The 72,089-nt window shown below is 31.4% G+C and overlaps 4 protein-coding genes across 5 annotated transcripts; all 4 read left to right on the top strand.

Annotated features, from left to right (window-relative positions):
- Positions 1-7,440: 7,440 nt before the first annotated feature.
- On the top strand, positions 7,441-8,417 carry LOC126714084 (15.7 kDa heat shock protein, peroxisomal). The gene is made up of 2 exons (XM_050414081.1): positions 7,441-7,726; positions 7,986-8,417. The coding sequence occupies exons 1-2, from the start codon at positions 7,588-7,590 to the stop codon at positions 8,273-8,275; spliced, it is 429 nt and encodes a 142-aa protein (XP_050270038.1). The 5' UTR covers positions 7,441-7,587; the 3' UTR covers positions 8,276-8,417.
- Positions 8,418-23,197: 14,780 nt separating this feature from the next.
- Positions 23,198-27,003, top strand: LOC126714083 (probable inactive receptor kinase At5g16590). The gene is made up of 2 exons (XM_050414080.1): positions 23,198-24,656; positions 25,885-27,003. The coding sequence occupies exons 1-2, from the start codon at positions 23,426-23,428 to the stop codon at positions 26,553-26,555; spliced, it is 1,902 nt and encodes a 633-aa protein (XP_050270037.1). The 5' UTR covers positions 23,198-23,425; the 3' UTR covers positions 26,556-27,003.
- Positions 27,004-33,017: 6,014 nt separating this feature from the next.
- Positions 33,018-42,501, top strand: LOC126714081 (ADP-ribosylation factor-like protein 8c). 2 transcript variants are annotated; one of them, XM_050414079.1, is made up of 6 exons: positions 33,018-33,351; positions 36,421-36,502; positions 36,635-36,667; positions 36,767-36,888; positions 38,002-38,163; positions 41,997-42,501. In XM_050414079.1, exons 1-6 carry the CDS (start codon positions 33,314-33,316, stop codon positions 42,112-42,114), a joined length of 555 nt encoding a protein of 184 aa, XP_050270036.1. In that variant the 5' UTR covers positions 33,018-33,313; the 3' UTR covers positions 42,115-42,501. The 2 variants fall into 2 exon arrangements, with proteins under 2 accessions (XP_050270036.1, XP_050270035.1); XM_050414078.1 differs by lacking the exon at positions 41,997-42,501 and adding an exon at positions 38,290-38,798 and having other exon boundaries at positions 33,022-33,351.
- Positions 42,502-47,754: 5,253 nt separating this feature from the next.
- Positions 47,755-50,541, top strand: LOC126714080 (transcription factor MYB20-like). Its single transcript, XM_050414077.1, has 3 exons — positions 47,755-48,049; positions 48,808-48,937; positions 49,643-50,541. Exons 1-3 carry the CDS (start codon positions 47,917-47,919, stop codon positions 50,316-50,318), a joined length of 939 nt encoding a protein of 312 aa, XP_050270034.1. The 5' UTR covers positions 47,755-47,916; the 3' UTR covers positions 50,319-50,541.
- Positions 50,542-72,089: the final 21,548 nt, after the last annotated feature.

The raw sequence follows: 72,089 nt of genomic DNA, 5'->3' as shown, positions 1-72,089 counted from the left end.
TTGATTTTTGTGATTATGTGAAAAGGACTTTGGGTGTTCTAATTTCTAAATAAGTTTGAAATTTTTTATATTTTGTTTGTTTTGCTTCTATTTCGTAAACACTGCTTGCCAAAATCTGTTTTGTATTTTTCAATGACTTCTTTGGATTGCCTTTTCAATGGTTCTATTGAGTGGACTCATAATCTCAATGATTTTCTATAGATTATGCTATTTTACCATGTTTTATTTTCTTTTGTAGCATGCAGCTTATCCAAATTTGGATAGTTCCACCTTTCCTTGGTGTCTATGATGGTCATGGAGGTTAGCATATGACTTTTATTTATTTTTCCATATTTTCCTCCCATGTCATTACAAATTTCTTCCAATTAAAATTTGTTTTTGAATTGAAATTTTTGTCCTTTTTTTGCTGGTGTTGGCATCCTTTTCAGAATTAATACATTCTTTTGAGCGATATTTAGATTTGCTTATGAATCTTAATTCATTTACTTAGGAATCTAGATTCATGAGGTCTTGGTTGGCTATGTTGAAACACTAAAATTGTTTGGATTCAATAATATAGTTAGGAAAAATTGAGAAAATAAATTCATAAAGTGCTGAATTGTAGGAAGAGTAGTAGCATTCACAAAAGGAACTTGACACTTCAAAAAAAAAAAAAAAAAATTTGTGGGAACACCACCAATTAATTTAATTCACAAATTTCACTCTTTCGACCTTATTCTTATTTTTTTTAGAATAACCTTATACTTATTGAAAGCTAATGTAATATATGATATTTTAAATAATTGTTACATATCAAATATACGCATATTCTTACTAAAATATATGTATAAGCTAATTCTATTAATTAAGATTTCTTATTCATATATAAACTAATACTATAATGCGTATGATACATATAAATACAATTGTTACAATATAGGGCTTGAGGAAGAGAATTAGACATATTGTTCAAGGTTTCCCAACTTTAATTCCAACAATTAGGCATGACTTTCCAATAGGTATATATATTCTCCTTGCAAAAATTTTATTACATATTCTCAAGTTTGGTGGAAACTAGAAAATATGCATATGTAGATGTGGCTCATGTATTTTTTTAATTTCGAAAATATGTCATGTCTTTCCTTATATTGTGAATGTAATTTTTGCAAAGCTATAAGGACTATTCTTTTGAAGGTAACCCATCTTTCTCTTATACTTATCAATTGTGTGTGTGTATATATATTATTATTCTTTTTGGTTTCAATAATTTCTAAGCTTAAAATCTTCTGAATCTTTAAATTTTTTGGCCTTTCAAAAGTTTAAACTTTTAAATTTTTGGATTATTTTTTGCAATGTCTAAAACTATTTGGCAGATTTCAACAACTATAGAGTATAGCCATGTAATTTTTTTTTAGGGTAGCCCATCTTTCTTTTATATATTTCTATTGTATGATTTTATATATATTTGTTTTGTTTCATTAATTTCTAACTCTAGATCCTCTGATTTTTTTTTTTTTTAAACTCATTGTAACATTGAATAAAGTGAAAATATTTAACATTTGTTAACTATACGGTGCATCGCATGACTTCGGTTTTATATACATACATATATATATATATATATATATATATATATATATATATATATATAGAGAGAGATTACAAATCCATATAAAATACTTTTGCCGACTTAAGCAATCCAAGTCCTAATTGGATGCTTATAAAAAAGTCCTGCTTGGATTCCATAATTATGCTCCATGGATATATATATATATACACACACATGTTTTGTGCCTCAACATTGGTTTTGTAATGTAATAGAGTTCATGTTGAGACAATTTACTTCAGGAAAATTAAGGCTTCTCCTTGTGGTGAGAGAGCTCTTTAGAGTTTGGGTTTTATGAGAATATTTTGATACTTTCTTTGTAATCAACATCTTTTCCTTGAATCATACAAATTTGTGTATTCTTTTATACACAAATACATAAGAGAGAGAGTCAAACTTAAATTCAAACTCAGAAGTTGATCATTTATCTCCAAATTTGCAAGGTTAATCATGAACACTATAAAAGTAGTGCAAACCCCAATATTTTTTTTTTAAGCTGAGTATAGATATGAGCTCTTCTTCTGTTATTTTCTTCTCCTCTACTTTGTCTAAAAATTTAAAAAAAAAAATTTATTTTATGGTTTTACATGTAATTTAAAAAAAATTATTTTATGGTTTTTCATCGTTTAAAGTTTAGACCCATTAAAATTTAAAACTTATTGTTTTATGGGTTTGTGTATTTTTTCTTTTTCTTATATTTCTCTTTTGAATTGTTTCAATAACTTATTCTTTAATTATATATCTTTTTGGCATTTTGGAAGTTTTAACATCTGAATTTGTGTTAGTTTTTGCAATATTTGAACATGTTTAACAGATTTCAATGACTATACCATGCATTATTCTTTTGAATGTAATCACTTTTTCTTTTATATTTCTCTATTGTGTAATCATATACATTTTTTTTTTCAAAAATTTATAGGAAGTAAATCTTATGATTCTTTAATATTTTTTAGTCTTTTAAATGTTTTAATATCTGAACTATTCTTTCGATGGTAACACGTCTTTCTTTTATATTTCTTTGTTTTGTGTGTGTGTGTGTGTGTATATATATATAGGTTCTGAATCTTTTGATTCCTTTCAACAGTTATAGTCATGGATTATTCTTTTGAATGTAATCCATCTTTCTCTTATATTTCTCCATTATTTAGTCATACATATTTTGTTTTGTTTCAATAATTTCTAAGTAGTGAATCATCTAATTTTTTTTTTAATTTTTTGGTCTTTCAAAAGTTTAATATCTGAATTTTTGAGTTTTTTTTTTTTTTTGCAGTATCTGAAACGATCTGACAAACAAATTTTTGGTAAGCCATTGCATGTTCAAGTAATGGTTTTTTCATCAAATTGTAACACAAATTGAAATCATACAAAAACAAATCATGCAATGGTGTAGTTTCTTAATCAATTTAAGAATTTATAAAATTATTTTAGTTTACCTCACAAATAGGTAGGTTCCCGTGCATAGCACGAGTTAGCGACTAGTCTATATATATATATATATATATAATTGAAACCTTTGCTGGCACCACAATTTTCCACGTCAGCACAATATTTAAAAAATAAAAAATAAAAATAAAAACATTATAACTACAATATTTAAAAAATAAAAAATAAAAATAAAAACATTTTAACTCCTCAAAACCCTAGAAACCTTACCCCTCTCTCAAGTTAAGAAATATAAAGCCACAGTTTCTGCAAACTGTCTCTCTCTCCAAACGTAAATATCAAATTCAACCCCTTTAATTTCTCTTTATATTTTTGAGGCTTCTATAGAGTTATAGTGAGTTATGTTGATTTTGTTTTGTGTGTGAGTGTGTGTGTGTGTATAGATGGTCATAATGCTCCAATATTCCAAGAGAAGTTTGTGTTTTCATTAATTGAAGGCCTTAGAGAGATAAGTGTTGCAATTTGGAACAACAATACATAATATGATTTCATTGGTAGCAGAAAGTAATTACTTTGTCTCATATTTTTGTTTTTTGAATTGATTTTGTGTGCTTTTTAGACCCTTTTGGATCAATTTTGTTAATTGGGTGTTTTTTTTTTTTTCACAAGGTCCAATTGGGGAAGGTTCTTTCAAAGGGTTACGACGACCGCACTTGGTGTCTGTATACTAATAGTGGGGGGTAAGTGCTACAAATTACTAATAGTTTGCTCAAATTAACAGAATCTTCACATGTTCTTTAAGTGGAAAGGCTTTGATAGTTTTATTGAGTTAATTCAAAGTCCTGATATATTAATAAGTTTGGATTATATAGTAACACAATCAAATTAAATTTGTTGCTACCCGTAGAATACTGTGTGAAGAAGTTGTTACAATGCTCAAATTTCAACTTAATTTTTGTTCACCATTGAATACTCATATAATCAATTTCCAATTTAGTGTTCAAGAATTAAACCAAAATTCTAACTGCGCTATCATAAAATATTATTATTAGTATGAATTTTATGGAGTTGCAGTGTTCAGGAATTAAACCAAAATTCTTTTAAATTATCTATAATATTTTGTCCTCCTAAAATTTTCTCTCTTTAATTTTAGTATATTGTGTTTCTTAAACTATAGAGAGATTTTCTTTGATTTTTGCAAACTCTCTCTCTCCAAATGTAAGAAGCCCTAAACGCACGGTATAGCATTCAAGATCTGCCAAAATTCTTTTAAATTATCTATAATATTTTGTCCTCTGAAAATTTTCTCTCTTTAATTTTAGTATATTGTGTTTCTTAAGCTATAGAGAGATTTTCTTTGGTTTCTGCAAACTCTCTCTCTCTAGATGTAGAAAACCCTAAACGCACGGTATAGCATTCAAGATCTACAATGCATGGTATAGATTTTAGATTATAAAGTTCAGCTTTTGTAAGGTTAGTTTGTTTGTATATTTTGATAGAGAAACATGTTCAATGTGGTACGGCTTAATAATCGCATTAATAGCCAATAGTTAATACCATTTGCAAATTCAATTCATGGAGTTGCAATTTTCATTAAATCGTTCTATGGCTTGAAGCACTTGCATTTTAACAAATTGGACATGTCTTTAAAGTCCTTTTATTTCTTTGGGGGGGGGGGGGGGGGGGTGGGGGGGAAGGAGAGGATATGTTCTTAGATGGTAGGAATAAGACAAAATGGTTACACGTTTGTTATGCCTGACTGTCAAAAATTTCTCATAAAGATGTATGCACCATGATCTACTTCCCTTTGCTTTTAGTGAAAGATTAAATGCACGCCAATGTTGAGATCAAACACTCTAAAAAAATAGTCTGTGCAATAATAAAATATTATTATTAGTATGAATTTTATGGAGTTGCGGAGTTCAGGAATTAAACCAAAATTCTTTTAAATTATCTATAATATTTTGTCCTCCTTAAATTTTCTCTCTTTAATTTTATTATGTTGTGTTTCTTAAGCTATAGAGAGATTTTCTTCTTTATTTTAAATTTTATGGGATGTAAAGAGATCTTTGATTTCGTGAAATAATTTATACTCTCTCCTTCTTTGATTTGATTTACTTACTATCTTTAGCACTTGCCATCAGCAATTACTCAGGGCCACTCTTATGGACTAAATCAACTTAGTCTCCAGTCACCATCATTGATAAATGAGAAATCAAATTAAGGTTATAGTTTTTCTATTTGGTTGCTAGGGTTTTTGTTCATGAAATCGCTATTTTCTATTTAAAAATTGCACCTGTAGATCAATATTTATATTTCTTAACTTGGCATTTTGCACCTATAGCTAAAATTTGTGTGGATCTTTGGAAGTTCAAAAATCGTTTCTCCATTCACCATGGTTTTTCATTGAGTAATTTCTTTCTCTTACTCCTCTTGACGAGTTTTATTTTTACTAGAAGAAAGCTTTTTTGCTTTGAAGGTCATGCAGCACCTGTCTCATTTTATTTGTCCTCACCACAAGGAAACATCTAGGTAAGGCAAATAATCTATTTTAAAGTTTGAATGGAAATTACCAAGTACAAGAGGTAAATCTTTAAGGGATGAGCTTAATTGTTTCTTATTTTCAATAATAAATCATTTTATTGCAATACCGGTAATTGTTTGAGAAATCCAATATGTTCATATCTCTATAGAATAGAGAATAGTAGAAGCCAATTTTATTACAACTACTTAAATTAAGTTCACTTAATTCGGTACAATTACAAAGTTTAGCATGAAAGATAATGGAATTAATTGTTATAATTTTTATTTTCTTTCCATGTTTTGAATTTCCTCTATATTATTATTACAACTGAGCAAAGATTGAGAAAGTAACATTACTACTCTAATTTGAAGTTTAATGCATCCTTCTCAAGTCAGGGTCTTTATTTATATATTTGCAGTTTATATTTCTAACCGTTGATAAGAAATTAAGGCTCAGTTGCACAATATGTGTAAATTCTTCAGGAAGCTACTTTAAATAGTAAGTCAATGTGTCTCTTACATTTGGGTATTAGTTAAAATTGTTTTCAAATGATTGTACCAATAAAAGTGAATGTGTATAAATTTTGTTTAACTATCTCGTGCATCGCACGGGTTAGCGACTAGTTTATAATAAAGTTTGTAACTCCAACATTTTTCTACTACTTTAAAGGTCTAAAAAAATTATAAGTCCAAAATCTAAAACAAAATATACAAGCCAAAAAAAAAAATCCTAACCAACAAATTTTACCAAAAAAAACCCAGTTTTTTAAAAAATTTTAAACAAAATAAATTTATCCTTACCGAGCAGTAGACACACATAAAATAAAATAAAAAATAAAATAAAAATAAAGAAAAAGCCTTTAGGGCACTGTTGTTCTAACTTCTAAAGTTTCACGTGAGAAGTTGTCCAGGTTAAAAAACAAGAGTTCAGTAAAAAAATAAGAAATTAAAAAACAAGAGATAAATTGACACCAAGATAGATTCGGACTGTTCGTTTCTTTCTTTCACTAGTCTGAGCTGACGCAAATTATTATTGAACGAGGCCCAGTTCAAATTTAATGGACCAAAACATCTTCAAAGCCCAAGCCTAGAATTTCTCGCTAGGTCAGACAGGTGATAACATGGAAAATGTAAATAACAAATCTATTGATACAAATTTTTCATAATTGTTTGAAGTATTTTCTGCGACGATTTTTTGCTTATTAAGAGTGATGTTATTTGTGAGTTTATATGAAAATGATAATTATTTTAATCACAACTTTTCACTTTAACCAATTGTGAGGAAAATAATGATTCTTTTTTTTCTTAATTTCTAAATGTGAAAATATTTTTATTTCTAGCATTACACAAATATAATATCATTTTTTATAATTCAATAATTATAACAATAGCAAGGAAGGTTATGAATCATAATTCTCTTTATAAAAGAAAATAAACAATATCATTAAATTATAATGCTCTTCAAATATAAATAATTTTTTTTAAGAGAGTTTCAACCTAATTATAACTTTTTATCATCAGATTAAAATATCAATCAGTTTTTTGTGTAAGCGAGAATTGTAACATAGATCTCTTATTCAACCATCAGAAACTTTAACAGTTAAGTTAACTAGAACTCGCCTAATATAAATAATGTTGATTGTGTATAAATGACAGATATACAATTTTCTATTAAAAAAACCTTTAAATACAAAAAAATTAATAAATTTATTTATTACATTATTACTTACATTTACTACTATAAAAAATAGCTTAAATAGTAAAATTTATAATTATTTTAATATTTTTCTGATACCCACGTAATCCACATGTACATAAAGTAATTAAAAATGATTTTTTTTAAAGATTTTTTTTTTTTTTTGAAGTAATTCAAAATGATTTTTATATAATTTTTTTTTTTTTTGAAATAACACAAGTTGGATCATCATTTTCTCCAAAGTTCTAGACAAAGCTAGAGGCTAAAACAAATTGCTTCTTAGACCCACGGAACCTTCTGGATTCTCTCCGTCACACCTAGAAGCTAAAACAAATTGCTTCTTTTATATCCAATTTCAGACATATCTAAGCCAAAGCTAAACTCTTAAGAAAATAACACCATGGCTGATGCGTTTTTTGGGTACCCCTTCAGGCGCTTCTTCTTGAGCCCTACGATCTTCCGTGAATGGTCTGGATCGACGGTCCTCATGGACTGGCTCGAATCCCCTAATGCCCACATCTACAAGATCAACGTTCCAGGTAAAACCACCGGACTCTCTCATTTCATTTGGGTACTAAGCATAATTGAATCATTGTTATTCATATATTCTCCCAATCTTTTAATTCTCTTTGCTTTTTAATTTTTCAATTTCAATTTTCAACTGGGTTTTTCTTATTTTGCAATTGTCTCACCTTTTTGAGAGGAAAATTTTTGTGAGTTTGTAAGAGTTGTCAATTTTTTTCAAATGGGTTTTGCTCAAATTATGGATTTGGACTAAGCGAATTTGTGTGTGAATAGGTTACAGCAAAGATAACATAAAGGTGCAAATAGAGGATGGTAACGTTTTGCACATAAAAGGAGAAGGTGGGAAAGAGGAGCAGCACAATGCAAAAGACACTGTTTGGCTTGTAGCTGAGAGAGGGACAGGAAAGGAAGAGTTTTCTAGGGAAATTGAATTGCCGGAGAATGTGAAGGTGGATCAGATTAAGGCCCAAGTAGAGAATGGTGTTCTCACTATTACTGTCCCAAAAGATACTACCCAAAAGTCATCCAAAGTTAGAAACATCAACATTACTAGCAAGCTTTGAGTTTTAAGGCTTGAGCTAGAAGCCCAGAATGATGATTTGAGAATAATAGTGGATGGTCTCTAAAGTGTAATGTATAATGTATGGGATATTATGTGTAATAAAATCGACTCCAATAATACCAATGACGTCTTTTCTGGGTTCAGATTGCCTTTCTTCATAAACACTTCTATCTTTCATAATCCATGCATATTTATCAAATGGTAGAGTACTTTTATACATGAGTCTGATCCTACTTGGTATAACAAGGATGCCGTTTCAGAGGATACCCTATATGATAAATACTACTGTATACACAAAAAATTTGACACCCTTGTATGATTAAGGGCCGGTTAATATACGTCCTAAGGGCACATATTAGTAAAATAGGACACACATTAGTAAAATCTTATAATTAATATCACTGAATACACAAAAAATTTGACATTCTTTTTAACATCGGCTGTGTTGGTATGCATTTACTAGTTTTTTATTTTGACCCATCAATGATATTACTTTTTTATTTATTGCTATCCATTTGCCACCCATTAGCGGTATCAAAATTATATTGTTTCTCTGGACTTTCTCTACCCTTATATACCCTTTTATATGATATTGAATCAGAGAGCAATGTTCTTAAGCCTGAGGTGCTTTTTGCTTCTTTGTAATTAACTCAAATAATTTGCAATATATTTCTCTGTTATATGGGGTACCCTTAGTCTTCTCTAGAATCAAACACGAAAAGATGAAATCTTTATTGCTTCCATTTAGTTACAAGTAAGACTTCTGAACTAATATCCCATTACAAAACTTCCAACATGCCCCCATACAACATGAAAAGAATCTACCAAGTCACTTAATGTAATTAGGAAGTTAGTTTGTGATGGCATGTCATTCAATTTATAATCCCTTGTCATTCTTGACCAACCATGGTTTTTACTTATTGACTTATACGGGTGACTTGATATGACTATTACAAGAGATAATTTCAACATCAGCTCCTCCATTTGTGGTCCACTCTGATCATTCAGGTTGACAACATCTTCTCTTGTCATTCATGTATGATCATGATTTACAGGACAAAAAGGATCCAGTTCGTCAGTCACTTTGCTTCGCACGGTTCATATATTTGTCTTCTTCTTTTTTTGGTGTAAATATATTTGTCTTCTTCATCCTCTACTTATCTTGCAAAAGGTACCCAATCCATTATATAATTTTAGATTGGGCCTTATCAAATCCTGGTAAAAATTTTGGGCAGTAATAGCTAAGTTGGGTTTGAATATATGGCATGGGCCTCGCTATTTTAATTCATTTACATAAGAAGATGTCATCATTTCATTTGATAATGAGTTGGATAGATTTCTGCAAAACATGGAAGTAAAACGTACTATTACTGCACAATTTTTATTTATTTATAAGGATACTAGTACTACAATTGATTAGGCAGCTGGTTAATTTAATGCTTGTTGTTCTAAGAAATATATCATGGCATCTCTTATACGCACTATCTCTCTCATATTGTATGAACCTACATAATTAGGATTCGTGCACACACACACACACACATATATATATATATATATATTAAAAACCAAAACTCAAAGAAAATTAAACTAGACTCTAAATCGAATTTCAATTGGAGTTCAATTGTGTGTTATGTGTCCCATTTAATTTTTGTATCAAGTAAATTATTGAGTGAAAAATCAAAAATTTCAAATCCAATTAGATTTTAAATTGGATTTCAATTGAAATTCAATTTTGTGCCACATGTCTATCTAAATTTTAAATTTTTGTAACAAGTGAATTATTGGTTGCAAAAACCGAAGAGTCTAAATCCGATTAAATTCTAAATCATATATATATAATGAGAAACCATTACATATTTTAAAAATCAATAGTTTGAAAAATGTGTAAAATAATACCATGCATAATTTCAACATCTTCTAAAAAAAAATTATAATTTGAACTGTATAATTGTGATTTTTTTTAATTAATTATACTTGTGCATATGCATGGAGTTACACTCTAGTATTATAAACGAAATAATATGGTTCACTAATTTCTTAACTTCTCATTAGATCCCACGTCATTATTGCTCGCTCACTTTGAGCACCTTGATTATCTGTCATCATTCCTTAAGATATGTAATTCAAGTTCAGCTATAATTACTACAATTTATGACATAAATCTTGCAAAATTATATGTCAAAATTTAACCTAAAAAAATTCAAATTAAATTTTTTGTTTATTATCCTATACTTCAAAAGGACTAGTCAAACTACAATTAAGGTTTCTCTTAACCACTTAACCACTTAATAGTAAAATCATTTGTCTGACTTTTATGTTTCACTTCATATTCCATCAATCATTACTTGTCATATATTCATTAGATTTTCCTTATAAAATAACCAAAATTTAAATTGGGAAAAAAAAAAATCAAACACATGACACACCATAATTGGTAGAGTATAAAATAAAACAAAAAGCATAAGACAAAATATTTGTATTCATATTCAGATTAATCTAGTACACATTTGATGTATGACTGAATGCATGCGGCATGCTCATAACACACATTTATATTGATCAAATCCAAATCAATACAATTGTAGTGGGCCTTTTTTGTGGTTAAAGTGGGTTAGGCTGCCTCCTGTGTTGTTAGGCCCGAGTGTTCTAAGTAAGGGAGTTGAGACCGATCCAACTGCAATTCAACTTAGTCTGGCTTATGCACAAACTATGCCTCGTCTACCAAGAGCACACTTACGGCGGGCAGAACTGTTTCAAATGGATTGCGGCAAACAGATATGATAATAATAATAAAATCAAAAACTTTAAGATCTTTATTAACGTGAATAGATAAACCTTACTTAAAGAAAAAGATAATCACATTTTTAACAACAATTATTTTATAAGAAAAGTAAAGGGGAACAAATGGGTAGTATGTGAGTTGATTGAGAGTGTAAATAAATTAGATCAGGTCTGATCCACAGAACCAAAACCAGAGAGGGAAGAATACATCTTCTCAAAGTGAATAATCTCTCAAGGAGATCCTGCCACGGAAATTAATCATTTTGAGAGAAGTGGACCTGAATGGTTGGCACACAAGAACACCTTTCATTTCCGGCAGAGAGCAAGATTTTGAGAGGGAGAGAGGGAATCAACCTATTGGTGCATGCCTGCCGTTCTCATTCTCTATCTTTTTTTTTTCTCTCCTTTTCTAATATTCCCCTTTTTCTTATCTTTTTTCTTTTCTTAATCCTCGTTTCTATTTCCTGGTTTTCAAGTCTTCAACACCGCAATGCTTACTGTTGTTGTTGTGTTTTTTCCTGTACATGGCAAGAGCCTCTTTATAGTGCCTGCCGTAACCGGATTTTACTATTCTAGCCCCTAACCACCTTTATCTGGTTTGGGCGTACTTGCCGACTACCACTGATCTGACTGTATGCCACTCCCCATCGCCAGACAAAAGAAAGCTATTTTGTCTGTTTGTCTGTCGTGGCACCCTTTCCTGCTACGATATGGGTGTCTTCTCTCTCCCTATCCCTCATGGCATGCACCTAGTGGTTCCAGCTCAACTATGCCCGTTTAGGTGGTATGTCATCCCAACAGGACACTTCCCCCAAAAGAGCCCTAGTAGGAACCTCAAAATAGGTTTTCCCCTCTCCCCACCACCAAACCATGCGCTCTTACTTCTGACACATGACCTCACCATGTCCTGTATTGGATAGGTACAGGCTGGTGAGGTCTGGGCCTTGCGCATGCCTCTCTTCCATGTGTGTCCAAAATTTGCCTGCTGCTCATGCGCCTACCGTGATTAGTCTGCACAGTCTACCGTCCATTCTTGACCATTTTCTGGTTCCCTTTCCTATATGGCTTGCCCTAGTCGGGGCTAGGCCTTACTTGATGGTGGGCTTTGCTTTTTCCTCAGCCCACCATTCTTCCTGTTACTATCTCCTGTCATACCACTCTATCATTCCTGCTGCGAAGTTGTTTTGTTTCAATCTGGCTGGGTCCATTTGGGCTTGCCATTTATTCTTCTCTTAATGGCTCAGCAAGACCATTGGATCTTGTGTTACATTACTAGTAGGCTCCTGTGTCCCGTTTGTTTTCCCTTGGGCATCCCGAGCCCGTTTGCTTCCCTTTGGGCCTATCGTTTATTCTTCCTCTAATGGCCAAGCAAGACCATTGGTTCTTGTGTTACATTACTAGCGAACTCCTGTGTCCCATTTGTTTTCCCTTAGGCATCCCGGACCCGTTTGCTTTCCTTGGGTTTTCTTGGCCCTTTTCCTAACTTCACATTACCATGGGCTTTTACTGAATTCTTTGGGCTTCCTCGGCTCAATTACGTTATTTCTCATCCTTGGGGTTCATGGGCTTGCCATCAACCCCTTACTTTCTTTACTTTCATTACTTTGGGCCTGCTGGAACCCATTCTCACTTATTCACATCATATACTGTCCATGGTTTGCTTTTTCTCTCTTCCCGGGCTCTTTTAAGCCCATTTATCTCTTCAAAACCCATTTGTTTATCTCATGGGCTTGTGATCCATTATTCCTACCGCTTGGGCTTAATGGGTTTTCTATCCGTTTGCCAACTCCTTTCTGTCTGTGTTGCTGGGCTTCTCCCTTCCACTTAGGCTTCCGAAATGGCCATCAACAACAATATACACACCATAACTTAGAGATACATCACAACTTTCATTTGATTAATTTCTCTTTGGATTATTTATTTTATTGGATAGTATATATTATTTTAATAAGTTCTACAGTAAAATAGAAACTGGGATGATATTATTTGCAATTCCAAATGCTAATAGTCTTACTAAGCTTACTTGCAACAACATAATCCTTGTTCACGCTATAATTACTTTTGGGTTATGTTAACGGGTACCGTAACAACACAATTATTGGTAGTTTTTCAACTTTTTAAACAATTTTTGACAATTTTTTTTATTTCTTTTAATAATTTTTTTGACAACCTTTTTTTTTTTAAGTGAGACACAAGAAAAAAAAAAATGTTAACCTGCACCGCACGGTGCTGGCTAACATTTCCCATTACTTTTATCAAAGACTTTAAGAAGGGATGAAACAATTGTTAGGTTACCCAACAAATAGAAAGCGCCGTAACTTGACATAAGGCCAACTATTTATATGTCACTTCGTCATCTCCCTGTTGGGAAACAAATAAGAGGACCCCACTGTCTTTTCCTTTTGCATCGTATGGGTACGATATCCAACAATGTTAGTTGGGTGTCTTTATTTCAATTAATTTTATCATTAGATTGTACTTTTTTTGTTATTATGAGTTAGGTATATAGATTGATAAATTGTTAGGTTAGTTTTTTTTGAAAGAATCTTATCTGATTGTAGTAGATACATATTAGATTTCTTTGAATTTTTTTCTTCTTTTAGGAACTAATTTCTTTAAATTTAGATATTACATTGGACCAAGTTTAGTTAAAAAATTGATTATAGTCTTAAACTATAATTTTATTTAAAATCATTTTATTGGATTTGAATTTTGAAAAATACACTATTGGATTACATTTTCTTCTTATATTTACAAAATTTCTAGAAAATTAAAAATCAATAGTTATGTCATCAATAAATTCTTTAAACTGCTAGTTTTTGTAGTTTAAAATTATGCAAAAAATATAAGCTTATACTCCATCGATCATATAGTAAATAACATTTTATTGACACAAAAGTTGACATGTGTATTAAGAGTGTAAAAAACATGCAATTCAACGATTAGATTTTCAAAATATGTAGTAATGCTTATTTTATTGAGTAAGATTTTAATTTTATGCTACAACTAATTTTATAACTAAACTTTATCCTATTAAATTTATCTTTTAAAGTCATCTATTTATTTGATGTTGAATAATAAAAAAGGCTAAAAAATATTATTATTGAATGAATTTTTATTTTGGTGGTCTACACTATAGAACAGTTCATATTTATCAAGTGTAGCAACCAGCATAAAAATAAAAAGTAATTTACCAAAAGAAAAAAAAAAATTAAGATTACAAAATTTTTCACAACTTTTTGCCACAGTCATAACTTGGTGAATGTGATTAGTGAAAAAAAAATTTGAGTTCATGTGTGTAAATAATGGTTTCACAATTTGCCAAATCAAATTTGTGATAAAAAAGTTGTGAAATAATTTGAGATCCTAAAACTCTTCACATACAAATTTGGTAACCATCGCAATAAAAACGGACAAGACTTAGGTACAGTACTTAGATGTTGTTCCTTACGTTCTCCTCTTAAAATTCAGTCATGTGGATTTTTCTTTATAGAATAGAAGTGTATTTTTTTAGTTAAGTAGCCACATAGCTCAATCTTAAATGAAGAACCTAAAAAACAGCACCTACCATGTTTTGTCCAATTAAAACATAAATAATTTGGTCCTCACAATGAGCTGCTTTTCTGTGCTGCAAATTCATTGCACATGACCCACGAGCAGAAAGTATGGATATAAAACCGACCAAATCGAAAGTTGACTCTTGTAATGGAGATTAGAGAACGACGGCTTTATATGTTTTCCTAGCTTGTCATTAAGGTTGTCAGACTATCCCAACACTTATTTATGATTTATATTTAAAATTTGGGACAAGTTTTTCAAGAAAACAGTTTGGGAGAAACTGTTTTCATCTTTAACCAAAAAAAAAAAAAAATCAATACAAAACAAAAACAAAAAAATCTGTTTTCATCTCTCTTCTGCATTTTACTTCTTTCCGTCGGCGCTAAAAAAGATTGTAAAACTAGTATAATCACATACTTTGACATAAATTACAAGTGCATTCTTTTCTTTTCTTAAGATTATAAAGATAGAAAAAATGTATCGATCAAAATAAAATATATGATACACTTCTGTTACTTCATCTAGCCTGAATGATATTCAAATAACATTTATCCGTTGAAAAGAGTTATAGAAGTTTTCTTGGGAGAGGCAAAACTTTTCCTTGCCTAGAGCTTTTTCAGCAACATTAATTTTACTAATATTTTTACTATGTTAGTTCCCTTATATTCTAAACAACTTCATCCAAAAACTTTTAAAATGATTACAAATTTATAATTAAACTAACACATACCTAAGTAGTAACTATATATAAATGTTAACATATTAAGAAGAAATAAGAGGGGGAAAAATCACTAGAGACGACTAACCTGGTTTAATTTTAAACACCTAAATTCACATCACAAAGCCTTGAACCACGATATATTCACTCGTCAAATTTGAATGTTAAAATATACATAGTGAATGTAATACAAATATGAAAGTTTTAAAAACTATTGTGGTTCATGGTATTACTTAACCATAATAACCCATAATATTGAAGAAAATCAAAATCATAGTCTAAAGTGTTTATGGTTGTCGACCGAGATCTGTCATTCCACTTGGAAACTAATTGGTAATAAGGAAGACACACTTAAATTTTTTATGGCATTCGACATCACACCACGCACACCTATTTTTAAAGTGGTTGTAAAGAGTTAAATTATGATCTATACTTATTAGTTGCGTGAGGCAGTGAGCTGCACGAGGGCCCAAGTTGTTTTGGCACGAGTCTCCCAATATATATAGTGTAAATCTTTTACTTGACAAGTGAAAGTGTGAAACCCCACCCCATGTGATTCATAACGTAAGAGTGGGGGCAGATTTAAAGAATGCAATGTTGCACGGCAGTGAGTGAACTCGGCAGTGAGGATGAGCCTAATGTTTGCACATATATCTTGAAAGGATTATGACTTAATTTCTTTGTGTATTATCTATAAAATATGCTTACACTAACCAGAATTTACAGTGAATTGGGATCACACGTGACCTTATCTGACTTCTCATTTCGCCTTTTAAGAAGAGCCTCTAAGATTGGATTTCTCATTAATGAGCTGATAACTATGAGTAAGCTGAGATCAGTCACCCGTTATCGATAGATCAATTTCATGATTTATAATAATCATTTATTTTTCTTTCTTTTTAAAGACCTGTATAGGTTTTTTTTTTTTTTCATCTATAAATGCCTAAATGAGGTGCTTCAAAAATCTTTTTCTTTCTTTTTAGAAAAAATAAAAATAAAAAAAATAATAATCACACGATCAATCATAAAAGAACAACATCATATTAATTATTAATGCCTGAAATGATTTGAAGAATGGATGACAAATACAAGGCTGAAATGTACTAGTGGGTGCTAACACTGCTAGCTATAAGGATCAGATCAGATGGCTCAAAGACATGCAATAAAGGTGGTAGTTCACTCCTCATTATTATTTTCAGTTGTATTTTGAGCCTAACTCTGATATGAACAGACAAATTCATGAAAGAAAATTATAACATATTACTCTCAAGTTATTGCGAGTACTGAGTAGATTATTGTCCCAATGATTGTAAGTTAGCTTCTAAGATTTACAAAATTACAAAATGGAAATGCTTGGGCTTTTCTCTTTTAGGCATTTAATTTTAGGACAAAGTTTAACTATAAAATTGGTTGTAGGCTAAGGTCGTTACTCAATATTATTAACATTACTACATATTTTGAAAATCTAATCGTTAGATTCCATTTTTTATGTTCTTAATACATATATCAAATTTTGTGACAATCGGATATTATTTGCTATATAATCTATAAGATTATATTTTATATATAATTTTAAATCGGTCAGGCATAGGCGTAGGTCTAGTGTCTAGTAGTACTGGATCCATTGAGATGATGACATGTGTCCACTTTTGGACACATGTCACAATCTGACCAGGTCTAGTGCACTAGATGCACTGGACCTAAGCTAAGTTCATTTTAAACTACAAAAACTTTCAATTTAAATAATTTATTAATGACATAATTATTGATCTTTAATTTTTTTTAAATTTTGCAAGTATGGAAAATATAATCTAACAACAAATTTGTCAGAATTTACCTCTAATAAAAAAATATTGAGTAAAATTATAGGTTTAGGTTACAACATTTTTCTTGTTAAGTTTTGTTCTTCTTCTTCTAATTATTATTATTATTATAGCTGGGGGAGTATTAAATGGGAAGAGAGGGCTGTTTTGAGGACTGTACTCTAGAATGACGATACGGATAAAATAAGAAATAATATGCTCAGTCTAGTCAATGACAACTGAGTGTTAATTATAACAAAACAATATTTTTATTTTTATTATTTGTTTTTACTTATTTTTTAATGACAGGCTGTTTATAGAACCAATGTCAAATGGAGAGGGAAAGCCCTATTTTAACGGATAGTCAGGAGAAATTCATGGATACAATAAAGTATCACAATATTTTTTTTTAAATACTTTTATTTTGACTTTGACTCAATCCAAAAAAACAAAAAAAAATTGACCTATTGCTGTAACTATCAAAAAATTAAAAAAAAAAAATTATGTCTCCCAATTAAATTCAAACATATAGCTATTTTGCACAAAATAAATAACAATCATTGTGTTTTATTGGTTAATAAAAAAAAATACAATTCCATGTGATTAAATTTTACTAGAAAACCTAATTTGAACTGTACGTTTAAAACTTTACTAAGTTTTACCATTTAATCATTGTTAGTACTACTACCATCCATGACCTGCCAAAGACTTAAAAACTGAATTGGTACCTCCTTATATACAAAGTATTTGAGGGTTTAGGAGAGAAAATGTTCAAGCTGCGGGGTTAATTAGTAGTATGTTACAATTATCTCTCTCAAAAAAAAAAAAAAAACCCATCCATGATACCAATTAATAAAAAAATTATATATAAATTTAATAAGCAAATAATTAATAATACAATTGAAAATAAAATAGATAGTAAAAATAAATAAATAAAATTACTTCAATTTACATGGTAAAAGACGCATCGTATAAGACCAAATTTGTTAAAAAATAATATATTATATAATTGTTTAAAATAAAAATAACTCTTTTATTAAATTTTTAGAAACTCTGATTGTAATTGGTGCAATATTTTTTAAACATTGGTAGTAGAATTTCACTTAAAGAAACTAATAAATTGCCTTTTAAAAAGAAAACTAATAAATTACCTATATTCACATGAAAATTAATAATAATAATTGTAAGGACTCGATTTGTAATGACCCATAATAATATTGGGTTCGCACGTAAAAAGGCCCAAACAATATCATTTATAGAGCGTGGGTTTGAAAGGCTAGGCCTTGGTCATTAGACGGTAGTTTTTTCGTGGTGTTTATACATAATTAAATCGTGTTCGCCCTAGGAGTCTTTCTCTTGGAGGCGGGCTGGGAGGCTCTGGTTTTTGGCCATTTTTCCCAGCCTCTTTCTTGGATTGCTCGTTCCTCTTTTTATATTAGCCTACTTTTCTTATCCTTCGTCCACGTGTAGGATCGACTCTTCCAAAACTGATACTTGTCCCATCAACCCATACCCGGAGTGGTTGAGGGTGGTTGTAAAAGTTTAAGAGCATAGCTCTGTCAGGTGCAGAATGCTTTATTGCAGTTCTGACAGCCTTTTACTTGTGTTGTTCCAGTACTGTGATCACTTTTTCCTTTTAGGGGTATTTACGGCATGCCGAGCAGGAGCTCGTCCTCAGCCATTTCTTTAGGCGGTCCATGACTCTCGTGATGCATCCTCGGCCCTGTGTCTCCCCGGCGCAGGCCTTGGGCCTTAACATGAAATGGACTGGGGTCACAAACTCTCTGGCCCCACAATAATAATAACCACAACAATAAGGAGAAGGTGTCTACTTGGTTAATAACAACGTGTAGAAAATAACTTTTATTATATAATATATTTGGACATGAGTTTATGTAATTTTTATTTATTGTTAATAAATTTTTCTATATAATTATGTTAAAAATAATTGACTGATTATTATTTCATTTCTCAACTTTTGTATGGTATAGCTGTCTTGTTATTTCATTCATAAATTTATATATATATATATATATATATATATAAACTGTCTTATTATTTCACATGAAAGTTCTCTTTTTCTGTTTTCCTAAAAATATGTCTAGTCACAATTTTCTTGAATTTTTGTTATTTTTAATTAATAATGAATCAGTGAGGGAACATATTGAAACTATTTAAAATTTTCATGATTTTAATTGAAAATTTAACTACTTGTTACACAATTATGACAGTCATAGTGTCACAACTTTTTAAGACCATACTTTTATTGTCAATAGCCTTTTAACTTAACTAGTATCTTTTGGTGTTTTCAAACAGAAACATCTAGAATTTAAATTCCCTTCTCTAACTATCAAATTATCAAAAATAAAATAAATAAAATACCATACTTTTATTATATAGTTTAAAAGCCTAGGATAGAAATGATTTTTATCGCTCAACTTTTACTTATGGATAAGACTTTCACTTAATGAGGTTCAAATGTTCAAGTGATAACTTAATAGTAATAGCATCATGTATCCGGGCCAAACTTCACCTCACTCTTCATCATTATACTTTTACTTTTGTTCAATTCATCGTATATTAGATGAGATAGAGACCAATATGTGACCATCTAAAAACATGACGTGTCCAATACACAAGAGTGTTGAAATTAAGCCAAAACCTTATTGTTATAATAATCTTTGAAAAATAAAGAATTATGAATATATGCGTGAGGCATCCGTCCTACACATTAAGCATAACACAGGGCACAAAACCTACGCTTGACTATTTTAAAACATGTGTTAAATATTGTGTGATCTTTGAATACACAAAATGTGCAATAAGAAAGACAAACCCTTAAAATACTGCGAGGACCGAACTTTCTTTTCTTTTTTGCACTTGACAGCTAATGATTTTTATAGGTTTTTTTTTTTTTTTTTTTTTTTTTTTTTTTTTTTTGCAATTCTTTTGACCCGTGAATTATAAAATCCGAGGGAAGAACTTTCTTTAATGGTGCAGAAACACTTGTGTGAGTGTACATTCTTGAATCTCGTATAAACTGCAAGAACGTATTGACAGCTAATGATGAAATCAAATCCCCTAATATATATTGCTATTAATTATTATTAGGAGCTAATATTGGACCGATTTCTAAAATTAATAATATAATCTTGCAAAAATAAAATAAATTCAGATCTTATAAGATATTCAGACTAATTATTCTCTCTCTCTCTCCAAAAAAAAAAAAAAAAAAAGAGCCGTCCGTCTCATAAAATAATATTAATACTATTTAATTTATCAAAGCTAATTACGAAATCAAATTTTCTAACCAAAATTAAAATCCAACTTGTGGCTTACGCAAGGAACCCAAAAGCACAGCACTGCACAAATTTCAACAATGCTCTAAAGCCCTTCATTATTATATTATATTATATTATATTTTATTTTTATTTTACTTTATTTTTCGGTGGGAATAAAATAAAAAATCACATTGGACCATTCTAATCCGCGTTGGATGATTTTGGTGGAAGAAGCTTCCTTTAATTCCTACTAATCAGAGTCAGCCTTTTGGCCTTTTACCTTTTCCCCCCCAATCATTTTACACGTCAAAAGAAGAGTACCTTTTCCGTTCCCAATTTATCAAAGAGAAGTTTCTCAAAAAAAAAAAAAAAATTTTATCAAAGAGAAATTTTATGCACACAGTAAAATTTCACATTTTTTTATAATATTATTATTTTTGTGAAAAAATTATGTTGGCAATATTTGTACAATACTTTCACAACAAATTTTGAGTGGCATTTTTTTAAAAAAAAGTCTTGAGTGACAGGTTGTTATTGGTAAGCAAAAAAGTAATTTCAGTAGTTTATTCAAATTAGAACTAATAACAACTTATCACCTCAAATTTGTTGTAAAAATATTGTAGACGTAATACTTCTATATTTTTATTTCTGTTAAGTCTAAATTTTATTATTTTATTTTGACATATGAGACATTTACACATTGTTTGTTGCGAAAATTTATTGTGTTCTTAACACTAACCGTAACACAACTCTTATTCCAAAGAAATGCGAGATACCATAAATTTCATATAAACCATATAAATCATGTAATTCAAATATTTATCATTATGTTCATTAAATGGTATCAATTATCACATCAATTTGTAATTTTTTTATAATAACACTAATATTTTCCATTATTCTTTAATTTTTGTTATTGGAGTGCCCGAGTACAATGATTGAGGAGATTCTGAGAAATCTCATTAAAAAATTATAAGACCACAACTTCTTATACAAACTTTGCCAAATAGGATTGGAGAAAAAAAGGCTGGTCCATGTAAAAGTGACAGGCATAATCACAGTATGCTACATAGGATTTTTGTAACAAAGTATGCGGAATATGTTATGATACTAGAATTATTGGATCTCATTTATATTGGAAAATTAAAAAAAAAAAAAGTTATACCTCAACCTTTTTTTTTATTTTTACAAACGATGGTATCTAGATTTTTTCGAGTATCATTGACTATTTTCTCAAATGTATGTAGTCTCAGTCCCACACATACTAAGTTATTTGTAGGGAGTAGTTTCTTATAAATGACCCTAAAATACTGGTAGAAAATATTATTAAAAGTCTTAGCAATATCACGAGATCTTAAGAATTACTATAAAGATGTTAAACTTAATGCACATTTGGCTCCAAATTAAAAAACCAACTTATTTTACTATTCAGTTTATTTTTACTACTATTTTTATGAGCCCTACTGCACTTTTTGGTACTATTCATAGATGTCATTGTACTATTTCAGCTAACTTTTATCTTTATCTAGTACTTTCAGCAAAAAAAAATTTTAATTTCAGCAAAATAAACGGATTCCAAATAGACTCTAGTTTTAGTTTTAGTTTTTTTTTTTTTTTTTTTTTTTTTGAGGAACAACGGACTCTTAGTCTTAAATACTAAAAGTTAGGGGTGTCAATTCGGGTTAACGTGTCAGACTCGTGTCGTGTCGAGGTAGGGATATTCGACTAAATGGCTCAACCCTAACCCGATCCATTTAATAATCGTGTCATGATCCTTCAACCCTAACCTGACCTATTAATAAGGCGGGTTGACCTGACCCAATCCATTTGACACGCTTAATAAACGAGTCGTGTTGGGTTGACACGAATGTAACACAACCCATTTCAACCTGCATAATATTAAATATAACATCCATCTAGAAATAATTTTTTTTTACATCCCAAAAAGCAGTGCATGCACTTCAAATCTTCAACCCACATTCAAAATAATATAGTTCAACAAAAATATAACATTCATCTGGAAATAAGTTCTTTACACTCCAAAAAAAGTGCATACACTTCAACCCAAATTCAAAATAACAAAGTTTAACAAAAATAAAATAACATAGTTCAACAAAAATATAATATCCTTGGAACTTGCAAAATGCTAAGTATCAATATTGAAAAAATTTGAGCAAATAGTAGACTAATCCTAACTATGACCATGATTATCATCCATAGATTCTTTGTTGATGTCCAAATTCATAACATCTTCCACAAGCTCATCCAATTTTATTTGTGCAAGTTCTATGCCAAAAAAGAAAAAGAAAAGGTATTAGTAGTTCTAGGGTCTGTAAAGTTTCAATTTCCAATTATATTCCTTGTAAATTTTTGTAATTACTCATTTTTCCTTTTAAATTTAAAATATATGTTGGATATAAAAGGTATTTGACAAATCTAAAATAAAATAAATATTTATTCGTTATACAAGTTAAATGGGTTGTGTTAAGTGGGTCATTTCGGATTGACACAAATAAATTAGCGTGTCAAACGTGTCTATTGCAGGTTACACGGGTTGATCCATTTATGACCAAAACCCATTAAGATCCAACCCTAACCCAAAAAAATACGTGTTGAGTTCATATCGTATTCGCGGGTTGGGTTGAATATTGACACTAAAAGTGGCCGGATGAGGTGATTTAAGAGATGTATTTGCACACCCGTAAACTACACCTCAAAATATATAAAAGAAAAGAAAAAGAAAAACAGAAGGAATAAAAGAGAAAAAGAAAAGAAAAAGAAAGCAACGACTAGACACAGCCGACTTTTAACCATCTCTAGCCTCTAGGGGTTTGAGGTTTTACTACAAAAACCAGCCCCAACAACCACCTCTGTCTCCTCTCACTCACTCCCTCTCTCTCTCAAAAATCTTAATAGACAGTTGTGTTGTTTTTCTGGTCTTATGTTTCTCTTTCCAACTTGTCCAGAACAAAAACAATACTCAACCATATTACAACTAAAAAACCAGTATGCATAGTATTAGTATTCTTATTTTCTTTCTCTCTGTGTCTTTGAGCGTTTTTACAAACAGAGCTTTGGATCTGGAATCAGATAGAGCAGCTCTGGTTTCTCTCCGTAACGCCGTTAAAGGACGCTTACGGCTATGGAATATCTCAGCCTCTCCATGTTTATGGAACGGTGTTACCTGCACACAGAACAGGGTTACAGAGCTTCGGCTTCCTGGGATGGGCTTAGTGGGCCAATTGCCAATAGGAATCGGAAACTTGACCCAACTGATCACTCTGTCTCTCCGTTTCAACGCACTCTCTGGGCCTATACCCCCTGACTTTGCAAACCTTGCTCTGCTTCACAACCTTTACTTGCAAAAGAATTCCCTTACTGGTGAAATTCCGGGGTTTTTGTATGATATGCAGAGTCTTGTGCGTTTAAACCTTGCTGAAAACAACTTTTCAGGGGAGATATCGGATAGGATTAACAATTTGACGAGGTTGGGTACTCTGCTTTTGGAGAGGAATGCTTTTTCTGGGGGAATTCCTGATATCAATATCTCGAGTTTGACTCAGTTTAATGTTTCTTTCAATCGGTTAAATGGGTCGGTGCCGGAAAGGCTTTCGGGATTGCCCACGACTGCTTTTGAAGGTAATTCGCTTTGTGGGAAGCCATTGGAGGCTTGTAGTGGGAGTGGGAGTGGGAGTGGGAACAAGCTGTCTGGTGCTGCAATTGCTGGGATTGTGATCGGGTCGTTTATTGTGTTTGTGATCGTTATGGTGCTTTTGATTGTTCTCTGTCAGAAGAGAAAGAGTAATGGGAAAGATTTCGTGCCGGCGAGGGGTAGGGATGTTGAGATTCCGAGAGAGAAAATAGTGGTGGAAGAGAGTGAGAGTAGGAGTACTATGCCTACGAGTGCTAGTGCGAGGAGTAGTAAGAGTTTAGTGTTCTTTGGGAATGTGGCGAAGACTTTTGATTTGGAGGACTTGTTGAAGGCATCGGCGGAGGTGTTAGGAAAGGGGACTTTTGGGACTGCATATAAGGCCACTTTGGAAATGGGAATGGCTGTGGTGGTGAAGAGGTTGAAGGATGTGAAAGTTTCGGAGAATGAGTTCAGGGAAAGGATTGATGAGATTGGAAGGATGGTTCATGTCAATTTGGTTACATTGAGGGGTTATTATTACAATAGAGATGAGAAGCTTCTTGTTTATGATTACGTGCCCTTGGGAAGCTTATCTGCACTCTTACATGGTCAGTATTTTCCTTCTTGACTTTCCTGTCCTAATTATTTTGTTTCCTTTCCTTTTTGGCAAATTTCATGATTGTGGGTTTTATTATGTCTATGTTGTGCTACCTCTGTTAGGATCATCACCTGCATTCTCTATTCACTGTTGATGCATATATGTTTTGGTAGTACAATCATGTCTCTACCACCATTATTTCACTTGGCTCATGTTTGTATGTATTTCTCATTGAATTGCTATTCTAGATAAATTATATCTGCCTATTTCATTTTATATCTCCTCCAATGTTCTTGTTATGTGTCTTCAAAATTTACCATGGTTTTATGGAAAATTGATGAGATCTTTGGTCAAGAACCATTATGATTGTCATGAATTCTACACAATTAGACCTATTAGAGACAATTTCTCAATGCTTCTACAATGTAAACTTTATGGTTGGTAGTTTGTTGGAAACTCATATTCTACTTGCTAAATGGATTAGAAGTAAAAGGAAAACTTTTTTTGTTTGTTTGAAACAGATGAAGACATACAGTAATTTTGTTGGTTTATCAATATTTTGATATTCAATTTTTCATGTAATATATAAATTTGGATTTCTTTAATATTCCCATCCATTCCTTAAACGGTAAAACCACATTGACTGTATTGATATTTGAAATGTCTTTAGGAATTTGTGTGTGTGTGTGTGTCTGTATGCAACTGCAATTGTTATTGATGCTAATGACTTTGATGGTTTCATTTTTAACATGTTGTTATACCGCAGTTGTGGAGAAGTTCCCATTCTCTCACTGAAATTTGCGTTGATTGTGCAATCGAAGATTCTTGTGAGTTGTCTTGGGGGGCTTGAATAGTGACCACATTCAATTGAAATGATGTATGCGTTTGTTTGTTTTTTTTTTTTTTTTTCCTCTGCGAAATGTAGAATTGTGCTTGCTTTGTGTGTCTGTGACTGCAATGCTGGTGATGAAAGACCATGTATATCTGTTCATTAGTCAGGAACTTTCGGTTGAGCTCTTTTTAAATCCATACCAACAGAAAAGAAGTGTCAAAAATTGAAAAACATTGAAAACTGGTATTTGTGATGTAAAACATTTTATTTGAAAATTAAAGTTGACTGCTTTTTCAGGTTGAGATTAAAATTCTGGATTAAAGACATGAAAATAACAGATGGAGAGGTACTTTTCCTGGTTTACTGCATTTTTAATTTCATCTATTCCTCTGTTTTTTCACTGCAGGACAAAGAGGGTCTAATAGGACTCCATTGAATTGGGAAACCAGGTCTGGCATTGCTCTTGGAGCTGCCCGTGCAATCACATTCATACATTCATATGGCTCCACAATCTCCCATGGTAACATCAAGTCATCAAATATCCTCCTCACCGTATCATATGAAGCTCGGGTCTCTGACTTTGGCCTTGCACGTCTTGCGCTTCCCACCTCTACCCCCAACCGCATTGATGGTTATCGTGCCCCAGAAGTCACGGATCCTTCAAAAGTATCTCAAAAAGCAGATGTCTACAGCTTCGGTGTACTGCTATTGGAGCTGCTTACAGGGAAGCCTCCCACTCATACCTTGCTGAATGAGGAGGGTGTGGACCTCCCAAGATGGGTCCAATCTGTTGTTAAAGAGGAGTGGACTTCTGAGGTTTTTGACGCCGAGCTTCTTAGGTACCAGAATGTTGAGGATGAAATGGTTCAACTCTTACAGATAGCTCTTGAATGTACTGCTCAGTACCCCGATAAGCGTCCTTCAATAGCTGAGGTGACAAACCAAATTGAGGATCTCTGTAGTTTTAGTTCACAGCAAATGCAAGAAACCAATCCTGAATTGTTTTATGATGAAGATGAAGGGTTCTCACAGCAGTTCCACTCTGCAAATTCAGGGGCACCGGCATCTTCAGTATAGAAGTCTTCCATTATTGCACTATATTCTCAATTGTTTGTTTATTCATGGGTTGTCTTTCTGAAGAAATCAACTCTTCAAGCTCCCTTGTCCTCCTTTTTCTTTTATCCTTCGGCCTTTGCCAATTTTCATTGTAGGCTTTTCTTCCTCCTCTTTATTTTACTTATATACAGTATTTTAAAACAAGGGGGAATTTCAATGTCATTATTTTTATTTGGTCGGGTCCATATTGTCAATGAGAGTTGCACTGCTCTAGTTGGGTAGATTACTTTTGTAATCCCCCACTTTCTCTAGCTTTGATGCAAATTTGGTTTGTTAGTTTTACTTATTTTATTTGGCATCCTGTTCCCAGTCAATATTCTGTAAGGCTGGTCTCAGATTTGAGATTTTATCACGTGATGTGCAATTAGCAATGTCATAAAAGTATTACAAGGGAATGGAGTTAAGTCTATCTTACTTGTCAAACCATTTTATAGTCTGAACTGGACTTGTTCATGGAATCCTACTTTCTTAATGTAATGAACTCAGCCAGAATGAGAAAACTCATCTAAAATTTCAGTTGAAACCACTTTCAAGTGACCATATGCTATTACTAGATGCAACCTTGGAGAACTCCTAAAGTTGAAATGGGAGTCAAAAAGTGAATAAAGACACTTATTCCCTGCAAAATGCTTTACTATTTCAGCTGGTTTCCCACATAAACAAGATGCATATATTGAAGAAAGATTGGATATCTCAGTGTTTCCCATTTTAACATGTTATTGGGGTTCATCTTTCTTTGAGAATTGACCAAGCTTTTATTTTCTTTTCTTTTCAATTTTTTTTTCCTTTCCCTTTTTTTTTCTTTTTTCTTTTTCTTTTTTACTTTAATACCTTTTACAGAATGAATTATCTTCGCAGCTATATTATTTAAGTTTTCTTATGATGCAAGGGAGCAGAAAAGACAAATAAATATGTTTTTTATGCTTCATGTACAATTCTAATTTGTTGAAACTGAATTGTACCAGTTGGTTTGAAAAGCAGGAGCGTAGAAATTTATTAGTGATAATTGGTTTTCCAGTGGAATGAAAGAGACTTTAAATTAGATATAATGGCGCTTTTAACAGTATTAAAATGTTAGGTTGTGTTACTATTACAATCTGATTTTTTTTTTTTTTTTTTTTTTAAATCTCTCTGATAATGATATTTTGATCATTATGATTGGATTTCAAGAATAAAGAGAATGGTTTAAGTAAAAAAAAAGAAAAAAAATCTAATATCTTTTTGTTGTTGGTAATAATGGATATTTATAAGCTAAAGAGCAGAAACAAAGTTACGAAGACAAAACTTCTAATAGTACAGACACAATCTATCATAATAGAGCAAAATACAAATGTTTGCACGGGAGCTATGATAAACAACAAAATCTTGGTCTAATTGAGGTCTCATTTTGGCCATCGTATTCAAGTACTAATTTATCTTACGAAAGCAGTGCTTCATTTTCACCTAATCTCTTTCTAATATCTATTTATAATGACCAACGTACTATGTTCCAGCAAAAAAAAAAAAAAAAAAAAAAAAAAACCAACGTACTATGGAAAGTAAATGCCTCAAATATGCTTAAAGAATGGTCCCTTTTTTTATTTATTGTTTTTGGGTTGAATAAAGAAATGCCTCAAATATGCTTAAAGAATGGTCCCTTTTTTTATTTATTGTTTTTGGGTTGAATAAAGAAATGCCTTAAATATGCTCAAGGAGCGATCCATTTCAACCTCAAAGGCCAATCATCAATTATGGTGACCATGTTGTCCTATTTTATATAGTTTGACACCAGTCAAGGTGACCATGTTGTCCTGGGTACTATGTGGGGTTTGCAAGAGAATTGATTATGTCATTGGGTTCTAACTTCGAAGCCTCACTTTTTTCTTTTTTTTCTTTTTGGTGAAACCGTGAAAGCTTAAATTTATCAAATTAAGTGCCCCATTTCTTTGCAGATGGCAAAAAAAAAAAATTTGCTTCAAAAGTTTAAGGTTATGTTTAGTAGAGGAGTTTAAGTACTATTATTTATATTTTTTTGAAATATGTATAGGTGAAAAATATGTAAAAATATGAGTAATGTTGTTTAAAAACTGAAAATGTATTGTTTAACTACTAAACTAAAAATGCCAGGTGTTTGGTGGGCATTAAAAAGTTACTTTAGCAAGAAAATTGCTTTTTCAGAAAATGCAAGACCCCCAAAAAGTCAAAAGACCTTCAACCAATTTTGCAAAAAAGTCACTTCAACTTTTAGGAATTGTTGGTTCAATTACCAAATTGTCCACTTGTTTTATTAAAAACTCAACTTTACTCTTTGGAACCCCTTAAGACCCTCATGTCAAAACAGATAACACCATATTCAATAAGACATAAACATTATTTATTTATTTATTTATTTTGGATGAGACAAAAACATTATTAAAATAGTGATATTGATATTGTTAAAAATAGATAACATTTTTAAAGTAAGACAGATAACATACTTGGTTCAAAATTTATAGAATAACAAATAATTGATGCTAAAAAAAACTAACACTATTAAAATAATACCAATAGTAGTAATATTAATAACAAATAATTATGACAATAATATATATATTTTTATTATTAAGTAGTTTTTTTTTTCTTTTTTGAGTAAGTATTATGAAATAGTTGATTTAAAAATGAAATAAACTCCCTTATATATGCATTGTTCTTTTTGGTAATTTACCACTCAAACCATCATTTTTATAAGTATTAGCTAAACACTCCGTTTTTTCAAAAAATACTTTTTTAAAGCTTTTATCATACACTCAACTTTTTCAAAAAGCTCAGTTTTATACTGCACTTTTTGAAAACCTCACTTTTTCAAAAACCCCAGTTTCAAAAAGCTGAACCAAACTCACCCTAAGTAGTTTATTTTTGCATCTATTCGAAAATGGAATATTTGGATTTTTTTTATTAAAAAAAAAAGAGTAACACTTCAAAAAGTTTTACTTTACAAAACTGCAATTTTAAATAAAATCAGCGTTAAGAAACCACCAATTTTGATGGCTACAAGCTTCGAGAGTCAAAATATGACACAAAAAGTAGGATGGGCTTCATGATTTCCAAAAGAAAACTCTGGTCTTCCTAATCTACTCAAAAGGCTCAAAGCATCGGCTGCTCCATGTGTGTGTGTATATATATATATATATATATATATATATATGCTTCCTAATCCCAGTTATGTCATGAGATACCTCAAATCAAAATGTCCGCCATCTTCATGCATGGAGAGAGGAATGGATGGTTGCCCTTAAAGATATCAAGAGCCAACCTAATCAGGACTCAACTTGGTGTGCAAGCCAATAAATCATAATTTTACTTGAATTGTAAGTATTGTAACTTTGGTTTAATTTATTGTTAGTTTAAGAATATGCCTCCTATATCGTCTCTTTCTCAAAAAAGAATATGCCTCCTATAAATATAAAATATCATGCTTTGCGTTCATTGTAATATATATTGTAATACACAGAGCTTATAAAGAAGTAGACATATAGCCATTAAGGGTTTTCACAATATTGGTGTAGAGCCTTGAGATTCATGTTGTTTATTTACAGTGGTTTTCTATAATAATGCAGATTTTTAATGCAATCTTCACGACTACTAACTGGAATTGTTGCATGGTTCATACCTTTCTCAAAAGTTTGGAATGCACTCTTCATTCTATTTGAGGAAAATACTTTATAGTACAAAAGACCACCCCCACCCCCCCCCCCCCAACCCTTTTTTTAACGGCTATAAAGGTTTTAGTACAAGGTTTCTACAAAAAAAAAAAAAAAAAAAGCATAAATTTGATTCCTATTTGGTCTTGAGAAAAATCTTCTCTCTTTGATAGCTCCCTACTTCTCTCCTATGCAAACCTAGTTGCTTATTGCCACATTATTATTATGTACATCAATATCAATTGGGTAAGACTTAGGTATAATAGATGCTGTTCCTTAGGTTTTTTTCTTAAAATTCTGCTATATGGATTTTTTCTCATGGAATGGAAGTATATTTTTTAGTTAAATACATGACTAAATCTTAAAAAGAGAATCTAAAGAACAGCACCTAAGGTACTGTATCTAAGTTTTGTCCCCATATCAATTATGTGAAAGAACATTAGTGTATATGCATGCCCTTACAGGGTCACACAGTCAAAGAGACCTTAGGATTTGAGTTGACACTGATGCACAAGTAATCTTTGACTGCTCTTTTTCAAGGGTTTCCTATGCTTTGTACAGTAATAGATCAAGCCTGGAGTGGAAGTGTTCATGTAAGAGTATGCACCAAAAACAAGAAACAAGCACACTTTCCTCGTGCATACTTTTACGTGAACACTTCCTAGCTAGCATAGTCCTTTCCAGGAAAGTCTGTCCATCAAAGTTGAAATATATGAGACATTAATTGTTGACAAGGATGGTAAGTTGAAAAGAGTCAAAAGACTCTCTTTAATCCACTCCAAATCCTAACCTTCTTTGAAGTCATTGAAAAAGCACTTAAAAGCTTGAACAACCCTTTTTAGGAATTTTTTTCTTCTTCTTTTATTTAAATGAAAAACAACATTTTGGAAAAAGGTTTTAGAGGTGTCATATCGTAATGGGCTTTTAGAATATCGTGTCGTAACAGACTTTAGAGGTATCATATCGTAACAAACATTAGAGGTACCGTATCGTAATGGGCTTTTAGAGTGTCGTGTCGTAACAGGTTTTAGAGGTGCCATATCGTAACGGGCTTTTAGAGTGCCGTGTTGTAATGGGTTTTAAAGGTGCCATGTAGCAACGAGCTTTAAAGGTGTCGTATCGTAACGGGCTTTTAGAGTGCCGTATTATAATGGGTTTTAAAGGTGCCATGTAGCAACGAGCTTTAAAGGTGCCGTATCGTAACGGACTTTAGAGGTGTCATATCGTAACGGGCTTTCAAAGAACCGTGTTGTAACAGGCTTTAAAGGTGCCATATCGTAACGGGCTTTTAAAGTGTCGTGTCGTAATGGGCTTTAGAGTTACTGAGTAGCAACGGGCTTTAGAGGGGGTTTTGTTGGGCTTTTTGGATTTTCTCACAAGGTAAATGTTTTTTGGGTTTTTTTGTGGAGATGGTATAATTTTGTGGCCCAATCTTGGTAGTAATATGATAAGTATTTTTTGTGGAAACCCAAGTTAGATAATATGTGGGTAATATGTGTGACAGGGCCCAAGATAATTTATGAGGCTTATATAGGGAATATTTGTGAGAGCCCAAGTTGGGTAATAATGTGAAAAATATTTATGTGAGCTCAAAATAGTTTATGGGTTTATGTGGGTATTTTTATGAGTGAGCTAATGAAATTAAGGTCCAAAAATTTGTACCTCAACATTGGGAAACTTACGCATTAAAAGAAAGCATACTCACAAGTCCCCAGTAAAGCTATCCAATTATCCTTCTACAAATAGCATCACATCATAACATTAGTTATTTCAGTTAGGTAATTGAGAGGGAAAAAAAAAAACCTTGTAAATGAGAATAGGATTAAAAAACACAGATGGACTCTATAAAAATTTTACCTTAACTTATGTAATGTCAACCTAATTGTTCAAGTTATATATATTTTTTCTTATAACAAATCAGACGATGCTTTTGAACCACAACACACATAATGAATTAGTATTTAAATAAATATATTAGTTAGTAAATTAATATCCAAATAATGTTTTGATTTTAGAATTTGTATCCTAGACCATGAATAACTACTCCCTAATTTTAAGACCATCTAATTTTTAGACGGTAATAGAGTAATAGGAGCAACTATTTTGTACGTCCGATGTATTATACTTCTTTCTCTTAGAAATACTTGTCCTATGTGTGGGTTTACACATATAATCCACCTCTATGTTAAAGAATTTTTAATATTTTAACCCATGAAATGGATCCATGTCATTTTCAAGTGCTGCATTCACAATGTTTTAGCATAACTTTTATTGAGATAGAATTCACCTTTATGTTAAAGAATTTGTAATATTTTAAACCATGAAATGGATCCATGTCATCTCCAAGTGTTACATTCACAATATTTTAACATCACTTTTATCATGATCGCTACCAACATCATTTTTAATTCATATAGAGTGTTTTTTTTTTTTTTAGGTTGTCAAGAATGGATTGAGATCTTGCATAATATCACAATACAATAACACCTTTGATGGTTAAAATTAGAAGTTAAAGAAAACTTACTTTTAATCTCTACTTTTTAATAAAAACTTTTAACTTATTATTATTATTATTTTACCTTCTAAATTTTTTCTCTTAAAAGTTTTGTAATTAAACTAACAGCCTATTTGTTACTGTTATTTAAATAATAATTTTTAATATTTAGATAATATTTTATATATTTTTTCTTTATACATATTTTTAAAAAATACAAACAATGTTACCAAATGGATGTATTCATACTCGATGGGCGAAGAGAAATGGAGTCCAAGTTCAATTCACACTGTCGCCACTTTCCCGCATTGTACAGTAGGTTTCTAGATTTTACCCCCCACGTTTGGATATAGTTATGGTGGACAACAGTCAATCACTTATCACAACCAAAGTACCTGAAAACAGACAAAGTTTTTTTGCGTAAAATACAGATTCCTTTGTTGGCCCAAGAAGTTTCCTTCCTTCCTTTCTTTCACTACTTCGTCTCATTCCTTAGCTTTCTTGTCTTATAAAAATCTTGGATTCTGCTTGCTGGTTCCATTGCGCCAAAACTCACGTATTTCGAAATGGGTCTCTGGGATTCCCTTCTCAATTGGCTCCGGAGGTGACCTTCTTAGCCTTTTCTTTTCTATTTCTTCTTGTTTTTGCCGCTGTTGATTTGTGGGTTTTTTATTTTATTTATTAACTTTTTAATTTTATATGAATATTGGAATTCTGTTTTCATTCGTTTGGTTGCTGAGAAAACACAGGAAATAGTTTTACTGAAGTTTAATAATGTTTGCTTGTTACTTCTTGCACAGGATACGAAAAACCCACTTTAATAGTTATACATGAATTCTTTTAACTATTTGTTTTCAACCTGGTTTTTTGAAAATCTGTATTATCTTATCTTCACAAGAAAAATGAATTATCTGAAAGCTGGAATTTGAAATTTTGAATGATAAAATGGGGTATATCCAATTTTGTCTCCTAACAATGGACTTTGTTGATTCTGAACTTTATGCATTTTAGTAGAATATCCTTCAATGGAATTTCAATTATTGTTATAGTTTCATTTCGAGGTTGAAGATATTTTTGTTCTTTGTCATAATAAAACATATTATGAAGTGAGAATAATGGGATAATATTAGAATACATAAATATCTGTTCTTGTGGCCTGTTTAGTTGCTTAGAAAGTATGGGTTAAGATAAAAATATTTTTGATAATTTTTCTTTAGTATATTATTGTGTTTCTTAGGACTCCCTCTAGGCAGCAATATGGCACGGGTAATGACTATTTTTGCTACATGAACATTCGAATCCAAGCCAATGGTTGTACCTTTTTTTCCCCCTCTGGTGCAAAGCAAAAAACAAGAAGAGCAGCAACAAGATTAACATTTCTATTTTTGCCCTCAGATTCTTGAAACTAAGTTTAGGAAAGAAAAAAAAAAACTTTGAATAGCCATTTACCATTAATTTATGCTTAATTTGAATTGAAGTCCTCCCCCCCCCAATATGTCATCTTGAAAGTTCGATTATCCACCATGTTTTAAGTCTTACACTCAAAATATGTCCTTTATGAATGGTTCTGTGGACTTGTTATGGTTTTTATCTTTTCTTGAATGTCCTCCACGATCTTCTTGTGACGTTTGAAGATTTCATTTTTTGAAAAATATGAAACAATCTGTGAAATATGAAAGCACAGATATGATAATTGTAAGTTTTAAGGGCATTTACATTTCTTTATCTTCATTTGTTTGGATTTTAAAAGTGCAAAAATCTTTCCTTTCAAGGGAGCCCATTACAAACCTATGAATCAATTGAGTTTCTATGAATCTTCTTCTTTATTTAACTTTTTTATTTTTATTTTTATTTTTGTGGCTGAGGGCAAAAGCTAGTTACAGTTTTATAAGTTGGGTTGTGAAAGAAGCGTTAGTGTATGACAAAAATCTAAAACACCTTGAATCCACAAGGTTGACATCTGCTATCCACCTAAAAAATAAAGAATAAAAGACTGATATTGTATTGATTGTAGACTTCGTTCTTCATTTTTTACTGCTTAAGGGCCAATTTAAGGAGTCCAAAAAACCTATTCTGAAAGGAAAACAATTTTTAACAAATCTTATTAATATACAATCATATAAAGATTCCATTTTGCCTAAAATTCTCCTCAAAACTCTCCAAAACATGGAAATAAAATCCTATGCCAAGAAATTCCAAAAATTGCGAAGTCCTATTGTAAGAATAGGAGTATGGTTTATGACATTAATGTCAGACTTGAAAAAATTGGTCAATTTTTCATATTTTGTGGTATCCTCTACACAATAGACACAATTTGTAAAATTTCAAGGTTAAAATCATCTTGAATACAAAGTATATGATACATAGTTTTGTTTATGGATAAGCTTCCTTAGACTTTTATTTTTACTTTGTTTTCTTTAACTTTATCCTTTTTATGTTTTTTTTTTTTTTTTTTTTAGCGAGTGTTCCCAAGAGATTGCCTTTCTTTTGGATAGTGGCCTAGAGGGAAGGGGAAAAGGGGAGAGTCAAACTAGTTGCCTCTGGTTTGTGAGGCATGTTCCAGGGCTGAGTGTACTATGGGTTACTTAGTTTGCTTTTTATTCTCCTTATGCTATATACATCCAATATAATTCAAATATTATCCCTAAAATGATACATAAAAAGCAAGTGCACACATATGTGTAACACACTAATGGATATTCCCACAATATCTTGTTTTTTGCAAGGTAACCCTTGCACTTGTGGGGATGAATATCATTTTATTTTTTAATCTCATTCATAATCGATGAAAACCCAAATAATTTAAAATAAGTTTCAAAGGAATTAGTCTCTTTGAAAGGAGGTTTTTCCTTGTAAAGGAGAAGAAAGCTTATCCTTCATACTTTAATAGTGCTATCTTTAGGTATCTGTGAAATAGATAATGGTTGACTTAAGTTTTTCAGTAAGATCTAAGAAGCCTAACAGCTTGAAAGAGAAGTATTGTTACCTGCATGCTGCATATTCCTTGTTTGCCTTGCCCTTTAAACAACCAATACCAAAATATTCAAGCAAACAAGCATTTCAAGAGCCATGCCTTGCAAATTTATTACCTATATCGCAAGGATGCATTATAAAGAGTGAAATATTTGCATTTAAGATTCTTACTCTGTACCTTTGTGCTTTGCTTCAAGATCAAGTCAGCATCTCATTTTTTCACTTATTTTATAAAACCCACACTAAACTTCTAAGTAATTTAATAAATAATGCCAGAAACTTTATGTGTTCAACTAAAATACTTAAGATCCTTTGATATTTTTATGTTGTGTCATTCACCACCCTTTAAAGAACAATTTGTTGCCTGATTAGTGTTTAAATAATCTGTATTGCTTCCCAAATTGGGATGGAAATCATCCAATGGTAAAAGTTTTTAATTGCTTTTAGCATGGAGACTGCTTGTATAATAGCTTGTGCCTTTATCCACTCCAAATGTCAATGGAGAAAAATAATGTGCTTTATGTAGGATTTGTTAAAATGAAGTAGTACACATACTTCAGTCCATCTGTAATTAATGTAATAGAAAAGTTTTTTTGTGTGTGTGTGCGTGTGTGTGTTCAGGATTCATATCTTTACTACGGTCAGATACCATTCCATATTGAAGTTGTTTTCTTGTTCTTACTGTGTGTCTGTATATCAGCTTATTCTATAAACAAGAAATGGAACTTTCCCTTGTTGGCCTTCAGAATGCAGGAAAGACATCTCTTGTTAATGCCATTGCTGTGAGTGAATGTAACCTCTGCTTTTACTTTTATTTTTATTTTTATTTTTCTGGTAATTAAGAAAAGTCTCTTTTAATTCTTCTGTTACTAGTGAGTGGCTTTCTTTTGACATAGCACTTTTATGTTTACTAGACAGGGGGCTACAGTGAGGACATGATTCCAACTGTAGGTATCTTTACCTTGAATAAATTCTAAATAATTTTAATTTATATATATGATACTTGAAATATATTTTATAAAGGATTATTAATACCATGAAAACAGGTTGGATTCAATATGCGGAAAGTTACAAAGGGGAATGTGACAATCAAGCTTTGGGACCTTGGAGGGCAAAGGAGGTTTCGGACAATGTGGGAGCGTTATTGCCGTGGTGTTTCTGCAATTTTGTAATGCCTCTAATCTTTGATCTACTCTCTTTGCTATATCAAAGCATTTTTTTTTTTTTTTGGTCTTTTTTTACTCATGAGAATGGTCAAGAGCTTTATAGCTCAATTGGCACCTTCTGTTGTTTCCAACAGAGACATTCAAGGTTCAAATCCCCTCTCCCCCATTATACTATAAAAAAAATTTACTCATGAGAATGCCAGTTGCTTTTAGTGACAGCAATTTCTGTCAGCGTGCAAGAATAGAAATCTTTACCCTGGGTAAGTATCCCAACTAAAAAGATGAACTCATAAGTCCTAATCTGTATATTAATTCCCTTTAGAAGCATACCCACATCAAACAGGTCCTATAATAAAGGACTTATTGTAAAATCTAGTGTCTTCCCTCTGCCTTAATGGGACATTGCAGCCTTGTATTAGTAACCTTTTTACTACAGATTTTTTTTTTTTTTTTACTCTGGGTCCTGTGGAGTTTAGTTGAAATTGAAACATTGACTGATAACAAAGTGCTTAGAACACCAACTTGGAACTCAAGAAAGTTGATTTTATGCTTCAAAAATGGACTTATCAGAAGAAACAAAGAAAAGAAAAGAAAAAAGTAAATCTGCAAACGAGGTGTCTTTGCTTTATGTTGTTCAAGGCATTTCATTTCATAGTTGTTTTTCTTTTAGCACCTGGCAGTTGGTGGGATTGCTATCCATACATGATCATCTCATAGATTGCATTACATGATGATAGAATTCAGTCATCGTCAATAAGAAAGAAGGGCATATGACCATTACCATGATGACTACATTGCACATTTCCTCAAACAGCATTTGCCAATTTCCTCGCCTGATTCTATTTTTACATTGGAACAATTAATATTTTAAAATCAATTCAATATCTTAGGAGATGGAAAGGGGAGGTAGAAAAATCTGGAATCTTACAGGAATTATTCGAAATCCCAATATTTGCAAATTATTCACTAACTATGGAGTGTACTTATGGTGCATGATATAAATTTGTTATTCAGAAGGGGGTGACAGCCCTGGTATGTCTCATTAAATCAATCGTAGTGGTGTGATTCAATTAGATTCACTTCTTACTTTATGTTTATGATGGATGCAAAGGCAGATACATAGTTGATGCTGCCGATAGAGACAGCGTTCCCATATCTCGAAGTGAGCTGCATGACCTCTTGATGAAACCTTCATTGACCGGAATTCCTTTGCTTATTCTTGGCAACAAAATTGACAAGTCCGAAGCTCTTACCAAGCAAGCTTTGATGGATCAGCTGTAAGTTCAGAAAATCTTACAAGATGTTGTTACATCAGTGATTTCATTCATTAATTATATTAATAAGGAATCTCATCGTTTTCATTCCCTATGTGAAATCCTAATGCTTTTGTTGGGTGGTTTCAGAGGCCTTGAATCAATTAAAGACAGAGAGGTGTGCTGCTATATGATCTCATGCAAGGATTCCATAAACATAGATGTTGTCATTGATTGGCTTATCAAGCACTCAAAAACAGCAAAATGATCCATGTTTTGACTTCTTGTTGGTGTTTCATTGAAGAATGATCAAGGTCGGAGAAGCAAGATTGGTGATATACACCCCGATCTATCATCCCTCATTTAGTTGTGGTAGTAAGTGCTTTGTATAGTGCTTTGACAATTGAAGCTAGTTTTCCATGGATTATCTGTTTTCGTTTATATTTGTACTGTTCCTTTCATATATTTCTGAATTTTGTCAAGTATAGGCAGTGACATTAACCTGATTAGCAGATGTTTGGGTTTCTATGTGCGTGTGTGAAATTCACTTCCGTCTAAATCTTTGCTGCCAGCTCCAATCACCATATTGACTTTTAAGTTTTATTATTGAACTCTTTATAATGAAAGGAATCGTGTAAAAATGATGTACATTTTGATTATTGTTTTGCAAATCTGATTTCTGAATTATTTCGGCACCTTAAATGTTTACTAGCTTATATGAGCGTTGGGAAATTTAGACCCTAGTTAATTTGATCAATTTCCCAAGTTGGACTCTTCTACCTTGTGATTCTTTTCAGTGCATAAATATCCAATTTGTGATTGACTTCACCACAACAACTCCTGATAGTAGTAGATGTTGGTATAGATGTCTTCACAAGAACTCTCTTGATCTTCAATGAGTTCTAGAGATGCAGCTTGAAACAAAATCCTGGGTACAGAAACGTTGCAGCAGTTTCTCTAACTTCCATAGAGTCCTCTCTGTATGGTTATGATAACTTAATAAAACTTTATGTAAGTCCAGGAACCCTAGTACACATATCTTAGGTCTTTTAGTCATCATGGGCCATAGACTTAAGAGTTTGAATTCGAAGCTTGATTAGTCGAGCTTGATGTTGAGGTTTAATAAACCTCAATCGATCGAGTTGTAGTTGAGTTTGCAATCCAGACAATAGAACCTCCACTTTTCTGAGCAATTTCTTTAACTGTTTTATCGTGTCTTCAATATAGATCTTCAACCAGTATTTAGACACTAAAAACTTACAATTCAAATACATAAATAATTAATTAATTAAGAAAAAGAAAAAGCTTTTTGACTTTGCTATATGGGTCAACGCAAACATGACTCATTTAATAAACAGACCAGAATTTCTCAACCCTAACACAATCTATTTATTAAAATGGGTAATTTGATATGACACTTTTAACTTGTTTAATTAGCAGGTTATTTTAAGGTCGACAAAAATGGCCTGTTTAATAACCTGTTTGATTAATATAGGTAATAACTTATCCAAATAGGTTGTTTGATTAGTAGGTTATACTTGACCCGAATAACCAACTTTCAATTCCCATGTATCTAAAATTAAAATACAACCATGAATCAAGTAATAAACATTTAGTTACAATCATAAATATTGCAATAATAACAAAAGCTAATAATTATTTCCTTCATTCAAAATAAAATTACTATTCCAAAAGGTTTTAACCTCCATATCACCAAATTCAATAATATGTCAAAGTTCCATTTCAAAAAGTTTTTATAAGCTAATCATGTCAAACGAGTTAAATAAGTTCGCATGTTGAACACAAACACGACCTATTTATTAAACGGGTCAGTCATGTAGACCCGAATATGACCCAAATTTATTTAGCTTCAACCCATGACCTGTTTATAAATAGGTGGATCATGTTGGGTTTTATAAGCTATGTTGGATTTTGCTACCTTTATCTCCAAGTAATCAATTAATACTAAAAAAAAAAAAAAACCATACACATACATAAAATTAATGAGAAAAAAAAAAAAATCTAAACAATAATTTAGGTAGAGCAAAAGGGCATGACAATACCTAAATTCCAAAATTATAGTTTGGGTCTCAAATAACAATCATCGTGTCATATTTGGGAGGTTAGTTTTCAATTTTGGAGAAGTGAGTATAATTTTTTTATACTCAAAGTTCAAACTTTCAACTCATTTGTATTTTATATATTATTTTTTTTTTAAAAATAAATTCCAAGGAGGCTACGGTCCCCTTGGTCTTGCATAGTACCGTCTCTGTTTAAAAGGTGTGGACTTGAACTTAAATTATATATACGGAGCCGACCGTAATCATTATTACTTAATACATGAAAGTGTAAGAGTTAATACAAATTGGACCCATTTGTCTTCTTCCCGTGGTATTCATCAATAAATGCTTTTGGAATCGTATGGTAGGAATACAAATTGGACGTCTACCTTTCCTTTGTCTATATCAAACTGAACCACTTCCACTCGGTACATAAGAATGTAGGACTTGTTACATATAAGTTTATTAGACAACTAATAGATTCCAATTAGGAGAGGCAAAATTCGACACGATTATAAGTTTATTAGACAAGTGACGGTTCCAATTAGGGGAGGTAAAATTTGACACGACTCGCAAATATAACACGATATGACATGAAATTAACAAGTTATAGGTTCAAATTTAGTAGATTTATGTCATATTTAGGACACAACTAACCCGCTTAATAAACATGTCATATTCGGGTCTAACTCATTGAACCCATTTGACTCGTCTAACCCATTTTACCAATATACTCTTCAAAACCTTATGTATATAAATTTATTTTCTTTCCTAGTTACGTTCTCTCAAGCCCCATGGCCGTCTCTCACTTTCAAACCTCAATTTATCTTACCTCACCTTATTTTCTTAACCATTTTCACCCTTCTATCATTGCGGTGCAAAGCCACCATTGCCCTCATCCTTCACTTCATTCTATCACTTGAAACCCTAATTGCTATCGTCTTTTACTTTCATCTTTGAATTCTTTGCCTCCATTGCCCTCGTCCTTCACTTCTCTCTATCACCCGAAACCCTAGTTGCCATTGTCTTTTACTTTCATCTTTGAATTCTTTGCCTCCATTGCCCTCATCCTTCACTTCTCACTATCAGTTGAAAAACTAGTCGCCATTATCTTTTACTTTCATCTTTGAAATCTTTGTCACCTTCACATCATCACTGTTGTCCTTTACCTTTACCTTTATCTATTTCCCTTAAATTGATTGCTATGATATGATATTAGCTGTAGTGGTTTATTTTGTTTTGACATATTATGATTGATTATTTGTGATATTGAGATATATTTTAGTTTTAAATGATTATTTGTGATGCAGTTACTCTATTAGTTTTAAATTTTATATTTAAAAAAATATGTATGATTGGTTTTTCATAATTCAAAATAATTGAATTAATACTAAAATTTGTATTTTTTTTTCGCTTTGATAAAATTTAATAAATGGGTCGACACGACTAACCCATTTAACAAACAGTTCGTGTTAGAATTGAGGAACCCTGACCCGTTTAATAAATATATCGAGTTAGTGTCAACTCATATAGTCAAATACTTAAGAGTTGATACGAAACGTGAACACGAATTGTCATCCCTAGTTCTAATTAGCACAACTAATAAAGTGAAGCTCTTACCAAAATTGACAAGTCCGAAGCTCTTACCAAGCAAGCTTTGATGGATCAGCTGTAAGTTCAGAAAATCTTACAAGATGTTGTTACATCAGTGATTTTATTCATTAATTATATTAATAAGGAATCTCATCGTTTTCATTCCCTATGTGAAATCCTAATGCTTTTGTTGGGTGGTTTCAGAGGCCTTGAATCAATTAAAGACAGAGAGGTGTGCTGCTATATGATCTCATGCAAGGATTCCATAAACATAGATGTTGTCATTGATTGGCTTATCAAGCACTCAAAAACAGCAAAATGATCCATGATTTGACTTCTTTTTGGTGTTTCATTGAAGAATGATCAAGGTCGGAGAAGCAAGATTGGTGATATACACCCTGGTCAAATCTGTCGTCCCTCATTTAGTTGTGGTAATAAGTGCTTTGTATAGTGCTTTGACAATTGAAGCTAGTTTTCCATGGATTATCTGTTTTCGTTTATATTTGTACTGTTCCTTTCATATATTTCTGAATTTTGTCAAGTATAGGCAGTGACATTAACCTGATTAGCAGATGTTTGGGTTTCTATGTGCGTGTGTGAAATTCAATTCCGTCTAAATCTTTGCTGCCAGCTCCAATCACCATATTGACTTTTAAGTTTTACTATTGAACTCTTTATAATGAAAGGAATCGTGTAAAAATGATGTACATTTTGTTTATTGTTTTGCAAATCTGATTTCTGAATTATTTCGGCACATTAAATGTTTACTAGCTTATATGAGCGTTGGGAAATTTAGACCCTAGTTAATTTGATCAATTTCCCAAGTTGGACTCTTCTTCCTTGTGATTCTTTTCAGTGCACAAATATCCAATTTGTGATTGACTTCACCACAACAACTCCTGATTGTAGTAGATGTTGGTATAGATGTCTTCACAAGAACTCTCTTGATCTTCAATGAGTTCTAGAGATGCAACTTGAAACAAAATCCTAGGTACACAAACGTTGCAGCAGTTTCTCTAACTTCCATAGAGTCCTCTCTGTATGGTTATGATAACTTAATAAAACTTTATGTAAGTCCAGGAACCCTAGTACACATATCTTAGGTCTTTTAGTCATCATGGGCCATAGACTTAAGAGTTTGAATTCGAAGCTTGATTAGTCGAGCTTGATGTTGAGGTTTAATAAACCTCAATCGATCGAGTTGTAGTTGAGTTTGCAATCCAGACAATAGAACCTCCACTTTTCTGAGCAATTTCTTTAACTGTTTTATCGTGTCTTCAATATAGATCTTCAACCAGTATTTAGACACTAAAAACTTACAATTCAAATACATAAATAATTAATTAATTAAGAAAAAGAAAAAGCTTTTTGACTTGGATTTACCAACACTAACAAGATTTGACCCTAACAATGAGCATTAAGGCTCTTACGTTGGAAGTCTAATTGGTATCGATTATCAAATTGCATTATTGCATTTTGGATATAGGCCATATGGCCTTAGAAATGAGTCCATTTTGTTTTTGTTGAGCTTGAGTTTGAACATTGTTTTTAGGTTTCGTTCAAACTCAAGCTGCATTAAAACATTTTACTTTTGTTGTCAAGCCAAGCTCAAACATTCACTACTCGAAAAAACTTAGCTTGTTTACAATCTTTAGTTTAACTGGCACCTTATGTGGTTTCTAACAAAGACATCCAGGATTCAAATATCATTCTCTCACTTGAAATATAAACGTGTTAACACACGGTTTGGGTGTAGTCTAATCAAGAAATTGAAGGGTATTTTGTGGATTGTGAATTCCAAAATCCCCTATAAAAAGGGCATGGTAGGGTCTCCAAGTAGGGGTGGCAATTCGTGTTCGTGTGTCAAATTCGTGTCGGGTCGGGTAGTGAGTATTATGCTATATGGGTCAACCCAAACATAACTCATTTAATAAATAGACCATAATTCCTCAATCCTAACACAAGCTGTTTATTAAAATGGGTAATCCAACACAACACTTTTAACTTGTTTAATTAGCAGGTCATTTTAAAGTCGACAAAATGGCCTGTTTAATAACCTGTTTGATTAATATAAGTAATAACTAGCCCAAATAAGTTGTTTGATTAGTAGGTTATACTTGACCCGAATAACTAGTTTTCAATTCCCATGTATCTAGAATTAAAATACAACCTTAAATCAAGTAATAAACATTTAGTTACAATCATAAATCTTGCAATAATAACAAAAGCTAATAATTATTTCCTTCATTCAAAATAAAATTACTATTCCAAAAGGTTTTAACCTCCATATCACCAAATTTAATAATATGTCAAAGTTCCATATCAAAAAGTTTTTATAAGCTAATCAGGTCAAACGAGTCAAACAAGTTCGTATGTTGAACACAAACACGACCTATTTATTAAGAATAATACTAGATATACAAATTTTTTTACAAACTGCTGATGTGGTGAGTAATTATTGATAAATGAAAAAGTGATATTAATGGTGCGTCTAGATGAAAACCAATAAAAGGTTGGCCACATTATTAGTTTGTAAAAATGTTGTAAAATAATTTGTGACTGTAGCATTACTCATTTATTAAACGGGTCAGTCATGTAGACCCGAATATGACCCAAACTTATTTAGCTTCAACCCATGACCTGTTTATAAACGGGTGGATTGTGTTGGGTTTTACAGGCTGTGTTGGATTTTGCTACCCTTATCTCCAAGTAATCAATTAATATTAAAAAAAAAAAAAAATACATACACATACATAAAATTAATGAGAAAAAAAAAATCTAAACAATAATTTAGGTGGAGCAAAAGAGCATGACAATACCTAATTTCCAAAATTATAGTTTGGGTCTCAAATAACAATCATCGTGTCATATTTGGGAGGTTAGTTTTCAATTTTGGAGAAGTGAGTATAATTTTTTTATACTCAAAGTTCAAACTTTCAACTTATTTGTATTTTATATATTATTTTAAAAAAAAAATTAAATTCCAAGGAGGCTACGGTCCCCTTGGTCTTGCATAGTTCTGTCTTTGTTTAAAAGGTGTGGACTTTTTTTTTTTTTTTTGAAAAAAAGAAAAAAAAAAAAAAAAAAGAGGTGTGGACTTGAACTTAAATTATATATATGGAGCCGACCGTAATCATTATTACTTAATACATGAAAGTGTAAGAGTTAATACAAATTGGACCCATTTGTCTTCTTCCCATGGTATGGTATTCATCACTAAATGCTTTTGGAATCGTATGGTAGGAATACAAATTGGACGTCTACCTTTCCTTTGTCTATATCTTCTTATAAGTTTATCAGACAACTGATAGATTCCAATTTGAAGAGGCAAAATTCGACACGACTATAAGTTTATTAGACAATTGACGGTTCCAATTAGGGGAGGTAAAATTTGACACGACTTGTGAATATAACACGATATGACATGAAATTAACAAGTTATAGGTTCAAGTTTAACAGATTTATGTCATATTCAGGTTGACACAACTAACCCGCTTAATAAACATGTCATATTTGTGTCTAACTCATTGAACTCATTTGACTCGTCTGACTCATTTAATTAAATTTCATTTTATCAATATACTCTACAAAACCTTATGTATATAACTTATTTTCTTTCCTAGTTACGTTCTCTCAAGCCCCATAGCCATCTCTCACTCTCAAACCTCAATTTTATCTTACCTCACCTTATTTTCTTAACCATCTTCACCCTTCTATCACTGCGGTGCAAAGCCACCATTGCCCTCATCCTTCAATTTTATCTATTTCCCTTAAATTGATTGCTATGATATGATATTAGCTGTAGTGGTTTATTTTGTTTTGACATATTATGGTTGATTATTTGTGATATCGAGATATATTTTAGTTTTAAATGATTATTTGTGATGCATTTACTCTATTAGTTTTAAATTTTATATTTAAAAAAATATGTATGATTGGTTTTTCATAATTCAAAATAATTGAATTAATACTAAAATTTTTATTTTTATTTTTATTTTTATTTTTTTCTTTGATAAAATTTAATAAACGGGTTGACACGACTAACCCATTTAATAAACAGTTCGTGTTAGAATTAAGGAACCCTGACCCGTTTAATAAATATATCGAGTTAATGTCGACTCATATAGTCAAATGCTCAAGAGTTGATACGACACGTGAACACAAATTGTCGCCCCTAGTTCTAGTTAGCATAACTAATAAAGTTTCTTATTATTGAATAAGAGATTTAGGGTTCGATTCTTGCTTATATAAAAACTAATTGGTGTTTAGTCTAATGATAAAATACAATTATTAGGAGTGGCTACTATATGTTAAAACTCTATCTTATTTATCAAAAAAAGGTCTATTAGGCAATTGGAGATTTCCTTCAACTTTTTAATTTGTTTTTTTATTTCCCTTTAAACGTGAAAAAATGTGTATGTCACTGCCTTGGTGTGTATCTTGCTAAATGCTAATGCTAGCCAAATTTGTAATATAATCTTTTTAGTTTTAATTATCTAAATTGATAGTACTATTCTGAAGTAATTTAGGGATCTAACTTTATTTATCTATTTTTGAATCACGTTTTAAATACCCAGTTTGATAATTTAAAACTGTGCTTTCAAAATACAATTTCAACACTTAAAATAATATTTTCAAACACAATTTTAGAAGAATAAAAAGACTAAATCCTCAAATAATTTCAAAACCATGTCAATTGAAATGATATTATTTTAAAAATGTTTCTTGCTAAATTGGAGTAATATTATACACACACATATATAAACATTTGGCTTTTAATTGATCTCATAAAGTTTCAATATTTAAGTTTTTGAGTCCTTACAATTTTACACCTTAATATTCTAATATATATTTTTAAATCGATTGTAAATTCTATTATATGTTTAAAGTTAAAACTCTCGTTTACAATCTTGATACTCTTCTCAACCATAAAAGAAAAAAGAATAAAAGAATTTCGCTACATTATATTTTCTATAAGAGTCAAAATTTGGTAAGGATGGAGTGTAAAACTCATATTTTATATCATCCAATAAGGTATTGTTACATCAACCTTTTACTTAAAATTCAGTACATCTTATTACATATAATAACGCCACATCAACCTTTTACTTAAAACTTGAAATATTATATTTATTGAAATGTTATCTTATGTGATCAGATGTATTTATGTTTTAGTAATATGTTGATGTGGCATATTCTTATTGAAGGGTTTACAATAAATTCTTACAGAATTTAATCTCTTTATTTAAATTGTAGAAATATAGAAATAAAATCCTAATAAATTTCTATCAATAACTATTATATTTTATTGAAATTTCTTATATAGCACAAGTTGGTGACTTGTACTCAACAATATTATTGACGCAATAAATTTCACAACTTATTAAGGTGATAAATTATCATCAATTTATCACATATTATCACCTTAGCCCTCAGCAATAATGAAAATTGAAAATTCATTGTACCTAAACTTATTGGTACTTGTTTTTCCCTCTATTAAAAAAAAAAAAGAAATTGATACTTCATAGTTCATACCATGTTATCTACCCTGAGATTTTGGTGTTGTTTTACTTTTACTTTTACTTTTACTTTCACCTTTCCTCTGCCGAAGTATGTGACTTGAAAAGGTGGGATCAAACATCTCACGCTTCAAACTGAAGCAAAAGAGTTCGATGCGGTGGTGCTTTCCGATGAAGACGTCGCACGTGTGGTACGCATCACTTATCTACTTAACACGTGGACAAAGTCAGAGAAAAATACATAAGCAATGCAATATATATTATTTGTTCAACTTTGCAGAATTTTAAGGAAAAAATAAAAGGTATGTCCCATCAACCCCAGAAAAAAAAAAAGTATGCTTAACTATAAAATAAAATAATGATAATCACAAATAATATAAAAAAATACAGAGCCGAAAGTCCATATGGGGGGCTTGGTTTATATAAGTTGGTAGAGATGTACATACACTAACCTGATATCTCAATATCTCTAAGCCAGTTTTTTCGTTATCTCTCTCTCTCTCTCTCTCTCTCTCTCTGTGCTCATCTTGAATTTACAAGTAGTTGTATATTCAATATTGGAGTTTGTGGGTGTTAGAGATATTTTGTTGGGTGAGTGAGTGAGGATGGGGAGGCAACCATGCTGTGACAAAGTTGGGTTGAAGAAGGGTCCATGGACAGCTGAGGAAGACAAGAAGCTCATAAACTTTATTCTCAACAATGGCCAATGCTGTTGGAGAGCTGTTCCTAAACTTGCAGGTCTCCTTTCATCGGCCTATTAATTTCCCTCATGACTACAATCTCATACAGAGAGACATATATAGAAATCTTTTAGAAACTTTTGAATACAGGCACTTTCTTTTGGATTGGGAGGGAGGGGGTGTTATTTTTAATGTTTTAAAAAAGTTCTTTGATTTTATTCAATTTTCTCTTATTGTTATTTTTAGTCATCCTTTTTTATGATTGGATAGTTGGGCAGACAAAATTTGAATCTGAACGCTTTCATTAGAAACGTCAGAAGAGCGACCAGGCATTATTTTAAGTCATGTTAAAATGAAATTTGTTCATGCCTTACAGAAATGTAAGGAAAGCTGTAAGCCAGCTTTGATAAATTTGAACCTGTTTCTTCTTAATGGGATTTTGTCTTTCATGATTGAAAAAAAAAAAGGCTACTTCTTTTTTTCCCTCTTTTTGGGTTGCTGCAATTGAAAGAAAGCAAGCTTTGATCATTTTGAAATTTCTTCATTTTTAATTGTTCTGTACTTTATTGTGCTGCATTTCTTGCAAAAATGTGAAAGAAGCCAGCTGGCTTTGAAATATTTTTTTCCTATCTTTTGTGTAATGAATTAAATATTTGGATTGGTTATATAATTAAAGAGGAGTGAACGGGAAAAGCTGACCACCAAAATGATTTTGAATGATTAAAAGCTAAGCAGGAAATCATGATTTTGAATGAAGAATGAAGAGAGATAAACGATCACTTTTATTGATTATGGTAATGGTGGGTCTCATTGCAGGATTGTTAAGATGTGGAAAAAGTTGCAGACTGAGATGGACAAATTATCTTAGGCCAGACTTGAAGAGAGGTCTTTTATCAGAATGTGAAGAGAAAATGGTCATTGATCTCCATGCTCAACTTGGCAACAGGTTCATTCTTTTATTCCATTTCCAGCTTTGACATCGCTTTCTTCCATTTATGCTCTGTCCTGGCTCATGGGTTCTTTTGTAATTAGATTTTTTTTATTGCTACTCTTCTGCATTTGACTATAATGTCTTTCAATCACTATCTTGTTCCAATGCTCGGCAATTTCTATAATATGACATCCATCATATGGAAATTTTTTATTCATCAGTAACGGAAGACTTGGTCCCCATGGCACTTATCTATTTATTTCTTTTTTATATCTTGATTTTAGTTTTATTAATCCACAACTTGCCAATCAAAATAAAAGTATACACGACAAATTTCACAGCTATTGAGATAACACATTATAATTGGTGTACAATATAATATTTAAGAAAAAGTAATATTGTACTAATCACAAGTTGCCACTTCTCATGTTGTGAATTAACATTGTAAAATTTGTTTGATGTGTGACATTTTGTTTTCAAAAATAAACACGATGACAATTTTGTCATGTACGCAATTTTCATATGAGAATCTTGGGCATACTCATAGTTACATGAACCTTTCTACCGGCCTCAAAGTCAGTCTTCCTTTGGATAATTCCAAAACATATTAATCAATATATAAAACTTAAATCTAATTTCTATTATTTTTTATTTTTTATTTTTTTGAGAATTTTTTTTCTATTATTCTGAAGTCCAAAATATTTTCTTGCCATTTTGCAGATGGTCTAAGATTGCTTCTCATCTCCCTGGAAGGACAGATAATGAGATAAAGAACCACTGGAACACCCACATCAAGAAAAAGCTTAAAAAGATGGGCATTGATCCTCTCACTCACAAGCCAATCTCTACTGCAACTGATGAACCACAAACCCAACAACAACAAGAACAACTGCAACACCAAAAAGAAGAAGAGCAAAAACAACAAGAAGCTTCTCCAACTGATACTGCATCTGAAATTGATCAAAGCAAGGAGCTTGAGACTGAGGCATCATTGCAGTCATCCTCTATCACTGAAGCCAAAGAGGAAGACAAAAGCATGACAAGCCCATTTGACCCAATGGAGCTCATGAATGGCTTCTGCATAGATGAAGTTCCAATAATTGAACCTCATGAGATTTTAGTCCAATGTGCTCCTTCTTCATCAACTTCTACCTCATCATCCACTTCTTCAAATTCCTCCAACTTTTTTCAGGACTTACAGTTCCCAGATTTTGAGTGGCCTTGTGACTACAACAATAGCAGCAACAACAGCATGGGCTTGTGGAATGATGACTTAAGCAGTTGGGATTTGTTGATAAATGATGATGGTGACAGAAAGCAGACTGTAAATCCTTCTCTGAGTCAGTGTCCAAAAATGGTTTTGGATCAAGAATCTTGGGCATATAGCCAATTGTAACTGCAGAATTTTCATACTGGCTTATTTGTACTTTGGATTTTAGTTGTCACCGACAGAGTCAAATAAATCAAGATCCGGGAAAACCCCATCTCTGAATTAGCATTTTAATGTTACCATTTTAAAATAGAGGAAAAAAAGGGGTATAATAAACCTTTCTGTATATGAGAAGCGAAGTATTTTGGATTGTTATTTTAACAAATTGTGGTCACCATTTTCTTATTTATATTTGGTATCTTTCTTTTTCTTTTTACTTTTTCCTTTTCTTTTTGGTAGAAGGACAAGGTAGGATGTTTGCTATGACCTATTGCTTGAAACCTATTGTTAAAAGAGCATTGTTAATCTAAAAATGGTTAGGAGTGGGCAACCAATACGATTTTCTTACCTGGATGTAATTATTGTAACTTCTAACTACTACCGAGTAACGACCTCATTTTAATGAAGTATATGGAGCACCAATACATCGCTGGTGGGAGAGGGGTAACTCAAATCCAAAATACTCTGCATAACGAAGTCTTGTTGGCCCAAGGCCCTACCCACTAGGCCACCAATCACGTTGGTGAAATAGATTAACCTTATTTTAACAACCTTTAAATGCTAGAATGCAGTGTAAAATACAAACCTCAATAGTTAATCTTTTATGTTCTTTCTTTGTGTCCTCTTCTTCTCCCTATTTAAATATGATTAAAAAAAAAAAAAACTATTTAAATACGGATACATACATACAAACGTAGGAAAAAGGAATTTGAACCCTAAATATTTTCGTTAGAAACTAATTAAACTACTAGTCTCTTGGCAATGGGAAAGAAACTAAGAGTGAATTATGTGTATTCAACTATTCATGGTCTTATTCAAACAAACTGGATATTTTATGACTCTTTTTTATTTTTTTTGGGTCAATCATATTTTATGACTCTTTCTACTTAGTAACTTGATCGGTTTTCACTAAAAAGGCTTTTCATGTTGAGGATTTATTTAAATAAAGAGAAGAACTTTGAAAAAGTTGGCTACAGTTGCTTGTGAGTTGGAACACCTCTAACGGATTGAGATGTCTATTTTTTTTTTTTTCAAAAAATTCCAAATTCCAAATATTTATAAACTCTATGGATAAATTAAAAAATACAGTAAAAGTCAGCTAATCATTATTGAATTGTGTACCCGGCAAAAAAATAAAATAAAATAAAAATTGTGTACCAAAGCATCTGAATAAAAGTTTCGGAAGAGATGTGGTGAGTAAAATGCAGGTTCTTTGTATTGACAACATATATATGTAATCATTTTATTTTGTGCAACTTGATGCAAATATATAGTGTTTTATATATCATTAATTTTTTTGTCAACGCTGGTCACGCTATTTCAACTTGAATTACATTAATTCGGGCATAAAGTGTGTGTTTGGTTCTACGTTGCGTTGCGTTTTCTGCGTTTTCACACTTCTTCTTTTTTTTTTTTTTTTTTTTTTTTTAACATTTCACGCGTTTTGCAGAAAAGGGAGACAAACGGTACTGTAGCAGTACTGTTTATGGGACCCACAGCCACTTTATTCATTAAAAAATATTAAAAATGGGTCCCACGGTACTATTTACACATTTAAAAATTATTTTGTTACAGTGTTTTCAGTTTCAGCAACAATAAGTTCAATCCAAACACACCCAAAGTGTGAGTTTAGATACCCCTTATTTTGCTAAAAACTGAAAACAATAAAAAAAAAAATTTGGATTACTGTTCACACCAAAAACATTGTTCATTTGCCTATTTGCACTGTTCATATCCCATGAACAGTGCAATAGGCATTGGTTAAAAAAAAAAAAAAAGGCAAAAACGCGTTTGCGTCTACGTAGACGCAATTCAAACACTCTCGAAATTGCTTGTTCCCTTGCTTATTAGTGTTCAATTTCAACGTTTCTCACGAAAAAAAAAAAAAAAAAAAAAATTGTTCAATTTCTATGGTCATATTTTCCTTTTTCATGATTTGAAGTTTGAACCCGATTAATTTTTTGTACCGGTAGGATTTGAATACATGTTTCTTTATTATTAGGTCAAATACTAATTGATTATTAGTTTAAGATTGAACGAAAGTATATTATTCGATAAGAACTTTATTAATTGAGTTAACTTCGATACATCATACACCTTAGAGCGGGGAAAAGATTCTTCCATCAAGAGAATGTGACTTTACGTAGGCTACTGATCAACACAGAAGCAATTTATTGCTGAAGATAATAATGTTTCTTGACAACCCTAACAATACTTAACCACTGAAAGAAATATCATTTGGTTGGCTGGTTATCATTTTCAAATGTATTAAATATGCCATCAGTCTTTTACTACTATTATTTTAATTTTTGTTAATCTTTTAGAACAAGATTGGAAAATTTAATTAATTCAAACTGAGAGCTAATCAATTATAATATCAACAAACTGATTAAGATACAGACAACTTGATTCGGATACTTCTTAATAAATGAAAACAAATAAATGAAAGATTCTCTGGTCAATCCAAACGCGGCTTTGGTCAACTTTTATAAAATATGTGTTGCTTACTTCCAATAATTTATTTGTATAGCGTATATCATACGATATAGTTTTTGTTGACTTTAAAGTTAAAATGTGTTATAAAAAGCTTTAAAAAAAGAGATTATTTCAAAAACATAAAGTTAGATTATTTGCTAAAAGACTGAGACAAAAGGCATAATTTTTTTTTTTTTTTCCAAATGCATTAAACTAAAAGTAAACAAAAGAAATGTGTAATTTTCCTATTCAGGGTCTTGTTTGTTGTATCAAGAAGTGCAATGGCAGTAATTAATAACTCTGCAATAATTTTTTTTTTTTTGAGGAAAAAAATATTTATACATGCTATTCAACGATTTACTTCGCAAAAACTATAAAAATAAAAAATGATTTTTTTCCCTTATTTTTCTTTCTTTTCTTATTTATTTTTATCATACAGAGGGATTGCTTTGCCGTGCAAGTTAAAACCGTAGGCTACGAGTAACAATGACATGAATGAGTCCGACCCTTACCGTATATTATCATTTTGCTTAATCCTTTATATAATTTTTTTTTTTCGGTTCCTTCTTAAATTTTTACCCTTTATTGCTATGGACTTTGGAGTTTGCTTAACCATTAAAGTTTTCAAAAGATTGCAATATTAGTTGATTTTAACTAATGATCAATTTATCCACTTTTTCTTTTTAAATTTTCTTTAATACATCAATAATTGAGGTGTGGGATTTGAATTATGTATATTTTCTTTATAAATATTAAAAAGTGTCAATTAAGCTATAGATTGTTGATATATATAATTTAATAACGTGGATTCTAATTAACTCAGCTGAAATGTACATAATTTTTATCAAAATAATAATAATTTAATAATAATGAATTACAACCACATGTAAATAATAAACTACTTCATACGCAATGTACCAGTGTACACTTTCTTCTTCCTTCTATGAGAATGTGCCAAAGTATACAAATTATGAATGTGGAGGCTAAAGTTTTTTGTGTTTTTGTTTTTGTTTATATATATATATATATATATATATATATATATATATATATGACTATTTGAGCTTCCTTTCCCATTATAAAAGCTTAAGCTTGGGTTTGAAGGTAAGACAAAACTCACCATAATCTCCGCCAAGGAACTTGGTTTTCTTGATACTGTAGTAGCCCTCGCTGCACAACACAACACCAAACATTACTCTCTCACACATGATTTGTACGCAGTGACATTGATGAAGCTCGAATTTGATTTCAAAAGGATAAATTTATAATATATATATATATATATATATATATATATATATATATATATATATGTTTTAATTTTTTTTTATAGAATAGGGGTCAAATATGTAGTTTACCCTAATTTCAATTATAATTTTCATATAATGATATTTAGTAACTAGATTAATCTCAATTATAGAATTATGATAGATTTTCTTAAAGTCAAAAAATGACTAAATTTTAATCCTTGTTTTTGTTTTATAACTTTTGGAATTTTAAAAAATTGATAAAAAAAGAAAAGTAATTCTTTATATTCTATTTTAATGAGTTTAATTAAGATAGAAATGAGGTATATACGAAGAAAAAAAAGATAAAAATTTAAAGTATAAAGGGAGGGGGGTTTTTTACGAGACCAAGGGCAATTCCCCTAGAAAACCGCTCTCCAATTTTTGAGATGGTATTTTATATATAGTCATTGTATGTTACATTCCTAGTATATGTGGGTTGAGTTCCACACAAAATAATAAATCTTTAACTTTGCCCTGTGTGCTTTCCAATTTGTGAGTGCACACTATAAGACTAATGTCTTCTTGGTTGTACGCAAACCTTTGGAATATTATTCGGTACTTTCAAGGTATAGTGATATGGTAATACCTCCTCTTTCGTGAATGGTAGGTTGTACTATAAACAAGTTGCTATATTTTAGGAGTACCCAATAATTACTCTTTATTTATTATCTATATATATATATAAAACCGAAACTTTTGAAACTCCCACAATTTTCCACGTCAGCACAATATTTAAATTAAATTTAAATTAAATTAAATTTTCCACCTCATCACTGTTTTCCTTTTCCAATGCAAATTAGACTTCTAGCCAAATAAGGACATTCTCCCACCGCCTCTACTCTCTTCTATTTAAGAATTGCTTGCGTAGAAAACCTAAGCCCCAAAAACTTATTTTTGCCGCAACACAATTTTCTCCTTAAAACTTATTTTTCTTCAAGATCTTTTTTGAGGGCGGCTCATGCTTCACAATTTACATATTCCACTTATGTATTGGACTCCTCTCCTTCTTCGGTCAATGCATCAAGGTTAGGGTTATTTGATTTGTTCAATAAAAATTATAGATTTGTTGCTTTTTCTTATAAGTTTGTCAATTGTTGTTTTGTTTATTTAATTGTTGGGCCTGAATCTTTTAATTAAATCTTCAAATTTTTATTGAACAAATCAAATAACCCTAACCTTGATGCATTGATCGAAGAAGGAGAGAAGTCCAATACATAAGTGGAAAAGCTATAATCATGGATTCCCTTCTTTCTATTGTATTTCTCTATTGCGTAATTATATATATATATATATATATATATATATATATATATATATATATATTGTTTTATTTCAATACTTTTGAAGCTTTGAATCTTCTGATTTAAAAAAAAAAAAAAAAATTTTGGCCTTTTGGAAGTTTTAACATCATAACTTTTGGGTTTTATTTTTTCTATTATCAGAAATTATCTAAAAGATTTCAATGAATATCCATGGATTATTCTTTTTGAGGGTAACCCATCTATATCTTATATTTCTATTCCTAACTTTTTTTTCCTATATTTTTTCTTTAATTGTCCGTGTTTACGTCTCTTTTGTTTTTCTTATTTTTTCTTTAATTGTCCGTGTTTATGTCTCTTTTTGTGTGAGTATGTGTCATCGTATCTGGGTACTTAGGCAAAATCTATAAAGACTAAAGATGCTTTTTTTTTTTTTTTTTTGGTAATGAATCCTGTGTTTTTCATGACTTTAGTGAGTCATATTCTTAATGATCGAAATTGTTTTGTTTGACGTGGATTTTGTTCATATTGGTTTCAAAGTTTATTTCTTGGCTTATATTATAGATTGTAATATATTTATTCATCAAACTGTTTAGTTGAGTTTGTTTTCGAAATTGTTTTCAGTGTTGGACATTTTCTTGAAGCATGTTGGTATCATATATTAAAATAATGTTAAGTTGATAATAATAATAATAATAATATAGTTTAATAAATGTCTGAAACGTATAGCTGTTAACAAATGTTTTAGCTATATGATTTTATTTTACAAATTCAATTTTGGTGTTGTAGTAAAATAAACAAAGATTAAATTATATATTATACTCAATACATTTCCCGTGCATCGCACGGGTTAGCGACTAGTATTTTAGATTTCAGATCCATTTTATGTTATTATCAATCAAATCAGAAACTCATTTATTTATTTATTATATTTTTAATACATGGAAAATAAATAAATTTTGAATATATTTTTAAATGGGATTATTATTGAGATCTAATTATCTTAATATCTTGTAAGTATGATGGTTATATATAAATTCTACAATCTCACATTATTTTCGACAATATAATCATAGTTGTTAGTATCGTACGATACGCGATATGTATCGTATCGTGTACAAAAAGTTTCGTATTGTAAGTGCTCATGAATCGTCCGATACATAAATGCGTATCGTATGAATTATATTATATCAGTGAATTGTACGTATCATACAATAAATAGACATGTAGGTTTAAAATGATTTTTTTGTTAAAATTTGTGGTTTTATTTGATTTAAACAAGTTGTTAATTAGACTTTGTTAACACAAAATTATTGGGAAACTTAATTGAGTCTAATGAAATAGCAAGTCCATGAGTTTTTTTCCTCCATTCTCTTTCTTCTACAAAATTTAGACTATACTCGTAACACTCACTTTAATATGTGCAAATTTATTTTCTATGCTATTAATAATGTATTAAAGGAAAATATAATTATTTTTTATTTTGTTATTATTATTTTGAGTCTAAAAAGCTAGAATGCCATGGAAAAATATAAAGAAAAAATTATTAGAATAAAAACCAAAAAAAAAAAAGTAAATGTTGATAATAATAATAATAAAGAAAATGTCTATGAAAAAATAATTTTGCAAGATGTTGAACATGATGATAACATTGACTTAGATGGAGTTGATTAGCCAGGATGATGAAAAGATATTATTATTTTGGTTCATATATCATGTATTACTTCTGAGTTTAATCAATTTAAATGTGCATGTTATAAACATAAGTTAATTTGATTTATTTAGTTAGCTTTGTTAAATTTTATTACATACGTAATGATTAAATTGGTCATTAGTTAATATATTTTAAATTTATAATAAATATACCTTTTATATATGTATATCTATAATTATTTTATAATTTTATTAGGTATTTGTATATTTTACGATACACGATTCGATATGATACATAACACAAAAAAATCAAAAATTGATTCACAATACGATTCACGATTTGACAACTATGAATATAATATTATAATGAAAGGTCAGCATGTTGCATGACATTGTAAAATAGTTATACCAAATATAATTTTGATTATATAAAAACATTAATTTTGACAATATTATTAATTTCGACAATGTTGCATGACATTGTAAAAGAGTTATATATACCACATTAAATTTATGAAGATTATATAGGCATTTGTTGCCCCTTCCCCGCGCTCATATAAACAAAATCAGAGCATTTTTTAATAAATAAAATAATATAATTTAGAACAACGCCAAAACAATTAACAGTTAGATTTTTTGTTTTTGTTTTTTGAAGTTATTACTAACAAACAACACTAAATGATTTTTTTTTCTTTGATTTAATTTAATAGACACGTTAAATGACTTAGCCAAACATAATATAACCCAATAGAAAAATTAGGTAACAATCAACAACAACAATTTGAGACTAAATTTTTATTTATATGAAAAATATTTCAATGAAAAGGAAGAAAAAATCATGGGACCTAATCTATCAAAAACTTTCGCTATAAAACAAGAAGTTTACAACAATTCTCTCTAAACGGGAATCAGGTACATGTGTATGTTTTAATTCTATAACCTCGATTATAATAATGGAATTTTTTTGGAGTTAGGGATAACTCTCATATATGGTGATTTTTTTCTTTAATATTCATTTTCAGTCAATTTTCCACTTCATCATTACATGCTTCCTATGAGTTTGATACATTGTTTATTGTTTTCCATATGGTGCATGTTAATCTATGGTAATTAAACGGAAATCAATCTGAATTCATATAAATGATTAGCCACTCCATTTTCTATGTACGTAACACTTTTCATGGTAATGTTATGACTCTCGCCCATGTTAGGACATATGTGGAACTTGTTAGAACATATGTCATATAGAATTGTTTAATCTTTTGACAAAACGCACTTTACTTGTAATTTTGGTAAATCTAAGATGTGTTTAATACTTCAAGAAATAAGAGTTCAAGTCTAGTATTGAAGTCATGCAAGTCTGTCCAAGAAATAAGTGAAGAAATGTTGTTTATTAAATCTTGATAGATAGCTCGACAAATATATCTATCGAGATTTAATGTATAATTCTTGATAGCTCTCAACAGAAGCTGTACTTATCGAGAATTATGAAATTCAGATTTTCAGATCTGTTTTTCACGCATATTCAAGTTATTTGTATAGGGTTTCTTTTCTCACAACTCTAGACATATATAAGGATTATTTTAAGGGCCGTCAAAGGTGATGCAAAGTGATTATTCACTCAAATTGTGACTGGAGACAATTTTGGCCTAATTCATCTTTCTCTTGTAAAAGCGGCTGCGTCTTTGCGCCAAGAGTTTTGTAACCAAAGAGCTTCTTGATCTTCATCGTCAGGATGAACTGAACAACTTTGCAACCAACATCTTTCTCAAGTTGGTGTGTTAGTCACGTATTTAGATCCGTACATCGATTGGTTAATCATGTACTTGGAGCCATGCATTGAAAGGAGAGATTGTCACTACATTACAAGTCTAATTGTGTATTGGGGTAAGGGTTCAACTATAGGTTGGTATTAGGTACTAGGATTCCTTTTACTTGTAACCGCTTGTTTTGATAATAGTGGATTCTCGGGAGTGATGACCTTAAATTCACCCGGTGGGGTTTTGCCTCGATGGTTTTCCTCATTTATAAACAAATCGCTTGTGTCAAATTTATTTTCTGCTGCATTTAATTTAGTTGGTGATTTGTTTGTGTTACCACACTTATTGCATGTAATTGAACCTAATCAATTCAATTGGCTAATTAATTGATTAAGTTACTAAAGAGGTCGATACATTTTTTGCCTATCAAGTAATATTAGAGCAGGTATACTCTGACTAGGATTAATCTTTGCTGTGTGATCCATTGACCCCTATTTGTCATGGATAGAGGACAATCATTAATTATCCATCCTTTATTTGATGGCACTAACTATGCATACTGGAAAGTACACATGAGAGTTTTCTTGCAGTCTTTAGATGAGAAAGTGTGGCAAGCTGTGGAGATTGGCTGGACTAAGCCAAAGGAAGCACCGGCTGATTAGGATGATGCCAAGATCAAAGTGGCAAACTTCAATAGCAGAGCATTGAATGCTTTATTCAATGCGGTTACCAATAAGGAGTTCAAGAAGATATCCTTAACTGAAACTGCTAAGGAATGATAGACTATCCTCCAAACAACCTATAAAGGGACTAGGGCTATCAAGGATTCGAAACTTCAAAGGCTTACCACAAGTTTTGAAGAAATTAAGATGGAGGAGGATGAGTCGTTTGATGAGTTCTATGCCAAGCTGAAGGACATAGCGAACTCTACATTTAATCTTGAGGAAACCATTCTAGAACCCAAGATTAGAAGAAAGGTGCTCAGATCTCTTTTGGAGAGATTCCATGCCAAGATCACCGCCATTGAGGAATCAAAGGACATTGACCAAATTCCTTTGGTAAAGCCGGTTGGCAACTTGCAAACCTATGAATTGAGCTTGACTAGGATCGAGAAATCGAGCAAGAGTAAGAGTATGGCATTGAAGGCCAAAAGCAATGATACTGATGACTGATGAGTCTTCTGATGATGAAAATTTTAAGATGAAATCCTATATCACAAGGAAGTTCAAAATGTTCATGAAGAATGCCAATGCAAAAGGATTTGATAAAGATCGTAAGTAGTCTAATTCATATTAGTTTAAGAACCAAGACAGAGGAAAGAAGGATGCTAAGGAAGGTGGTCAGTACACTGTTCCCTCTAGACTAAAATGCTTCGGATGTTAGGGTTTTGGACATATGAAACAAGAATGTCCAACTTATCTCAAGACTATTTGGAAAAGTAAGGCTCTTGCTGCTACCTTGAGTGACACCAAGCCTGAGGATGATTCAGATGATAATGATGATGAGGGAATCTTGAATGCCTTCACTGCCACAGTGAATCCTATTGAAAGGATTGTTGAAAAGCTGGATGAAGAAGAGGACTTGGTGAAGTCTAAATTTGACAAAATGGATGAATAGGATAACATCCATATAGCCTATGCAAAGTTGTACAAGGTCTCTGAAAAGTATGAGAAATTGTATAGATTGGCCACCAAGAAGCTGAGTGAAGTGGAACTTGACTGAGAAGAGCTCCCCACAAAATTTGACGAAGCTAATCAGACCATTGGAGCACTGTGATTTGAAAACAATTTCTTAGCTGAAAAGATCCAGAAGCTTGAAGCGAAACTATTTCAAGTTTGAGCTCAATTGGAGAGGACTTCTAGTGCAAAGCTTGATGAGATGCTTAGTTTTCAGAAATCTGCTTCTGATAGAACCGGTTTTGGGGTATGATTTCTCTTCTCCTAATATTGCTTCTTCTAGTACTACTGTGTTTATCTCATCTACTAATAATGTTAATTCTAAGAACAATGATGTTAAGCTTACATAATTGAGTATTTCTTCTCTCTCTTATATGTCCATGCATGATATGCTCAAAAGAAAAAATATGCAAAGAAAAACAAAAGTAAAAAGAATCAAAATGCTTTTAAATATGGTTGCAAGCATGCTTCCAGGAGATGTGGGAGTTATAAAATGTACTTCGAACGTGATAGTCCTCATCAAGCAGTTATGATTATGTGTGAGTTAAATTAATCTTCTTATATCTCAAATTGTCATAACATGAGACACTTATGCACTCTTGCGATGTTTTCACACACAACACGCAAATTCTTTGCTACTTTTGATACATGTACAAGTACAATGTGATTTGGCTATCACAAGGGATACATGTGTTAATGTATGCTCACTAAACTGTCTTGACTTATTTTTGAAATATAAAATTGGTTAGACTTGTTTAATGTGTGTGTGTGTTTTGGATCATGAATGCTTTGCATTTTCTTGTTTAAAGATGTTTTTGAGAGCTTAAAATGTTGTTTGGATCTTTGGTTGAGTAGCTTGCTTGATTGCTTGTTTTTCCTCTCTTTGAAAAATTGTTTTTATCAAGCTCGACAGCATCTTGACAGATCATGATAGATAGCTATCTATCGAGACCCTTGGACTTCTTTTCTCGATAGATCTTATCGCATCTTTGATCTATTGAAGCTTTCTAGAATTTGTTTCGATAGCTTCTCAACAGATTCTCAATCCATCTAGAAAGTTTCTGTCTAGCCAATAGCTTCTCGACAGTTTTTCAAACCATCGAGGCATTTTTGCTGTCGATAGATTCTAGACAGCACCTCGATAGATTCTATCTGTCGAGATTTAGTGCTCAACAAATCTCAACAGATCCTCGATCCATCAAGACGCATTTCCTTTAAATAGCTTCAGTGCGAAAATCAGATTCATTTCTCTCATTCTTTCTCGACAGATTTGTGTCTTTTCACCTTGCAAACACTTTCTTCTCTCTCTAAACCTCAAACCCACTTGGATTTTGGCCTAAACCTTGTGTTTTCCCTCTGGTATGCTTCTCTAATCCTTTATTCTTCATGCATTTCACGCATTTAGACCTAGGTTTTGAGATTTCTTAAATTTTTAAGGGTTTTTGAAAGTTGATGAGTATTTTGTGAATTTTTTGGGTTGGGTTTTGCTTATATGATGTTATATGCTCATGCGATGTATTACATTTGCATTTTCACAATGTTTCATGCATTATAGGTGTATGTTTATATGTTGAAGCTTATGTGCTGTTCGGATTGGATTGGATTGAACCCATGATGCATTTTTCTTTGCATGTCACATGCTCATGCATTGGTCATGCATACATACCTTTTCATTACCTTTTTTTTGGTACTCTTTGTGATGGTGCTTTTCTCTCTCCCTCTCCCTCTCCCTCTCTCTCTCTCTCTCTCTCTCTCTCTCTCTCTCTCTCTCTCTCTTAAATAGTCTACGCATGGCACCTAAGCGCAAAACCACTACGTCTTGGAACCCTCTTTGTTTCGGGGCATCTTCGTTTGATCCTACTCCTCTTCATGTTTGGTTCCGTGATGAGATGGCACGTCTGGACTTCTTGGAGAACTTCTCTAAATGTGGTGTTCATTCGGAGCGCCGTGTGATTCTATCGGACTTTTCCGATACTACTCTATCCATTATCATTCACAGTCGGGGATGAGAATCTCTATGTGAGATACCCGTGAGTTGTCCCACCGTGATCATACAGGAGTTCTACTCCAACATGCACGATTTTGATACCTTTATACCTCGGTTTGTTATACAAGTTTGAGGTACACGTATCGTAGTTACTCCAAAACTTATTTCCAATGTACTACATGTTCTGAGGGTATCACATCTTGATTACCCCAGGTGTCCATGTCTGAGGACTGTGTCCAAAGACGAACTTCTGTCTCTTTTTTGTGAGACAACTTCTTCATGGGGTGATCATCAAAACACCTTATGCTCGAGCTTTGCAAAAGGTCTGAGGTTCCTTAATATGGTGATGACATTTGTTCTCCATTCCTTGTCTCACTATAACTCAATTACCGAGCCTCGTGCTCGCTTTTTGCTTTCCCTCATTGAGGACCTTACTATAGACTTTCCCTCTCATTTCATTCTCTCCTTTACAGATGTCTATAAGGATACAGTGGCCAGTGACAAGCTTATCTTTCCTTCCGTTATCACAAGGATCATTTGCCATTCTTCTATCCCTTATCCTAAGTCTTCTCACTTCACCATCATGGGTGCCATTACCGCGGCATCTGTTCGATGGAGCGAGGCCCAGTTTCGACTAAAGCAGCCACAAACCAAGACGGCGACTCCTCCAACCCATTCCGCTCCATCCACCTCCGCTCCTTCTTTTTCTTTTGCGGGTGGTGTGACGCTAAAGGTTGTCATGGCATAGCTTGAGAGCATGGATTCTCACCTTGATACACTCACCACTGAGTTGTATCAGGTGAACACTCGTGTTAGTTGTATCGCACTACGACAAGCTCGCATGGGTGGCTTCACTACATCTCCATCTCCCTTTCCATTTCCATAAGCTTTTGAGGACGAGGACGATGATTATGGCTCCAGTGATGATGATGAGGATAAGGATGAGGATGCTAGCTTTTCCGGTGATGAGGAGATGACCGCTTCTCAGTGTCTTGCCCTTTGTCATTCATGACAAAAAGGATGAGTAGTTTTGGGATAAGAGTAGTCATGTACTTAGGGGGAGAGTTAGCATAGGACTATTTGATAGGGGGTGTTTATATCTTTTGAGGGATGTAGTAAGGATTTATGTATTTTTCTTTTCTTTCTTTTTAGAAATATTATCCTTTTGTACATCGGTCTTGTGACCATTTATTGATAACAGACATTGTACTTTTATTTCTTTTTTATGTATATAATGATGTATGTTGTTATTCACCTATCTCTCCATGTGTTGTTTTTTTTTCTCTCTTTATACACATATTTCTTTATTGTATGCAATCCTTTATTTCTATCTCACACTAAGATGCCTTGATAAGTTTTGTTTAAAGAGTTTCAGAAAGATAGGTTGTCAAAATCTATCATGCCATGAACTCTCTTCTTGCAAAGTTTTTCAAGAGTTTGTGTTAGAATTAGATTTTATTGTATTTAACAAGTGATTATGAGTTTAGTGATTTATGACTTCTCTCATACTTCATTTGTTTGTTATGGTTTTGTCATGAATTGCCAAAGGGGGAGATTGTTAGGACATATGTGGAACTTATTAGAACATATGTCATGTAGAATTGGCTAATCCTTTGACAAACGCACTTTACTTGTAATTTAAGTAGATTTAGGATGTATTTAATACTTTAAGGAATAAGAGTTCAAGTCTAGTATTGAAACCATGCAAGTCTGTCCAAGAAACAAGTGAAGAAGTGTTGTTCATTAAAACTCAACAGATAACTCGACAAATATATCTATCGAGATTTAATGTATAATTCTCGACACCTCTCAATAGAAGCTATATATCTATCCAGAATTACAAAATTCAGATTTTCAGATCTGTTTTTCACGTACATCCAAATTATTTGTGTAGGATTTCTTTTCTCACAATCTTAGACATATATAAGAATTATTTTAAGAGTCGTCAAAGGTGATACAAAGTGATTATTCACTCAAATTGTGACTAGAGACAATTTGCCCTAGTTCATCTTTATCTTGTAGAAGCTATTGCGTCTTTGTGCCAAGAGTTTTGTAACTAAGAATTTTCTTGATATTCATCGTTTGGATGAACTAAAGAACTTTGCAACCAATATCTTTCTCAAGTTGGTGTGTTAGTCACGTATTTGGATCCGTGCATCAATTGGTTAGTCACGTACTTGGAGTTGTGCATTGAAAGGAGAAATTGTCACTACATTACAAGTCCAATTGTGTATTGGGGTAAGGGTTCAATTGTAGGTTGGTATTAGATACTGTAATTCATTTTACTTGTAACTGCTTGTTTTAATAATAGTGGATTCTTGGGAGTGATGACCTTAAATTCACCCGATGGGGTTTTGCCTCGGCGATTTTCCCCATTCGTAAACAAATCATCTGTGTCAAAGGTAATTTGTTTGTGATTCCACACTTATTACATGTAATTGAACCTAATTAATTCACTTGATTAATCATCTATGTCCAAAGAGGTCGATACATTTTTGGCCTATCAGCCCATAAGTAAGGAACATATATATATATATATATATACTATGTAGATGAGATCGAATACTTTCTAGAATGCTACTGCTCTTTGATAAATCTTCTTAACTGAGTTTCCAAAGGTACTTCTAGAAAAGCTAATTCTATGTATTGTTGTGGTTCGATACCATAAAATACAGGTGCTTCATCATCATTAGCTACAGGCTAATCGTGAGAAAATAGTATTAACCATGAAATATATATGCTCTCTCCATTTCAAATGAAATAAGGGTATATTCTATTTCCCGTTTATAATGTACTCTTGAAACAAAAGTCTTATCTGAATTATTCCATCTCTGGATATAAATGCTTAGTTGAAATTAAGTTGAAACATTTGTTAAATTTTTTTAATGATGAAAGTTTCGAGCAATTCAACGCCCACATGAAATTGCGACATCTTTTAAATAACAAGAAAAAAGAAAAAAGAGTTTCTCAAAAAAAAAAAAAAAAAAGAAAAGAAAAGTATTGGGTCATCAATATGGTGGGGTTTGGATTCGGCTTATTGCGTCCATATTTTGCTTTCAACGCGTTTCAGCCTTTTCCTCCTTTTTTTTTTTTTTTTTTCCAGCTGCCACTTTTGACCAATTCTCCCATGAACAGTGCATTATACACTGTTCACAAGTCTAAAAAACGCCATTTTCAGTAACTTTTTCATTAAAAATGGGTCCTACAGTACTATTCATACATTTAAAAATTATTTTGTTATAATGTTTTCAGTTTTCAGCAAAAATAAGTTGTATCCAAACAGACCCATACAACATATTCCTACATCATAATTTAATTATTTATCAACTTTTTTGTTTTGTTTTAGATTTTTTTTTTTTTTGTTAATTCTTCTTCTAAATAATTTTTTAAAAAATAAATTAACAAAGCTATTTCTATGAACCTGATCTCATCAATATAAAACGTTAAAAACTAAAAAACTTTAATTAACAATTACATTGGGTTTCTCTCATAAAATAAAATAAAATAAAACAATTACATTGGGTAAATTCAATAAACAAAATAGAATAATCAGTATTCTTATGTGAATGCATTGCCCGAAAAAAGAACTTAAAAAAAGTTAATTAATTATGTTGCATAAAACGGCAGAACCACCCAAAATAATATATTTATATATTTGGCACAGAATGCATAAATTTTGAATTTCGATTTTAGGTTGGCGATGCTGTAGTCTGTGCATAAACCTTCTAAATATGGCTTGAGAATTGAGAATTTGAGATACATAACTAGGTAGCCACTAAAATTGTGGTCGTTTTTCCATTTTAGGTAAGTATTAAAAGCTCAATGGAATGGATAATGCACCAAAATTGTCTTCACGTCAAAGTAGAAGCTCCAATTTCTGGGAAAGTCTATAATTTACAATTTTCCTTCTGAATGGAATAAATTTATAAAATAAGCTAAAATTTTTTCAAACTTCACAAAAGACACTTTAAGGGTTTATTTAGATACTATTTATTTATTGAAAACTGAAAATTTATTACTAAAAATACTGAAACAAAATATTTTTTAAAAAGTAAAATACTGTTCACAAATATTGTTCATGCGTTTTTGTACTTTAACTGGTACATAACCAGTATCATAGGACCACCCAAAAAAATGCAGGCGCAAATGCAGTGCTAGGCAAACTTATGCTAAAAAGTGACTTTGGGAAAAATAAAAAAAGAAGACAATTAGTGAGGCACATAATTCTAAATATTAAGGTCATTGATCCATCGGGCATAAACAATTACCTAGCAAAAAAAAAAAAAAAAAAAAGGGGTCACGGATCCGTACACAGTCAAAGTGAACCCTAGCTTATCCAGCAAAAAAAATGTGCACCCCACCTTGCGGTGTCTTGAAGGGCGCTGCCAAAAGTACAACTTATTAGAAAAATCTAACTTATTATTATAGTGTGCCATTGACTTTAAAACCCATATCCATTTGTTGACCATGAAAACAAAAACCTCAACCAAAGACAAAGTAGACTAAACAAAATTTAGATTTATCATCTTGCAATTAAATGTAGCGAAAATAAGTGTGTTTACTCCATAATTTTTCTTTAGAGTCTGTTTGGTTGGAGATGTGAAAAAGTAAGAGAATAAAAAATGAAGAAGGGATAGAAAAGTAAGAGAATATAAAAGATTTAGGGTATGTTTGGTAACTGTTTTTTCCTCTTATTTTTGTTTTCAAATTTTTTTTTAGACTAAAAAACTAATTTTGCAACCCAAAATAGATAGAAAACAATAACTGTTCTCAAAACTCAATTTGTAAATGAAACTAAAAACATGTAAAAAATTGTTTTCAATTTCTAATTTTTAAAAGTCAATGAAAATACACATTTAATTTAATAAATCTATCTCATTTAATGAGTTAGCATTAGAGTTCAAATCCTAGTAACAACATATTTTAGTATTTTCTATTTTTTTCTTCAAAAAACTATCTTTTTAATTTTAACTATCCAAACATGTTTTTGATTTCAAAAATACAAGAAATTATTTTTTTTTATTCCCAAAAAAAAGTTTTTGAAAATAGAAAACAAAAACTGTTACCAAACATAACCTTAGTTTTCTCTCATATGTGTTTGGTTGGGAGAATAGAAAAGTAGAGAGATAGAAAACTATGAAAAATGAAGTTGGTATAAATTTACAATTATGTCTCTATTAAATAAAACAAAAGGCAATACAATTTTTTATACACATTTATTTGTTTAAAAAATTATGTATGAACATTTCACTTTTTTTTTAAAAAAAAATTATTATTTTAAAGGCACAAGCCAAATCAAAAAACTAGTGGGAAAAAAAAAAAAAAAAAAAAAAAAAGAACTGCGGAAGAAAGTGATAAAAACAAAAGAAAGAAAAAGAAAAAAAGTGGGATGAAAAAAAAAATCCTAAAACAACATGAATGTTAACAGAGAAGAAAAAAAAAAAAGTTAGCAAAACAGAACGTGCAAAGGCATTTTGGGCAGCTCGTGTTAGTGAGCTTCTCCCCACAATTTTCTCTTCATTTTTGGGAGAAATTTTCTTTGTGAACTCGAGGAGAAAACGCCTGAGTCCCCCCACATTTTTTTTCACTCCCCCCCCCCCCCCCCCAAACCAAACACCCACTAAAACTTCTTTTTGTCCACTTTTCTCTCCTAAATTTTCCATCATTCCTAAAATCTCTCCAAACTTCATTCATAAATATAATAAAAAATTATTAAAATTATAATTAAATTTAAAATAAATATTTCTGATTATAGTAGGTCGTACCATACCTTAAAGTACTATAGAAGATTAAATGGAAAAATATCTGTTAAAAAAAAATAAAAACTCATTTCTATACCTTTCATAAATTAAAAATTTACCACCATGTACCCTTAGTACGGTGGTTACTTTACAAGTATAAGAGCTTACGGGGTGTAGGGGAAAAGGGCTGGAGTTTAAGTCTCCAAAAATGAGTTTCACACATATACACTTAGATTATGTTAGAGTAGAAATTCTATCTTGTAAAAAAAACATAAAAAATTCAATGCAATAAGACCCACTCATAAATGGGATTTTTAAGTCTCTTGTTAGGAGTTCTAGATGGTAATTAATTAAAAATTAGATTTATCATTTCTGAATCTGATTAGTTTATAATTTTGAGATAAGTAAAGAATATTTTTACATACACGACTGACTTGTTATAAAATGTAAGTCAAATTTATGCACGAAAAGGATCATGCTTCGCAGTGTAAAGTACGTAATAATACTAATATTTTCTTGTTCAAGTTGCTTGAGATGTTTTCATTTTTTAGCGGCAAGTTGTGAGGATTATTGGATCAAACTTGCCAAATAATTGACTGTAAATTTTTATTCCCACACTTCATAATTTTCATGATTATAACTTATACGGCCAATATTTTGGCTTTACACTTGTATGTATGACCACCAAACCGCGTCAGACTAGAGTCACTAGACTAGTGCATGAAATATAAAATAATAAAATATTTCCCTAATATAAATTAACAATTCATTCTAAAATAGTAAAATGCAACCATTCAAAGACTGTACAGTGGTCAGTGTAGTGGAAATGGAACTGATTGAAAGTTTGAATTCAAAACTCTCACTCTCTTGCTTGCTTACAAGTGTGGAACTGCGCACGTGATTTGTCGAGTTATACGGGCCACTTTTATCTTTCTTTTGAATCTTTCTGACTTCTACGTTTGTGTTCCCACTCTTTTTTGGCTCTTCCTGTCCTTGCCTATAGAAAAGTTTAATGGAATCTTCCCCAGTTTTCTTTATAATTTTTCATAACGTCAATAAAAGGAATCTTAACTATTTGGTATTTGCAATCACTTCCATGTGGATGCGTTGCAATTGCATCATTTGATGATGTGACTTCCCCAATTCTCTTTGACCAAATTACAACAAATATGTAAAAAAAAAAAAAAATTAAGTTAATGTTGTTTTAAGGACATCTTTTAATAATTTATTTAAAAAAATAATAATATTTTTTTTATGGGAATATAAAAACTGTAAAAATAATTCTTTTTTCTTTTTTCTTATAAAATTCTAAAAATGTTTCTAATCCAAAACCTTTAAAAAGTATTTGTTAAGTTTTCCTAAAAGCAAAAGCAAAAGGAAATACCCTAGTTAACCTTTATTTTTTGGGTCCTAGTTACCAGGTTCTGGAAAAGCTTTTTTTCCCAGGCGTGGTCTACATGCAAAATGCAAGTCACGAAATGCCAACAAGAAAACACATTGTACCTGTTCACATGATTAAATTGTCAATCTCTCAAATCCTTTTGCAATCATGTTACAAATCAATATACCTTTGTATAATAGTCTATCATATTTATTAATTTTATGTTTTTTTTAGATACAATAGAATGAATTTTTTGTTCTTTATATTTATCCTCTTCATCTTTTTTTTTTTTTTTTTTGAGAAGAATCCTCTTCATCTATTTAGCAAAGGAGAAAGTCCATTTTACAATTAAGTTCTTATTTTTGGAATTTAACAATATAGAGAATGTCATACCATTTAATATTTAATACGCTTTTATATTTATAATATTTAATTTAAATTATAAAATAAATTCATTTCAAAATGGAGAGAATTCTTTACTAATGGTAGAATGTAGATATGCATGACAAAAAATTTTAACTTGAAAAAGAAAAAGAAGATGCATTTTAATTATCAGTTAAAAGGCATGGTTTCGAGCATTATAGAAGTAGACATTTTTTGATGATCATTGCTAACAGCCTAACACTAATGAGATTGGGCAGTAATTGTACAAAACTAAAAATTTAATTTGTCAGTGTATCTCAAGGGAAACATAAAAGGATAATATTTTATTAAGTTCTTAAACAACCTTGAAATTTCTGACGTGGACTTATGATAATATACGGTAATAGACTTGATTAACTTAATAACTTTCAACCTTCTTATATTTAAATTACTTAAAAATAAATACATAGTTGAATAATAAAATTACATCTTTAAGTATTAAAATTTGAAGATATGATCAATAGATACAATAATGTCAATTACACAACAGCTGGGCATGCCAAATGTTTTAAGGGTCAACAATCAACATCATCAATGTTTGGTGGGCACTTTCACACCCATAAGTAGCTTAATGACAAAAAATTTAGAACCACTTTACATGTGTTCTGGAAAGTGAAATTAAATTGCGAAGAGAGTACCACATTCGTCTCATTAATTTGTAATGACCTCTTCTGTCGAGGCATATATTTGGAGTATCTTGTTAAATTTCCCGACAATAATACCCACATGTCAACTTTAACAGTGTTGACCCTTAATTTTATTTTATTTTTTAATAAGAAAGACTGAAACACTTTTATTAAGGATTTAAGAAATTTGTATATATATATATATATATATATATAAAAGTAATACTACAGATACAAACTATTTTATAATATTTTTACCATATATATAGTATGTATTATTATCTCTGTCCATTAAGAATCATAACGAGTCCGCCAATTCTAGAGAAGAATAATAAATGAAAGAAAGCTCTCACAATCACAAACCAGTACACGTTTTAATGGAGCCTTCTTTGTAATTATACCCTTCTAGTGGAGAGATAAGCCAAAAGGAATGTTGTACTCATAAGACGCGGACAGATAGTCATAAATTCATGATAATCCTAGAAATTTTTTCAGAGTCCTAATAGACTGCAACAAAAATACACCACTGCTTTACCAAAACATCTCTCTCTCTCTCTCTCTCTCTCTCAAAAGAATGAGGAATTATTCATTATTGGAAGGTGGTCCTCAAATTTAATAATATTATGCATGTGTTTAAATTAATAGAATTAGATAAAAATCACAATCCTAATCGCATTGTCTGAATAAAAACAAATTAAAAAAAATAAAAATAAAAACTTTCAACACTACCATTTTCCCACCTTCGACAGTAGCAATCATATGCACCCAAAAAAAAAAAAAAAAAATCACAGGAAATTTGTCGTGGTCTTTTCTTTCCCTATGTAATACCTGAGAGGCTGAGACGTGTGTTATAACAAGTGCGGATAACCACTAATCTAAGCTCTTTGTGAAAAAAGGAGAATCGAACCTAGCACTCAGGTAGAATAGTCCTTTACTCATTGTCTACCACAATGTATGCATGCATGTGATCATTTTTTGGTCACAAAATGGGCCTTTGTTCCTTTTCTTCTACTACTAGTTTGAACTTTGCACACAAACTTTAAAACCCAAAGTTGAAATAGCATTTTTTGAAATATAATAATAATAATAATAAGTAAAAATGGGGCGGTGGTTAACCTTTAGTGAAAGCTAAATAAAGGAGGAAACCAAGCATTTTTGTATTTTAGGAGCTGGAACTCCCAACTCCTGCAAATTTGATAACTACCAAAGGATGTTCAAATTTGTGAGGTTTGAAATTTCCCCAAAGAAAAATTTTCATCACAACTCCACATTGGGTACAGTAAAGAACCCATGGATAAGTGACATCAGATGTGTAAGGTTGAAATTTATCGACTATCTTGTTGGCTTTATTCCATACCAAATTTGCTTGTATTTTAGCAATTAGTAATCCTGTATTTAGGTGGGAATCATGTAAGGGTAGTGTGTGTGTGAGTGTAAAGAAATGCTCAAGATTGTGCAAAGAAGCAGG

Source organism: Quercus robur, chromosome 2, assembly GCF_932294415.1.
Source record: "Quercus robur chromosome 2, dhQueRobu3.1, whole genome shotgun sequence".
NCBI classification, from domain to species: Eukaryota; Viridiplantae; Streptophyta; class Magnoliopsida; order Fagales; family Fagaceae; genus Quercus; species Quercus robur.
Note: the sequence above shows the minus strand (reverse complement) of the source record. Positions and strands in the feature narration are given on the sequence as shown.

Bases quoted from the DNA above. Each gene is read 5' to 3' on its own strand.
- LOC126714084 (XM_050414081.1), top strand. From the start codon at position 7,588: ATGGCTGATGCGTTTTTTGGGTACCCCTTCAGGCGCTTCTTCTTGAGC. The intron at 7,727-7,985 runs GTAAAACCACCG...GTGTGTGAATAG, and splicing joins CTACAAGATCAACGTTCCAG to GTTACAGCAAAGATAACATA.
- LOC126714083 (XM_050414080.1), top strand. From the start codon at position 23,426: ATGCATAGTATTAGTATTCTTATTTTCTTTCTCTCTGTGTCTTTGAGC. The intron at 24,657-25,884 runs GTCAGTATTTTC...TTTTCACTGCAG, and splicing joins CTTATCTGCACTCTTACATG to GACAAAGAGGGTCTAATAGG.
- LOC126714081 (XM_050414079.1), top strand. From the start codon at position 33,314: ATGGGTCTCTGGGATTCCCTTCTCAATTGGCTCCGGAG. The intron at 36,503-36,634 runs GTGAGTGAATGT...TATGTTTACTAG, and splicing joins CTCTTGTTAATGCCATTGCT to ACAGGGGGCTACAGTGAGGA. The intron at 38,164-41,996 runs GTAAGTTCAGAA...GGGTGGTTTCAG, and splicing joins CAAGCTTTGATGGATCAGCT to AGGCCTTGAATCAATTAAAG.
- LOC126714080 (XM_050414077.1), top strand. From the start codon at position 47,917: ATGGGGAGGCAACCATGCTGTGACAAAGTTGGGTTGAAGAAGGGTCCA. The intron at 48,050-48,807 runs GTCTCCTTTCAT...GTCTCATTGCAG, and splicing joins AGCTGTTCCTAAACTTGCAG to GATTGTTAAGATGTGGAAAA. The intron at 48,938-49,642 runs GTTCATTCTTTT...GCCATTTTGCAG, and splicing joins CATGCTCAACTTGGCAACAG to ATGGTCTAAGATTGCTTCTC.